This window comes from Bidens hawaiensis, unplaced genomic scaffold (assembly GCF_021521415.1).
Source record: "Bidens hawaiensis isolate Kalapana, Puna unplaced genomic scaffold, B.hawaiensis_p1.1 tig00020675_1, whole genome shotgun sequence".
Taxonomy (NCBI): domain Eukaryota; kingdom Viridiplantae; phylum Streptophyta; class Magnoliopsida; order Asterales; family Asteraceae; genus Bidens; species Bidens hawaiensis.
Window position 1 is genome coordinate 154,977 of NW_027493174.1, and position 72,089 is coordinate 227,065.

The 72,089-nt window shown below is 35.2% G+C and overlaps 3 protein-coding genes and 2 pseudogenes across 3 annotated transcripts; 1 reads left to right on the forward strand and 4 right to left on the reverse strand.

Moving 5' to 3' along the window:
* Positions 1-723: 723 nt before the first annotated feature.
* Positions 724-3,196, reverse strand: LOC143561425 (protease Do-like 5, chloroplastic). Its single transcript, XM_077049516.1, has 7 exons — positions 2,923-3,196; positions 1,892-2,038; positions 1,632-1,784; positions 1,431-1,553; positions 1,269-1,356; positions 1,108-1,182; positions 724-949 (listed from the first exon to the last, which is right to left on the reverse strand). Exons 1-7 carry the CDS (start codon positions 3,157-3,159, stop codon positions 843-845), a joined length of 930 nt encoding a protein of 309 aa, XP_076905631.1. The 5' UTR covers positions 3,160-3,196; the 3' UTR covers positions 724-842.
* A 31,322-nt stretch (positions 3,197-34,518) lies between these two features.
* LOC143561426 (CBL-interacting protein kinase 23-like) lies at positions 34,519-40,220 on the forward strand. The gene is made up of 15 exons (XM_077049517.1): positions 34,519-35,226; positions 35,315-35,377; positions 36,560-36,631; positions 37,676-37,783; positions 37,924-38,004; positions 38,091-38,144; positions 38,209-38,334; positions 38,432-38,521; positions 38,603-38,722; positions 38,812-38,946; positions 39,039-39,155; positions 39,242-39,298; positions 39,425-39,499; positions 39,750-39,825; positions 40,020-40,220. The coding sequence occupies exons 1-15, from the start codon at positions 35,053-35,055 to the stop codon at positions 40,046-40,048; spliced, it is 1,377 nt and encodes a 458-aa protein (XP_076905632.1). The 5' UTR covers positions 34,519-35,052; the 3' UTR covers positions 40,049-40,220.
* LOC143561427 (transcription termination factor MTEF1, chloroplastic pseudogene) lies at positions 40,194-41,222 on the reverse strand (annotated as a pseudogene).
* An 826-nt stretch (positions 41,223-42,048) lies between these two features.
* On the reverse strand, positions 42,049-45,764 carry LOC143561411 (uncharacterized). The gene is made up of 6 exons (XM_077049505.1): positions 45,376-45,764; positions 43,524-43,987; positions 42,983-43,089; positions 42,800-42,889; positions 42,537-42,713; positions 42,049-42,454 (listed from the first exon to the last, which is right to left on the reverse strand). The coding sequence occupies exons 2-4, from the start codon at positions 43,945-43,947 to the stop codon at positions 42,824-42,826; spliced, it is 597 nt and encodes a 198-aa protein (XP_076905620.1). The 5' UTR covers positions 43,948-43,987; positions 45,376-45,764; the 3' UTR covers positions 42,049-42,454; positions 42,537-42,713; positions 42,800-42,823.
* Positions 45,765-48,706: 2,942 nt separating this feature from the next.
* On the reverse strand, positions 48,707-51,304 carry LOC143561428 (uncharacterized; annotated as a pseudogene).
* Between the last annotated feature and the right edge of the window lie 20,785 nt (positions 51,305-72,089).

Below are 72,089 nucleotides of genomic sequence, written 5' to 3' on the forward strand. Positions count from 1 at the left end.
CTTGTTCTTACCCTGAATTTATTAATCTGGTTTTAAGGTGATTCACTGCTTAGATTGGTACTGAAGTTCTACATTGCACATGATCATGAACCTGATGTAAAAATAATGGGCCTAAAACATATTCTTGAAAATTCTGGATTTTTTTTATACCAATACCTCATAGAAACATATAGACCAAAATGTGTTATCTGTAAGGATAAAATATTCAAATGTGTGATTTGGTTTGTTTGTTTGTTTTTTTGCTTACAGACATGGAGAGCATAATACAAGCAGTAGAACAAACAACTTTGGGGGACAAATCAAGCATTTCCCATGTCAAGAAACTGTTGTTTAGGTGAATGTTGGTCGGGTGAGTGACGGGCGGTTCTTCATGGGGGCGTTTTAGGATAAACAAGGAAACATTATTCTTCAGGATGCGGTTGAGTATCGTAGTACTAGAAGATCTTCTCCTTCTCCTATGGAACAAAGGGGCCTCGGTCTCATATTAATCCCGTTTGCGTGTAGAACGTCGTGTCATGTGGATTGCTCGATCGATGAACAACTCTCGTTACTCTCCCTTCAGGCTCAAAAGTAACATTGTAGTGTGATGTTTTTGTTCTTATTTCCAATAGAATTATAGGAACGTATTTCTGAAGTCGTGTTAGTAAACTTGGTCTTTTGTACCAAATGGTTTCTGGTCTAGTAATTTATTATGTGTTTGAGATGCTCAATTTTTCATTGTTGAATATATGAAGAAAAACAGTACATACAATACAAATGCCATTATGCGATCGACATAAGAATATTATAGATGATTTCGTATTACATAATACAATAGTGATTTATTATAGGTAAACTAGCTGTCAAAACCTGTCGCGGTAAGCAGTGCCATAAACAATTAAGCAAGGTACAGTTTTGACAACGGTATCAATCGGTATTGCAAAGTTGACCCCAGATGACATCCCACTTCCTGCAGTACATCATACAGTTTTGCAAAGTTGACCCCAGATGACATCCGACTTCCTGCAGTACATCATACAGTTTTGAACATGTTAGTAGTTTAGTTTCATGTTTAGTTTGACTTTTAAGGTCAAACTGATCTGTTTGACTATCAAGAAGTCTAACTACCTTTTCTTGTGAAAGTTGCAGTATTAACACCGATAACATGACCATGAGAATCAAGCAAAGGTCCACCCGAATTTCCTGCACAATACAATTACAACAACATGTTCATACAATATCAATATATCATAATACAATCATATACGATTGTGCAAAATTAACCTCACCTGAATTAATAGCTGCATCTGTTTGAATGGCTCCTCTAATCGCACCTCCATTTGGCGACGGTATCTCCCTTCCTAGCCCACTAACTACCTGATATTGTTCTATCTCATTATTAGATAAAGTTAATTCCTCATAAATTATTTAACTTTTAAAGTTATTTTTACCCCAGTGGTTAATGTGTTCTCGTATCCATAAGGATTCCCGATAGCATAACAGCTCTGGCCCACGTTTAGTTTACGAGCACTGCCTATATCTACTGGCTTTACGTCAATCCCTTCAATATCCACCTGCAAACATGAATATGAACATATTATTAATCAATGGGCGCATTTTCTTGATCATTTTACCTTTTAGTTTTTACACACCTTTAGAACAGCCAAATCGCTTGGCGGGTCAACACCAACAATCTTTCCGTCTCTAGATAAGCTGTTACCATATTTATCAACTAGAAAAACCTTACAAATCTGTTTTCCAAGTTGATCTGTAGCCAACTTTTCAACAACATGATAATTTGTCACCTGTTATACATTCATCATACCAGAAAACATAGAAGTAAGCATTTGAAGGTTATAAAAATGCATCAAAATGAAATGTGACAGTAGAGATTAGAGAATTGATATCATACAATGTGGCCAAACTTGTCCCAGATAAAGCCTGAACCTGTTCCTTCAACTTTTGCTTTGTCATTATCCACCATTACAACTTCATCAGAGGTTTTAGGGTTGTTGATGATTTCAAGGTCTTTGATGAAAACCACAGATGGTGATGTTTCCTACGATCATCACATGAATGTAAAATTTAGGCAAACGAGCCGAGCTGCTCGCGAGCTACTCGATATAGGATCGATAGAAATCTCAAAGCAAGCCAAGTTTTTTGCGAGCTCGAGCCTTGAACAAAGCTCGTTCAGTTATCGAGCTCGAGCTAAAGCCTTGTATGGGAAACTCGTTTAGGCTTGTCGAGCCTTAACGGGCCTTGTGGTTTTTTAAGTTTTACCTCTTTTGGACTTCTATGTATTAACTTCAGGTTGCATAGGTGAGCTCGAGCCGAGCTTGGCTCGTTTAAGGAACTACACAAGCTTGATTAGAGCATAGGCTCGTTCAAGGTTTTTCTCAAAATATAACAAAATAATTAAAAACATATATATATATTAATTACTAAATTGCAAACAAGCCAAGTTCGAGCTTGAAAAAACGACTCACGAGATCTTGTAAGTAGAGCTGGCAGTTCGTGTCTTAATGTGTTTAACAGGTTAGATATAGATGTGACGCAGTTAACACAAATATACATGAAAACGACTCGTTTAACACTTGACTCTGGTGGTTTGAACATGACGGTTTTATATGTTTTATGTACCAAGAAGGAGAAATGATGTGCTCTAGCCTCTTAATTTGAATTATTTTTTAAAAAAGTATAAAATTGCATAGAGTGCTTTTTTGCTAAACAGGTTTTATCGTGTCTAAACAGGTGCACATTATGCCAGCCCTACTTGTAAGTCAAAACGAGCAGTCAAGCTTGGGCTCGGCCGTTTACACATTTATTTGTTAAAATCAATACATTATAATATCTAACACTCTAACAGACAAACGCAATTCTCAACGAACTGAAAGCAAGCCTAATAATAAACTGAAAGCTGCTAATGTAGAGTGAATTAATAACCTCGAAGAGACGAACAACACGATCTTCTTCCTGCTGAGTTTCATCAAACTGTTGTGCGATTGCCGATGGAATTGGAGTGAGTTGTTGAAGATATGAAGCTACGGCTGTGAATATTAATATTCTGCGTGTTGCAGGCAGATGACATGGCAAAGATGAAGATGAAGATGAAGATGAAGGTTTGTATGAAGCAACTGGAATGGAGATTGAGTGCTGACCACAAGCAGCCACAACCTCCATTAATCTTCACGATAACTATTTTCCATTTTGTTGACTTTTCTTTTCTTATTTTATTCAACCTATAAATCATTTACAGGTTATATGACTATATCTTAAAATGTTTGCTATTTTGTGCTACTGAAACGAACATGAATAAGATGTTTATGTTCGTTCATTTATTCATTCGCTAAATTATGTTTGTGAGCATTCGGTAATGTGTTCACGAACGTTCGTCCATGTTCATTTGTGTATGTTGTTCAACGTTCGTCCATGTTCATTTGTATATGTTGTTCATAAAAGTTTTTTGTATATTTATTTATTTTATCTAAATAGTTTATATTCTTTAATTTATTACCTCTACCACTACCATAAAATAAGAAATCATGTTCTCACATTGTTTTTGCAGTTTGCATTTCCTTTCTCATCATTCACGTTGATGAATACATTGATCTCAATCTCTAGGCTCCGTCAATTTTATTTGTGTTCGTGAACCGACACATTATTTCTTTAACAAACGAACATGAACAAGACCTTGCTCGTGTTCGTTTACAGCCATAACTTTAATTAACTGGAGTAAGACAGAACATCGGTATGTAAAGAATTAAAGATGATAACAATTAACAAGATCTTGATGAATATGTTAGCACTTAGCATATAAGGACGCTGATGAAAAATAAAAGAATAAAATAGACACACAAAACTAACATCGTCAGAGTAGACAATAGAGACCTGAAGTAAAGAACAATGGCAGCGCATTTAACATGTTTCGACAACAATATTTGCAACTTCCGACATTAGGATGAGAAACAATAGCATGGTGCTTGGAAGACCAATATAATAGATTATTATCCAAAGAAACACAATACCCATAAGTTCATCTATGAGTATGCAAACAACCTTCATAATTGACGTTTCAATTTGCTTTGAGAGGGAAGTGGATGATTCATATAGTTGTATCTCATGATATAAAGCGTCTTTAATGTAATTGAGAGTATATTTGAGGGCGTTAAGTTGTAGTTCTAATGGATATAAAGACAAACCTCGATATAACAAAGGGTCCTCATTCAGGGCACGCAACATCAGCTTTACAGTTGGTATCGGCAAAGGTAGTGGTCAGCTTATAATTAGCCATCTTTACACGGTCGAAACTAAATTTAGCGTACCATGTTTGAGATAGAACCACTCATCATTTGTTACACATAGCGAGAAATCCCTATAAATAACTTATCGGGCCCAAGTCATTCATGGAAGACTTGGAACTTGTAGAAGAGATAACATTGAATATCAATTCATTAGAGTACATGATAAGAATAATGCTATTTATTTAAATCAAGATAAAAGTTATATCATGATCATGTCAGTTAATAAATATTTAAGTGTAGTCCAACTATTGCAATTTTGTGAAAGGCAATAGTACCCATATAGGTGGCAAATCACTTATATCATGCATAAGGTCGAATAAAGACATATGAATGTGAAGTGCGTAATGTGGGTGTTAGATTTGAACTTAATATATTGTGTCCGGTTTGAACTTTGAGGTTAAAAACTTAAACAAATATAAATAACTAGTTTTTAATAAAAAGATTAATCATTTTGTTAGGTGGGACCAAGTTTGGTGATCTGGAGCAATGATACATAGACACGTGACAATTTTTACAGGAATGAAAAGAAGAAATCGAGTCCTCATATTTAAAAATGAAAACCGTGTATAAATGATATGGGAGTTACGTGAGGGTTTCCACACCCTATTTTCTACACCGTAGTCTCATGTGATAAATAACACATAATGGTGTGCTAATATTTCACAACATCTTAATTTCGTGCGAAAAATACATAAACAATGCGTTCTAGATTATTGATTATTTTCACTAATCCTTCCTTTAATAATAAAACGCATTATAACCTAAACACCACTACTCTTGAGAAACACGTGTAATCCAGCCGATTTTTATATGCACTACAATAATAATGAAAACAATGTTGATTTGAAGTGGTCGGCTCAATGTTCAAAAACAATAATAATTTTGTGTATTATTTGAATAGATTCAATACCTAAATCATTATGATGTCATCAGTTCTAGTCGGATTAAATATGTTTTAAAAACCGGTATTTTACTTATATTGGGTTGGATTAAAAATGGTACAACCGGTTGAACCGTGTTATACCGGAATGTTCAATCGGTTGAATAGTTTACCTTATAATATTTCTTAAATGTAACTTCAATCCAAGCATTACACAAAAGTAAATAATTCCATAGCAAAAAATAATTCAAAAGTTAATCCATATTAAAAAATAATGCGAAAGCACTCAGTTTTTTAAAAAATAGTCCTAAAGTTTACACGTTTGAATGCTAATTATTTGGTTAAAAGTAATTTTGAAAAACTATGGGCTGTAAATATAAAAAATTTCTCGGACATAAAACCGGTTTGCCGGTAAAACCGGTATTTTAGACAAAAACCGTTGATACGATGTTCTAGCAAACCGACCATATAAACCAGACACAAATACCGGTCTGCTATGTAAAATCCGATTTAACTGATTCAACCGGTCAAATTAAACCGGTTTTTAAAACACTGGGATTAATAAAAGACTCCTGCAAATAAAAATTATAAACTTAAAGATATCCTGAAAGATAACCCGAAAGAGTGATGCATATGTAGCCACCTGTAAAGTTCAATTAATGCGAAAAGCTAAAATAGCACAAAGAGTTAAATTGGAATTTAATATTAAGACAAAGTGATCCAGTCACAGCCACGTCAAGTTCCCTCAACTGTATCTCATCCATTTTCTTATTATATACCCCTTGAAGTTTAAAAGAACTTTTACTTATGACCCTTAATTTATTTTTAGATGTGTATCATTTCATAAACATGAGAATGTTTCATAAAATTGAAATATGCTTTACAAGTTATATAAGTTTTTGATACAAACATCTATTAAGGATTTAAGATTACAAATATATGTTGCAGACTTGCAGTTAACCTTCTAGTCCAATGACATGATGATGATAGTTAAATCTTGCGATCTTATGGTCTCATGTTTAAAACCTGACTCAATAGGAGTATCCCAAAATGATGAATTTCCTGTTTGAGTAAGGTCGGAAGCGTCAAAATTAGCATGAATGATTGACATCTTGTCTCAGAATTGCTCATTTGGGTATTGGGGATCGTTTCACACGTTGGTAAGAAAATACATAAATAAATTATATGTTAATATATGTAATATGATTTCTTCTTTATATAACATCTATATACAACTAATAATTTATCTATAAGGCCAAAACTTTGTTATTATGCAATTTAAAGACATTCATACGATACGAGTGTTGTATATGTGACTGTCTGAATCGTTTTAGGCCCAAATAACTTTCGGAATTCTCCTAATTAACACTTCTTGCAACTATAACTTAGATCTATACTTTCAACTAATTTTCATGAGACCTACTAAATATAGTAACCATTGTTAGATAAACTAGAAATGCAAGGTTTTAAATGAACTTATAATAAAAAATGAGGGGGTATCTTAACTTCAATAAACCTTAATCTCCCTATAAATTCCATATCAATCAATCTACTTATCACATATACTTCCATTCACCACCTTACAAACACATTACAACACTCTCTTGATCTATAACAAGATGGCAAGCTCAAGAATGGCTAGGTTTGTTAGCGAAGTCGCACCACCGCAATTCGTGAGCCTATTGAGGCACCGGACAACGAAAATGTTGGACACAATAAGTGAAGATGAGAGGGAAGTTTCTATGAATGAGAGCTCATCACTTTCTTCTACTCAATTTCATCAACAAGCTACTAGAGCTACTACTAGTGCTACTTTCTCTAATCAAAACCAAAGAAAGTCTTCGGTATTTGGAAATTGATGTATGTTTTTGTGGGATTTTGCCCATTGTTTATGTGTTAAAATGACCCAAGCTTGTTGGTTGCACTCTCTTCAGACCACTTTTTATCATAGTCTTTTGAGTAGTGGGGTTTTATATTTCTGCATTATGTACTTTTATATGAGTCAAAACTATATTTTGATACAAGTCTTAACACTAGAAAAAGAGGGACTTTAACATATATAATTAAGGATTCATAGTACACACAATTCATATAATTTAAAAAAAAAAATCGGGCCTAGCAAGATGTCGGGCTTGTGGGCTGTGTCCGTCGACTACCCTGCCATACTCTAAGACCGGCGTGTATTTTTCAAACTTTTTTTCTATCATAATTTAACCAAAAAGAAGTTGGAATCTCTCCCTCCCTCATCACCACCCTTACCACTCACCCCCTTCGCCTTTGCCACCACTGAGCCACCATCGTCGTCGTCACCACCACCACATTCCATACACTAGTCTAACAAATTTACAAATCATACATGATTAGTGTATCAACCAAAGGGATCACAAATTACAATTCTTTTGACATATTCCAATCACTTCAGTTTTCGAGTTGTTTAACAAACCACAATTCTAAATCCAAATTTTTTCACAGATTAGTAAATCACCTAAAGTGTTAACAAAGTTTATTTGCATTCTTATATTGTAATGTTGTATTAGCAAATTAAGTTCACGTGACCTTCTTTCCAGGTTCAAAAATCTGCCTCTAGTTGAAATATTTGGAACTGACCATCTCAAATTCTCAATTAAGGGTGCTCAAGGTTCGGTTTAAAACCGTGAAACTGTCTAAACCTGTCACCGGTTGACCTGATCATGAGAGATTGTTAGGATATTAAATATTTAAGATTAGACTATATTTGATAGTGAGCTATTTCAAATCTTTTAGATGCATAATATTGGGCTATTTCGTCTAACAACTAGTAAGATTTCTAGCATCAAATTAAATTGAGTTTTTATGCTCTCTTTATAAATTATTGGACTTGTGTTTATAGGATTATGAATGTTTATTATCTAGTCATCATGGTAAATAGCATATTAGATGGAAGTGAATATGAAATACCAAAATGATAGAATCTTCAACAATAAAACAGTGCCAAGTTTTAGATCGAATTTGAAATGTATAGATTGAAATAGGTGTGGAAATCGTTTTCTGTTTTCATGTAAATAACTAGGTTGTTCGTTTTTCTCCGACGCTAATTAGCATTTCACTTCATGGTTGCCATTTTGTTAATATATACCGCAGTCAAAAACAAAAACAAAAAGGTGTAAATGTATATGACAGATCAGATGTAAGTTCAATTTAATTACCAAACTTTTCTTTTACAGATATAGAAGCATTGTAAGCATTTATAGATTTACAAACATTAATCAAACTATAAAGAAAAAAAAACATAAAATCAAACCGTTAGGTACAGTTCATTTCATTTCAGTTCGACTTTCTAGTTATGACCATTTCAAACACGCAATGTCGCAAGGACCCACCATGACCACATGATGACATGCTTATATGGTCATGCATACCGCTCCAAAATTGCTCTCTGCATATTAAGTTGAAATAGAGACATCTTTGTTTTTATTTTTTTTCTTTCTTTTTTTTGGTCCTAATTAGACACCCTCTTTTATAAGGCAATAATTTTTGAATTTTAGGGAGAAAGTAGAAGTTTTATTTTGAATAAACAACATTATATATGGTGGACATACAAACACGCTTACAAGATTGCATTTGCATGATTCATAAATTGCGTCACCTAGTTTTTCTTCCTTAACTTTTCTGTATAAAATAAAGGGACGGTTATAATTCCGTATGAAGTATGAATATATACCTATGAAAAGGTATGCCACTGAGCCCGAATACGTATCCGTTCAAAAAAAAAAATACTCAGCTTAACTTGATTCAGTTTCTCACGATATGATATGATCTCGTACTAATAGCAAATATCCATCCGTCCCTATAGCATCTCACGTATAATCTCGTGTAATTTTAAAACAATTGACAATTTTTATTATAAGGAACGACAAACTTACACACCCCTAACTCACTCCTTGCTTTACTTTATTTTATTTTGAATGAGACTTTAACACTCACCACTTAAGCTACAAACCCTTGAATGAAACAAATGATAATTCATATAATTAACAAGTAAACTCTTTACTAATTAACCTAATCAAAATAACATTATAAGAGTACAGTTCAATAGCATGGACATATTCATCCCACAACTCCACAAGTTTAAATCCATTTCTTATATTAATACAAAACAATGATTATTAATGTAGGACGGTAATTCTTATTTATTTAAAAAACAACTTCAAATATATATACTTTTCTTGGATGTTATGTCTAGGTCAAACATTCTGTTAAAGATGGTTAATAAGTTTTAACTAGTGTTAAGTGTAGAATAGTCATTTGTGAAAACGTGGTAATGAAAGAATGAGTTTGCACATCTCGTGGAACTTGAGGGACCATAAGTGTCAAAGTGAAAGATAGTTTGTTACTTGACGAATTAAGTCGAAGGAATTCATAATCATTTGAATAAGATTAACCCTCACTCAATTTAGGGTTTCAATTTCGTTTCATTCGTGTTCTTAATTTGATCTATCATGTACTTCTGTTTCAATTGTATTTCTGCACTAACTATTAATTGTTGAACAAATTTTTATGGAAATTAAATTTTATTTATAGATTATACGTAATAGAAAATTAATAAACATACTTACAAACAATAAAAAAAAAGTGTGCCATAAACTAAGTACATTTATAATTGTAATGAAGTAAAATACAAAATATTAATTTTTATACGAAAGGAAAAATCTAGCTAAGTAGTGGAGGAGATCTGGCTGGTGTCAATCAAGATTGTTTTCTTAACATATCTGTAACACCCGGCTAAAGCGGAATACGTCCGAGTGTGATGTACAGATTGCTCAAAACACATGTGACACTATTAAGTGACAATATTATCATTAATTCATTTCAAATCCCAAGTATATAAGTTTATCAAATGAATAAATGCAAAGAGAAATGAACAAAACAAACAACTTCTTGTTTATTATTTAAATAACCTAACTTCTAATGACTTCATCCGTTTCATCCTCTAATAAAGGTATTTATAACATATATATAAACTAACTAAATAGTTTGTGAGTTCACACAGTTTAAATACTACATAAAAACCATACAATTTAATGAAAACTTATGATAAACACATAAGGGTTCTTTACCCTAGAAACAATGGTCAATGAGTGTAAAGAATAAATGAAAGTCTTTTCCAGTTGGGATTGTGCACCAAAGTACTCAGATCGGAGTCCTTTTTTCCACTAGAAACAATGGTCCATGAGTGCAAAGGGGGACGTAGGCTTATACTTATCGAAGAAATCCATGCACGTAATAATTGAGCAAATAACAAGCAAACACGTAAGTCCATGTAACGAATTGTAGTTTGTAAATAATAATTAAATGAAATTGAATTGTTGATAGGATATATATGCTACCCCAAAAGTAATAAAAAGGTAAAAAAGAAGTGTGAGAAACTCACCTTAAAGTTGAAGACAAATTTGAAATAAAACCGAAAGTGCTTAAATGAAACCGAAGCAATTAAACTTCACAAACTGGTAATGTTCTTGATTGATGGTGAACGACGACGGCCGGAGTTCAAATTTGGATGAACAATCACGGGGTTACATAGAGTAATTTAAATGAAATTAAAGATATGAATAGGTGAGATGCGATTAGAGGAGTGCTTCTGTGCTTTCAATCTAGTTAAATCAGAGTATAGCGTGGTCGTTTATTAATTTAAGAATCGGTTATAATTAGAGATTTTAAGAGTCCAATTATTTGACATAATTCCAATTGAATGAGTGTAAGGAGCTTAATCACGATCGTTTCATGTACGAATAATTGATTAACTAGTAAACATGCTCATATGTAACTGAAATGGAGTGTTAATTGGTCAAAACTAATGAACAAAAGTGGTGGGTGGTCTGGTTAACGAGCAGGGAAGAAAAGAAGTTTGAAAGAATTGCAATAAGATCCTTTAAGGTTGACTAATGGTTAAATTAAAACTAGACTGTAATTACAATTATTAACTAAATGGTTTTATTAAAACTATAAGCTAGTAAAAAATGTTTTTGCAAACGGAAAACCGAGACAACGTATGATAACAAAGTTAGAATTTCATTTAAATATTCAAATGGGTTGGGTTTCGGGTAAAAAAAATTGATGAATGTTACAATATCGTACATGGATTGATCGAGCCGTTTCAACCTTTTTCGGTCATCCTTTATCTTCTTCCATACCCTCTCCATATCGACGCCCAAAGCATGGTCTCTTTGCGACACATCCGTGTTTTGCACCACTACCTTTGTGTCTTATGCATGCGCTAAGCATATATGTTAGTTTTTTAGGATATAATATTTATGTTATAAAAAATAACCCATAACTCTAAACTTGTCTCTAATCCCAACAGCTAGGAATCCGGTAGGCTTATATGACATCGATTCACAACTTCGTTTAAGACTTCGTCTAGCTAGGGTGATGCGAGTATCGATGGTGGAGTGTTTAAATTTCAAGAACACCAATTTCAGCAAACCCGCTAACATTAACTCTTCTTACTAGCCACACCAAGATCACAATTCGTTATGTATGAAATACATTGAGGTTGCCATTTTTAGACTTGAAGACTTGACTATTACAACCAAGTTTGTGGCAACATTTATAGAAGTTTTACCATAGAAGTTTTACCAACGAATTAACCCATCGCAAATGAACTTCACACCAGCAAACAACTGAAATGGCCGGTGAGATCATATCCTCGATGTACCTATGGATAATCCGTTGGTAACCTGTTCCTCCCAAAACGACCAAACTAGGACTTTCACACGCCAAATGTCCCCATGGCCATTAATTCCAAACTACTTGTTCTAATTTGTTTTCTCATTAAGTGAATTATTCTAAGATTGTATCTTCTCTCCTACCTGTTTATAACACACCAAGCAAAATTCTTGAATATGTCATTAATAGCAATTAAAACGACTATGCACTAATAGTTCCATTACATTTGATTTTAGTTTACAAATTTTAAAATGTTAAGCATCAACAAATCCAAGGAAATAGCACATAATTTGACAAACTACATTAAATTGGATCAAAATACATTTGCATAAATACAAGTACAACACCCAACAAAAACAACTCTCAATAAAGGAGAAACATAAAGACCCCAATTAACCAATGCTTGATCATCTACATGAACTATATATAACATTATGGCTGTGATAGTTTAATATTAACACATCGGAAGTACGTTATCACAGTTTTTCGATAACTGCTTCTTCATTTGACCAACACATGTTGATGATCTGTTGGACAAAAAAAAAAGAAGCCGAAACTGAAGCCAAAGGTAAAGGTGAATTAATATTAGCACTTGTAACCATGCCGATGGTTTCACTTGTGGTTTCCTCTTCATGTATCGTTTCAAGAATTCTGGAAGCTTCGAGTCTAGAGATTCGCAGAGCACGGGTTGCCACAACAGCTGAAAACGGAGTGCGGTGTTGTGATGTTTTGGTGTTGGAGTGGGGTTGTTTAGGTAATGAAGCTAACAAAAACCTTGTTGCCTTGATGATGGTTTAGACTTATGGAATAATAGTTGAGAGAGAGCTAGTGAAGGATATGAGTGAATATTTAACAAATGATTTAGTTAATTTATAGGGCAACAGTTATAATTTATGGAGGCTCAAAAATAGGCCAACAAGACATATATACAAATCCAAAACTTTGCTTTTTTTTTCTTTTAGTTGGACACCCTTTTTTTGAAGCAATTTTGATAAGAGAGAGATCAAGACTGATATATGATTTACCAATCGCAAATATCCATTCATCCCTGTAGCATCTCTCGTATGATCTCGTATAGTTTTAACAATTGACAATTTTTATTATTAGGAACGACAAACTTACACATCCCTAGCTCACTCCTTAATTTACTTTATTTAATTTTAAATGGGACTTTAACACTCACCACTTAGGAAAAACTAAGCATTTTCAACACGTTGATACCATTAAGCTGTAAACCCGGCCTTTATTAAAACAATTGTTAATTTATTTAACAACTAAACTGCTCACTCTCCTTATCAAAATAACATTATAAGAGTACAGTTCAACAGCATGGGCATATTCATCCCACAAGTCCACAAGGTTAAATCCATTTCTTATATTAATACACAACAATGATTAATACCACAGGACTGTAACTCTTATTTAATTTTAAAAACAATTTAATATATATTTAATTTTGTTGGATGTCATGTCTAGGTCAAACAGTCTGTCAAAGTTGGTTAATTAATGTAAACTAGTGCAAGGGTCGAATGGTCATTTGTGAAAGCGTGGTAATGAAAGATCAGAATGAGTTTGCACATCTCATGGAACTTGAGGGACCATAAGTGTCAAAAGTGAAAGATAGTTTGTTACTTAACGAATTAAGTCGTTAAAAGGAATTCATAATCATTTGTATAAGATTAACCCTCACTCAATCTAGGGTTTCAATTTTGTTTCATTAGTGTTCTTAATTTGATTTATCATTTTCGTTCTTTCGTGTTGTTTCTGTTGTAATTCTGCACTAATTGTTACTTGTCGAACAAATTTTTATAAAAAATAAATTTTTTTATAGATTCTACTAAATTAGAATTTTATAAAACATACATACAAACAGTAAAAAGGTGTCAAGTAAACCAAGTACATTTATAATTGTAAAAACATTAGATACAAAATATTAATTTTTATACGAAAAGAAAAATCTAGCTAAGCAGTGGAGGAGGTCCGTAAGAGGGTGGTGTCAATCACGTTTTTTTTGCTGAACATATCTACATGGACTATTATAGCCGTTTCAACCTTTTTCGGTCATCCTTTATCTTCTTCCATACCCTCTTCATATCGACGCCCAAAGCATGGTCTCTTTGCGACACATCCGTGTTTTTCACCACTATTTTCGCGTCTAATGCAAGCATTAAGCATAGATGTTAGTTTTTTAAGACATAATATTTATGTTATAAAAAATAACCGCATAACTTGTAACATTCGTCAATTTTCGGACCCGAAAACCCGACTTGTTTAAAATTTTCGATGTGATTCAGTTAATACCCATATGTTACATATTTCATACGTAATAGTTTTTCTTTCCTAAAGTTATTTAATAATATTAATGATTACTAATATGTATATAAATAAAAATTATAACACTCATGATTATTTTCTTTATTCAAATATCACATAATAATATTATTGATGTATAACCAAAGTACATCATTTTAATCTAGTTATGTCACATTTATTTTACCCTAAAGTTATTTATCTCTAAAAGATGAAAAATATCTTCCTACACCATTCAAATTTTGGTCAAACCTCCTCCCCCAAATCACTCCCACCCCTTTCATTCTTGCACCACTCTTTGACAAGTTTACGAGATTATTTTTTTTCATTTCAAATGTAGGGTTTTAATTATTCAAATCTTCTTCATCTTATTTCTATTTATTGTTAATTCTTGTTTATACTAGTTAATCAAATGGTCATATGACCATAACAAAATCATGTCTAGGAATCCACATAATCCATACACTATGGTGTATAGGGTGGATGAGACAAAGAACACAAGGAGATGATCGATTACACGAAGGTCACACTTGAAACGTTCTTACATCTTTATTTTTCTGTTTTGAATCATTATTTTTTTTGTTCAAAGGACCCAAGGATTTTTGATTATATATGCTAATAAATGTTATATAATCATATCCCAAAAGTCCATAATTTTATTTCATCAAAATCCTTTTCGAAATCGTTAGAATATTGCTTTTAGCAATATTTCAGTTTTGACATTAGATATAGCTGTCAAAGAAAGAGGCATATCTTATTTATAACAAACTGAAAAAGTGCAACACCAAATTCTATGATATACTTCAATGAAATACGGTTCTAAAAACTATTTTTACGCATTTTGATTCATTCCTATGAATTCACAATAAATATTTTAAAAACAGTGCGCAGATTCGTACCCCCTGATTTACATGGCTGTTTTGGCCCATTTATGTTACGAATTTGCAAAACTTTTCTAAATGAAAGTTGTTCAAACATTCTAATTTAGTAGACTGGAAAGTCTTGATTTATAATTAAATTGTTTGATATTTTAAATACCTTAATCAAAACAGAACTGTTTGTTGTCCAAAAACTGATTTTGTATTTCATCTTTCTTTTTGATCTTTTCCTTGTTTTTATCTTATTATTTATACATTAGATTTACTATTCTTTAAACTTTCTAATCCCATTAGTTAGTCTTTAATTATTATATTTTTTTTTATTTATAGTTAGTGAGGTTCAATCGTTCATTTTCTTTAACGTGCTTTCGGTTGTCATTTCAAGTTTGGCTTTAATCCTCAAAGGTGAGTTTACATATCCCCCTTTTTCATCTTTTAAATTTTAAGGGTGACATGTATACCCTATTTAAATTACTCATTTTTATTTACTTATCTATTCATAACACAATTCAATATATGTTTATGTGTGATTATTGCATGCTCTATGATAATGCTCTATGTGCTTAATTGTTTATTTTATGTTTGGTGGTTGGTATCTCATCCTCATCTATTCTCATCTAGTATGATCATACACTTACCCGAGTACTTTGATTTCGTATCAATAGGAACGGGTCCACATCTATTTAGTTGTTTGCATTTTCATAAGAATTGTAATACTCATCATTTACATATGAATTGTAGTTTTTATCTCTATATATAACTCAACTAAAACTTATGTATTTTCACTAACATTCGTGTTGACAAACTCTATTTTCATACATGTTACAGGTACAAGTGGTTGATATTATTCAAGATTGAAGACAATAGTTTGACCTTAGGATATTATTCAACATTCAAAAATATGATGTAATTGTTATAATTATTGAATTTGTGTACGTGTTTAATATTAATGAAATTAAATGTTTATTGTCGCTTTAATTAGTGTCTTTTGAGCTACTGTCCAATCAATACGTTACGCCCCAACATGTTCCGCCGCCTTTGATCAGGGTGTGACATAACTCTTGTACTAACATGTCTCTAATCCGAACAATTGGAAATCTAATCACATCGATTCACAACTTAGTTTAGGACTTCGTCTAGAGCTATGGTGATGCAAATATTGATGGTGGAGTGTTTAAATTTTAAGAACACCAATTTCAACAAACCTACTAACATCCTTATTAACTCTTCTTACAAACCACACCCATATAACAATTTGTCATATATGAAATACAATGAGGTTGCCATTCTACGACTCGAAGACCTGAGGATCACAAGCAAGTTTGTGGCAACATTTGTAGAAAGTTTTACCGGTTGATTACCCCATCGCAAATGCACTCCACTACAGCAAACAACTGAAAAGCCCAGTAATAAAATTTCATCCACAATGTACCAAAGAATAGTCCGTTGGTAACGCTTTCCTCCCAAAACGACGAAACTAGGACGCTAAATATTGTCCGCAATGCTTGAAATGCATTTTTGAATTTCTACATTTTAATTTTCGTTTCTCATTGGTTTTCAAGTTTTATTTTTCATTGTTATTGCTCCTTTTTATCTTGTCTCCTGCCTTGTTTTAACACACCAAGCAATATTCTTGAATATGTCATTAATTGCAACTAAAATGACCATGAACTAATAGTTCCATTACATTTCACTTTACAAATTTTAAAAAGTTAAGCATAAACTAATCCAAGGAAATAGCACTGCTTTAATTGACAAACTAAATTTCATCGGATCAAAATACATTTACATAAATATACGTACAAGTACAACACCAAACAAAAAACAACTCTCAATAAGCACATAGATTACTTGTATAGGCACATCGGAAGTACGTTATCGGAGTTGTTCGATAACTGCTTCTTCATTTGACCAACACATGATGTTGATCTGTTGGACAACAAAAAAGAAGCCAAGGGTAAAGGTGAATTAATATTAGCACTTGTAACCATGTTTATGGTTTCACTTGTGGTTTCCTCTTCATGTATTGTTTCAAGAATTCTTGAAGCTTCGAGTCTAGAGATTCGTAGAGCACGGGTTGCCACAACAGCTGAAAAGGGAGTGCGGTGTTGTGATGTTTTGGTGTTGGAGTGGGATTGTTTGGGTAGTGAAGCAAACAAAAACCTTGTTGCCATGATGTTGGTTTGGAGTTATGGAGTTATAGTTGAGAGATAGCTAGTGAAGGATGAGTGAATATTTAACAAATGATTTGGTTGATTTATAGGGCAACAATTATCATTTATGGAGGCTCAAAAATAGGCCAACAGGACATACAAACCCAAAACTTTGCTTTTTTCTTTTAGTTGGACACCCTTTTTTTGAGGCAATTTTGATAGGAAAGAGATCAAGAATGATATATGACTTGGTCAATCTCACTTTCTGCTGTCTTAAACAAGTGTTAGTGATCCGACTATACTTTACTATATGTAAAACTTATTGAATATACTTTACTATAATTAGAAGTTACGATTGATTAGCGATGAGAATATACGGGTGTCGTGGCTGATCTATATGGGGCCAAGGGATGCCTGAATACCTCTTAACTTTTTGGACATAGTGTAATTTTAGGTATCTTATACCTCAAAACTTTAAGATCCGTCATTTTCATTTAACAAAACCCTTTCTTGATATGAAAAAAAAGGATACTGCTGAACTTTTCTTCTGAATTTGCCACTGCACCAGTGGATGTGGGGACGAGCGGTGGAGTTTTATTATTTTGTTTATTTTTGTTACTTTTTAGTAACTAGATTAGTTTGGTAAATATTTTCAAACATACAACATCATACTAGTAGTTACTTTTTCTTGAAACACTCTTTTGGGAGAAAAAAGTCTAATAGGAACTAGGAAGACTATTTAGGTTACCAAAAAAGATGAACATAGCATATATGCAATAAATAGTCATACAATAATAAGATAAAAACTCATGAACAGGATAACGATTAAGAAAACTGAAGGAAGCTACAGATAACACAGTATGTGGTCCATCCATATCTTGATCAACATGCATTTGATTTGATCATGTACGCCCTGGATAAGAGGTAACTTAAAGAATGAAATGGACACTTTGATTGATTCTACACATACAGGTATTCATTCTATGAAATTCTATGAAATAACATACAATTAAAAACTTTTTTAAACGTAAGCGCAGCCAGGTTGATCCTTTTAGCTAAATGTATTCACGTGTTCAACTCATGGTTTTCATGTTAGTTTTTTGTCGTGTAAAATTTCACACACCCGGTAAAGGATTTATTACCCTTTAGTGCGTGTTTGGTTCACATAATTCTTTTGAAGGCGGTTGTAATTTGAAAGAATTGGATTTGAACTTGAATTTGCAAAAAGGATTTGTGATTGAAGCGAATTGGAAACTATTCAAAAATATTGACTTAATTTGGTCAAAAAAACAATCATAAAGGAACTCGAATCTATAACTACGAACACCACTGACCAATCACACCACCCCACAACCTTGCCGCCCCACCCGACCACCCGCATCGTTTCCATGCCTGGGTGGTGAAAAAGGACGGTGGTGGTCAGGTGGATTGTGGAACGCTGGTAGGTGTTGTCTACGGTGATAGATTCAATTTATTTATGATTATTGTGACATCCAAATTTATTAAAATTTCAAATTACTTTCATAGATTTCAAATCCATTTAGCAAATTTAGTTTCAAATCTAATTTATTCAAATTCCAATTCTTTTGATAAGTCCAACTTTTGTATCCAAATACTTGGTTGTTGATGCATTAGAGATTTAGATCAACATCAATACATTTATACATGAAGTTTCACCCATATGGTCCCATACTTATTAACAAAAAAGTGCAAAAACGAAATTTACAATAACAACAAAAGCCATATCTTAAATGATACGGGTGTCACATGCAATCTAGTGAGCAAAGCACTTGGCACCATTTTGAAATGTCAAAAGTTGTTTTCTTCATGTACTGACTTAGGAAATGCAATTAATTCAAAAAGCAAGAGTCGGCATAAGAGTCTAAGCCTCGATGGCGACTCGCAAAGACTTGCGAGGACAAGTGACCCAACTTGAGCCCTTCAACTTGTCACGTTCAGCCGCCTACTTACTTAACCGACTAAAGTTGGCGCATAAATGCGTAATGCCATTTAGACCACAAATGATTAGTAAAATCTCACGCTTGTTTGAAAATAAGACGGCTCGTTTAGAAAAATGAAAATTCAAATTTGTTAAAATGTATTTGTGTTTCAAAAAAAAGTAAATGCAGTGACGTGACATGACGTTTTTCACTTTTTAGTTAAACGATTACACACAGTCAGATGTGTTAGATCACATATTTGCTCTTTGGATTGTACATCGTAAGGTACCCCACATGGCCACATATATCACATCCTGAAACGGGTAAGAAAGTAGCCCAATGTTGATTTTATAATGACATAACCTCTCAAGTTACCAAACATACCTATGATAACTTGGCCCACCCCTTTGGGGCCCAAAAGCATTCTCTTGGGCCCTCGAATAACGTCTTTTCATATATTTGGTTTTATTTATTATTATTATTTTATATTTATTTATATTTTATAAGGTGAAATCAACAATTTTACAATTGCTTTCCTTGATTAACTCTCACCGGCCCACATATGTCAGGCCTATTAACGCTTTCCGTAGAAACTAGAAAGCCCTGAATTAGGCAAGAACTGAGTTCTTGGTTGTTTCTATACATCTTAATGTAATTATTTTATAATGAAAACACTTAAAAAGCTAATTAAACCATCTTTTTGTTATTAGAACCATCTTTTGTATCAGAAATATACAATCATCCGGTGATAACTAGACTTTTTATGTTGTAACAAATTAAGGTTGGTTGTGATTCTTAATAGGCAGTTTTTTTCTTTTTCTTGAATGGCTAATTTTATTAAAACCAAGCAAAAGACCACTTACAAGAGGCAAGCTGCCAAAACACAAAAGGAAATCGATAAGTTAATAAACGAAATCTAACATACAACTATTCAAAGAGGAAAATTTTTGAAGTTGAACCCACACCATTTATCCCATTCAAGGCTTGATCTTTTGCTTCTTTGCTTAACTCATAAGAACGATGTCGATTTTATGTCATTCACCATTTTGGATATCACAAAAGGGACATTATAATTAAAGATGTCGATTTTATGTCATTCACCATAAGAACGATGCCGATTTTATAACTTACCAGGCAGTTAAAAGTTAAAACCAATAACAGGATTAATGTTGCTCTTTAATATATTATATATGTTATCATGCTGGTTCTATGGTATCTTTGTGAAGTAAAAAACACATACAAAAACTTAATGTCACATGCAGTATGCATATTCCTTACCATTATCGATATGCATGCAGTGAATGATCTATTCATGTTTCATTCATATTGATCATTTGATTACAAATTGTAGTGAATAGTTGAATACATATATATCATGTGGCGTGGTCGATCCTTCAGTATCCGGAAAACGGCCAAATCAGTAAAGACATCAGTATCATGTGAGAAACGAAACGAAACTACACCGTTTAACTTATAACAAGGAATTTAGTCGGTATCGGTTAAGTTCATATCAGTAAAGACAATAGACCTAAAATATAAATTCGCAACGCCCAGATCCAATAAATTAACATATTTAAAACAAAAAATAATAAAAAGAAAAAACTCATACTCCAAACCATAACAACCCACCAGGCGCAATGTCAAATTTTCCTCTTCCCTTATCGCCGGAAGGTTAACGTCCAAAGGGCACAAAGAGGTGGGATCCACCCTTATTTTAACCAATCACTTTTTTTTTTTGTTTTTTTACTATGTTGTTAACTAAATTCACTCTATTACACTTGTTTTTTAAGTTGGTTAGTTTGGGACAACTACATACGTGGCAATGAGCTTATGTTTAAACTAATTAAACCATAACACACAATCCAATCATATAAACAAATTTATATGCTACTATTTCGTCACCAAAATTAGGATGAGAATAATTTTGAAATAAGTGGGTAAATTCTACCCTCAAAAGTCTAAGTGGCCTTTAAAAAAAATAAAGCATCTATTTTCCACTCCTGAACTATATATAACAACATTATGGATGTGATAGTTTAATATTAATACATTTTTTTTATAGAAAGCGTTAAAAACATCCAAACGATTTACAATGAAGTGGCAGGTAAGCGGGCAACAAGCTGCGCCGCAACCCTCTTTTGGATATCAAACTCAATCCTACTAAAAACAAAGTTTCGGTTCTTATAGGCCGATAAGTTACTATACACGACTCTCTGAACTCTAATACATCGGAAGTACGTTATCACAGTTTTTCGATAACTGCTTCTTCATTTGACCAACACATGTTGTTGATCTGTTGGACAACAAAAACGAAGCCAAAGGTAAAGGTGAATTAATATTAGGACTTGTAACCATGTTTATGGTTTCCTCTTCATGTATTGTTTCAAGAATTCTTGAAGCTTCGAGTCTAGAGATTCGCAGCGCACGGGTTGCCACAACAGCCGAAAACGGAGTGCGGTGTTGTGATGTTTTGGTGTTGGAGTGGGATTGTTTGGGTAGTGAAGCACACAAAAACCTTGTTGCCATGATGATGGTTTGGAGTTATGGAATAATAGTTGAGAGATAGCTAGTGAAGGATGAGTGAATAGTTAACAAATGAGTTGATTAATTTATAGGCCAACATTTATCATTTATGGAGGCTCAAAAATAGGCCAACAGGACATACAAATCCAAAACTTTGCTTTTTTTATTTTAGTTGGACACCCTTTTTTTAAGGCAATTTTGATAGGAAGGAGATCAAGAATGATATATGACTTGGTCAATCTCACTTTCTGCTGTCTTGAACAAGTGCTACTGATCAGACTATATATATTAGTTAAAACTTATTGTATATACTTTACTATAATTAGAAGTTACGATTTGATTAGCGATGAGAATATACTAGTGTCGTGGCCGATCTATATGGGGGCCAAGGGGTACCTGAATACCTCTTAACATTTTGGACATAGTGTAATTTTAGGTATCTTATGCCTCAAAACTTTAAGATCCGCCATTTTCATTTAACAAAACCCTTTCTTGATATGAAAAAAAAAAGGATACTGCTGAACTTTTCTTCTGAATTTGCCACTGCACCAGTGGATGTGCGGACGAGCGGTGGAGTTTTATTATTTTGTTTATTTTTGTTACTTTTTAGTAACTAGATTAGTTTGGTAAATATTTTCAAACATAGAGGTGCACAAACCGGTTTTTTTAAAAAAACCGGTTCGGTTATTAACCGGACCGGTTTTTTTTTGCCCGGAAAAAAACCGGTTCGGTTAATAACCGGTTTTTTGCTGTCAAAACCCTAACCGGTCTAACCGGTTAGGACCGGTTTAGAAACCGGTTAGGACCGGTTTAGAAACCGGTTAGAACCGGTTAATAAACCGGTTTTTTTATTAACCGGTTTTTTTATTAACCGGTTTTTTTTTTTTTTTAAATTTCGCGGTTTCAAATACGAATATTTGTTTTTTATATTTTGTACTTAATGAAGACCATTATTTTTTCACAGTATAAACAAACCGGTAACTACAAGGCAAAACGGTAACTACAAGGCAAAACGGACTGACCGAAGCCATTCTTTGCTTTCGTTGTTAGGGTTCTTTGCTTGGAAGATGAGTATGAGTGTGTGTTGGTGAATGTGTTTTCAACAAACCAAAGATTAAAAACACATAACTTTCATTTATAGTTTTTACATTAAAAATACAAACATTAAATCGTTATCGCATATTCGTAACTCAAAAATACAAACATTAAATCATTAACACTGAAGAAATCTCTGCCAAGAACTGTTGTTCATGATTTAACTCAAAAATACAAACATTAAATCGTGAACTAGCAGATGCTCCTGTTGTTCCCAATCGCAGTTTGTTCATGATTTGCCTCCATGTTTGCTGTTTCTTTAACTAAATTAGAAAAATCCAAATCAACAAGTAAATAAGAGCACATATTAGGAAAAAGAATGCTTAGACACGATTACATGAACAACTTGTTGTTTCTTACTCATGATTTGCCTCCATGTTTGCTGTTTCTTTAACTAATTTTCTTCGCTACCCGATCCCGAGCTATTTCTTAGGTAATCGTCGTACGCGGCTTCTTCATCGGTCATTGGTTGAGTGTGTCCTTCATTGACCTCGTCTTCATACAAGCCCGCTTCATACTCCATTTCCCCCTCGAGTGAGCGTTGATGTTGTGCCCTATCTAAAGAGTCCAAGTAATCCTTGTAGCAAATCGACATCTCTATAGCTGGTGCAGTGAGTCGAGTCCTCCTAATCGATATAACCCTGCCAGAAACAGAAAAAGCAGACTCCGAAGCTACCGTGGAAGCTTGGACCGTTAGTAAATCTTTGGCCATGGCGGCGAGGATCGGAAACTCATCCTCCTTACCTCTTCACCAAGCCAGCAAATCAAGACTTCTAAATTCATCCGGAGTCATGTGTTTCACAAAGTTGGTACCACCATACCTTCCAAGTTCACTGCTTGGGGTGTTTACCATTTGACGTTTACCGGCGTCTTCCCAAATCATGTAGTACATCCCCATTTCAAGGTCGGTTTGGGATTGGGATTGGGCAACAGCTCTTAACGAGTCATGAATTTGGGAAGACGACCCGTATTTTGTAAGGTAGACATCATACATGTTTGACAAGGTGGTGTTGAAAGCATTCTTTAAAGTTTGGATATAATAGGGGTTTTGATCGTCGTTTAACCCTAGCTCATCACAAATTTTTTCTATTAAAGCTTCAACACCACCAACATTGATGCAAGGGTTTAACGCAGCAGCACATGTCAAAACAGCGGGTAGTTCTTGAAAATATTTTCTAAATTTTTCTTTCATTTTTACACCCATATCAAAATAAGGTGCACCCCTACAATGAAGTTCACTCAACTTTGTGCACATGACAGCAATTTTTGGTAAAGCAATGGGGCTTGTTGGATAGTAAACCCCGGATAAACTAGTTGTGCAAGATTTAAAAATTTGAAGGACCTCCGTAACGATCTCAATCAATAACCAGTTTCTAGGATCGTACGGTGCACATTTACCCCTACTTGACAAAATTTGATGAAACGCAATTAATGATTCTTTTTGTTGGATGGCTTTCTCAAACATATTACAAGTCGAGTTCCATCTTGTTGGACAATCCCAATTTGGCCCCAACCATTGACAATTAGCTTCTACACAAAATTTTTTGTATCTTGAAAATGTTTTATTGTTGCTAAAAACATCTCGTAACATTCTTTTAAAATTGTTTCTTTGCGTTTCGATCACGTTTAACCCATCTTGCACGGCCAAGTTGATAATATGTGCAATGCATCGGCTATGAAAAAACGCTCCATCACAAATAGGTTTATACTTTAATTTTAAATGGCCAACCGCGGCCGTATTGTTGGACGCGTTATCAAACGAAATTGAAAAGATTTTATGTTCAATCTTGTATTGTCGAATGACTTTATCCAAGATTTGAAAAATATTTCTACCCGTGTGCGGGTAATCAAACAATTGAAACGCAACGGTTCGTTTCATCATTTGCCACGACTCGGGGTCAACCCAATGAGCCGTCACACAAATGTATGAGTCGGGCGAACCATGAGGTACCGACCACACATCCGTTGTTAAGTTTACACCAGTTTGTAAGTTTGAAAAGTATGAAATTAGTTCGGATTTAGCGTTTTTCCATGCTTTAAGACAATCTCTTCTAAGGGTCGAACGACTTACGTGTTGGTAGCGTGGTTGAACATAGTTTTGCATCATCTCCGTGAATTGAGGGTTGTCGAAGTGGTTGAAAGGAAGTGTTTGTTGAATCACAAAGTTTGAAAACTGTTGACGTACCGCTTCAACGTCGTACGTAAACACCGCTCCTTGATTCGTCATCTCCGGCTGCGAACTACTTCCCGATTCGTCCTTCAAGGCCTTGCAAAAGGGCCTTTGTACATGCGCTTTTAAAGTGGAGTTTGCATCTTTGCCATAAAACTTCAAACAATGTTTGCATCGAGCTTTTTGGCTACCGTTAGACATTTCGCATAGGTCGAAATGTTGCCAAACATCATGGTTTCGTTTCGTGGGGATGACCCGAACGACCGTTTCTCCCGTGTTCGAGGCACCCATGTTGACGGATGAAGCAGCACTTTGGGAGGCCATGATAATCGACTACGAAATAAGAGTGGTATACTCGAGTATGAAATAAACGACTACGAAATAAGAGCGTATGGAGTGGTAATGTGGTATAACTGAGCGTGAGATAACAAAATAATCGCGTATGAAATAAACGTTTAGAGCGTTTGGAGTTGTATAATCGAGTGTGATCTAACCAATACCCAACCTAAACTATATATAGATGTTTGTGGGGGTAAAATGGTAAAAAAAAAAAAACAGTCCAAAAACAAAAAAAACGGGCATATAGCCGTTATACAACGTTCAAAAACCGGTTTTTAACCGGTTAACCGGTTATGGAGAAACCGGTTAACCGGTTTTTCCACAACGGTCAAAAACCGGTTTTTTTATAAACCGGTTAACCGGTTTTTCCATAACCGGTTAATAAAAAAAACCGGTTTTTCCATTAACCGGTTCGTTAACCGGTTTTGGATCTAAAACTTGTAACCGAAAGACGAACCGGCGGTTTGTAAACCGGTCAAACCGGTTTTTAAAAAACCGGTTTTCGTAAAAACCGGTTTCCGGTTTAAACCGGTAAACCGGTTCCCCAACCGGTTTTTTTGGCCATCTCTATTCAAACATACATCATACTAGTAGTTACTTTTTCTTGAAACACTCTTTTGGGAGAAAAAAGTCTAATAGGAACTAGGAAGACTATTTAGGTTACCAAAAAAGATGAACATAGCATATATGCAATAAATAGTCATACAATAATAAGATAAAAACTCATGAACAGGATAACGATTAAGAAAACTGAAGGAAGCTACAGATAACACAGTATGTGGTCCATCCATATCTTGATCAACATGCATTTTGATTTGATCACGTATGTATGCCCTGGATAAGAGGTAACTTAGAGAATGAACTGGACACGTTGAATGATTCTACGCATACAGGTATTAATAGTTTGATACGACGAAATTCTATGAAATAACATACAATTTAAAACTTTTTTAACGTAAGCGCAGCCGGGTACGGGTTGATCCTTTTAGCTAAATGCATTTGCGTGTTCAACTCATGGTTTTCATGCTAGTTTCTTGTCGTGTCGAAATTCACACATTAGTGTGCATTTGGTTCATGGAATTCTTGGCAATTGTAATTTGAAAGAATTGGATTCGAACTTGAAATTTGCAAAAAGGATTTGGAATTTTATTAATTTAACGAACCGAAAACTATCCAAAGGAATTGACTTTGGGTAACAAAACAATCATAATAGAATTGGAATCTATAACTGCGTCCACCATGACCAATCACACCACCTTTGATAACACCACCCCAAAACCTTGCCGCCCCACCCGACCACCACGCTTTGTTGGTGTAAAGGGATGGTGGTGGTCAGGTGGGTTGTGGGGCTGTAGCATCTAATAGGTGTTGTCTAGGATGATAGATTCAATTTCTTTGTGATTATTGTGACATTCAAATTTATTAAAATTTCACATTACTTTGATAAATTTCAAATCCTTTTAGCAAATTTAGTTTCAAATCTAATTTATTCAAATTCCAATTATTTTGATAAGTCCAACTTTTGTATCCAAATACTTGGTTGTTGATGCATTAGAGATTTAGATCAACATCAATGCATTTATACATGAACTTTCACATAATGGTCCCATACTTAATAACAAAAAAGTGCAAAATACGAATTTTACAATAACAACAAAAACCATATCTTAAGTGATACGGGTGTCACATACAATCTAGTGAGCAAAGCACTTGGCACCATTTTGAAATGTCAAAAGTTGTTTTCTTCATGTACTGACTTAGGAAATGCAATTAATTCAAAAAGCAAGAGTCGGCATAAGAGTCTAAGCCTTGATGGGGACTCGCAAAGACTTGCGAGGACAAGTGACCCAACTTGAGCCCTTCAACTTGTCACGCTCAGCCGCCTACTTAACCGACTAAAGTTGGTGCATAAATGCGTAATGCCATTTAGACCACAAATGATTAGTAAAATCTTCTGCGTGTTTGATAATAAGACGGCTCGTTTAGAAAAATGAAAATTCAAATTTGTTAAAATGTATTTATTTGTTTAAACAATAAGTAAATGCAGTGACGCGACGTGACGGGACATTTTTCACTTTTTAGTTAAACCACTACACATAATCATATGCAGTGTTGCAAAAATCCCGACTAGTCACCGATTAATCCCCGATTAATCGCTAGTCCCCACTTCACTGATTAATTTTGGGCTAGTCAGTCAATTAATCGGTTAACAGTCAAATCCGGCCAAAATCGACGACTTTCGGCGAGATTCAGACCAAAATCAGTGGTTTCCGGCGAGATTCCGACCCATATCAACTATTTTCGGCGAGATTACAGCAAAACTAGTTGTTTCCAGCGAGATTCCAGCCAATTCCCGGCCAAAATATGTTTGTGTATGTATAAAACTGAAAATTACATATAAAAATGTGTGTGTGTGTGTATAAAACTGAAAAACATACATTAAAGTTCGATCCGATTAATCCCGACTAATCCCGATTAATCGCTAGTCGTCACCCCACCGTCCGATCACTGACTAGCGATTTTTGCAACACTGATCATATGTGTTAAATCACATATTTGCTCTCTGGATTTTACATCGTAAAGTACCCACGTGGCCACATACATCACATCCTGAAACGGGTAAGAAAATATCCCAAATGTTGATTTCATAACGACTTAGGTGGTGTTTGTTTTTTCCTAAAATCACTTCTTCACCTCTTTTGTCTGCGCCACGCAGACCACGCGCAGACGTTAAGCTCTGCAGCGTGTTTGATTTTTAAAAGACATTTCATTTAAAAACGTCTGCGCGCCCTCTTCTCCTAGAAGTGTTGCCCTAGTCACTTCTCACCTCTTCTTATTTTCATTATCAACAACACTAGCAGACCTCCATCCTTCTCATTCTCTACCCCAACCCTAGCTGACTCCACCATCGCCGCCGCAGCCGGCCTTCCTCCTTCACCGCCGCCGGCTATCTCCAAAGATCCGTCGCAGTCCGCCTCTCTCTCTCTATCCAAAGTTCCGCTGCCTCTCTCTCTCTCTCCAACACAGATCCGTCGCCGTCTCTCTCTCTCTCCAACAGGTTATCTAATTACCTTTTGTTTTAACTTTGTTAGATTATGTTATTGTTAGTTTTTTGTTAACTTTGAGTTTAAGTTTTCTCCGTCGCCGACTATTTTTTGGATTCCAATTTGTATCTCTTTCACATAATAATAATAATAATAATAATAAACATATGAACAGACAGTCTGATTAGTGAATCTGTGAATTGATTATTGCAATCTAACAATTGGCTTTGGATGCTTGGTTTCTTTCTGGGTTGTGTTTCTTCCTTTTATTTAGATTATGTTATTGTTAGTTTTTTATTAAATTTGTTAGATTATGTTAGATTTTGTAAAGTTTTAATCTTTTAATTCCATATGTTTCCATCTCTTTCCAGTTTCGTGTTTTTAAATTAAATTGTTGATGGTTTTTTGTTTTCTTGATTCAGATTTCGTTTTGGTCTGGCTAATTCTGTATATACCAGTTAGATTAAGTTCTACCGGTGATTAAGAAAGCGTGCAGTTATGATTACGTACGAATGAGGGCAACACGGTGTCTATATGTTTTAAAATCACCCGACCTTGTGAGTAGTTTATATATTTATATGCTCTGTTTAGTACATTATATGTTTGAACTATCAAGTTGGGTTTGTTGTTCGGGTTTTGGTCCGGGTGTATGGTTTTTGGGTTTAGTTATATGAAAAAAAAAGCGTTCAAGTTGTTTGGTTTATGCGTTCAAATATAATTAAAAAAAAGTGTTCGGGTCATACGGTTTCGGGCTTACATGAACTAATAAAAAGATGATTAGTTTTTTTTTGGTGTTCAAAAGTAAGAATAAATGTTTGGGTTAGGGGTTGGGTTAGCTTGGGTCGTGTTTGGGTTAGTTTGCGTCATGTTGTTTGGTTTTTGTTTGCGTTAGTTCGGGTTATTTTGGTTTGTTTGGGTTATTATAACTTGTATTTATTTATTGGTTTGTTTATTTAGATTTGGCAAGACTTGACAATGGCTACACTGATGGAACTTGACGATTTGATTATGAGAATAATGCTGGAATTTATAGATTGTTTGTAAGACCTAATGATTCTCATACATGTTAATCTTGGATTATGTATTTTGATATTGTGAGTATTTTTAATTATGGATAATTTGTATTTTTTGGTATAAAATTTGGATTTATGTATTAATTGTTGTTGGATAATTTGTGTTTTTGGTATAAGTTATACATTAAATGTATTAGCAGTTGCAGATGTTGAAAAACAAACAGTCTTCTTCTTACAGACTGCAGAGGTTTGGTCCACCTCTTTTGCTACAGATGTCTGCAGATGTGGTCCGCAGACTGCAGACGTTTTACCTCTTAAAAAACAAACAGCACCTTAACCTCTCAAGACTCAAGTTACCAAGCCCGTCTTTTGTAACTTGGCCCACCCATTTGGGGCCCAAAAGCATTCTCTTGGGCCTGTAATTTTTTTTCAGATATTTTATTTTATTTATTTATTATTACTATTTTATATATATTGAGATTTTATAAGGTGTGATCAACAATTGTTTTCCTTGATCAAATCTCACCGAGTCACCGGCCCACATATGTCAGGCCTATTAACGCTCACCGTAGAAACTAGAAAGCCCTAAATTAAGCAAGAACATGAGTTCATAGTTGTTTCTATACAACATCTTAATGTAATTATTTTATAATAACACTTATAAAAGCTAATTAAACCATCTTATTGTTATCAGAAACATCTTTTGTGTACATTGACTATTTGAGAGACAAAAATATACAATCATTCGGTGATAACAAGACTTTTATGTAGTAACAAATTAAGGTTGGTTATGATTCTTAATGTTGCTCTTTGTTACATTATATATGTTATGTCACATACAGTATGCATATACTTTCCATGTAATGATATGATCTATTCATTGTTTCATCCATATTGATCATTTGATTGTAAGTTGTAGTGAGTAGTTGAATGCATGTATCATGTGGTCCATCAATATCTGGAAAATGGCTCTCAGTTTGATCATGCCCTGGATAACGGGTCACTTAAGGTTGAACCAGAGACGTTATAAAGATTCTATGCATACACCGATACACATATGAATTCTTTGACATAGAATAGTAACCTTATAGGTTTGACTCATTTAGCTAAGCGGGTTCACGGGTTCAACCCATAATTTTCATATTAAGAGCTTTTCGTGTAAGAAATTCACACCCTTCACCAGAAAATTTTTTTTACTCTTTACTTAGTTGGTGTGTTAAATCAACATCAACTCATAAGTGTGGAAAAGGGTATTTTTGATGCGAACAAAAACCATATCTTAAATGACACATGCACGCGTACCTTCTAGGCGTCTAATTATAGGGAGACACTATCAAGTACAAGTAGGAGCATTTGAAACGTGATGTTGTTTTCCACTTTTCGTTCACGTTACGAGTGCATTTAATACAAAAAGCAAGAGTCGGCATGAAAATTTAAACCATGATGGTGACTCTCACTCGAACATGTGCTTATTTTGATTCTTAATAATTAACCACAAGTTGCAAATACATCCATATGTGAAAATGTGAAATTGGGAAAGAAAGAAGCCCATTTGTTAAGTGTCAAAACTCAAAAGCCTCAAGGCCTGTTGTTGAGTTTTTTTAAAGGAGGGAAAGGAAAGGAAAATTAAGAATAGTTAAAAAATTGGTGTTCTTGAGTTTTTTTTATGATGGAAAGGAAAAGAATAGGAGGAGTTAGGAGGGATTAAATTGATGTTTTTTCCCAACAAATTATCCTTTCAGAAATGGGCTGATTACTAAAGATAACATAGTAAAGTCTTTCCTCTAATTTCCTTCAAACTCAAGAACACACCTAATTAAAAAAAATTCCTTCCCTTCTCTTTCCTTTCTTATCTTTCCCTCTCATTTCCTTTCTTTCCTTGATTAAAAAACTTAAGAACGAGGTACAAAGTCCACTTGTGGTGATTTGGGCCACCCTGTTGGCTCAAAATCATTCACCAGGCCCATTGAAAATTATTTTTGAGGCTTTGAATTTAAAGGTGTACAAAACCGGTTTTAAACACGGCTGGTCAAAACAGGTTTGATTTAAACCGGTTCGGTTTATAAACCGGTTTAGAAGCAAGATAGACCGGCCTGGTCACGTCGATTCGGTTCGGTTTATAAACCGGTTTAACCGGTTTTCCTCAAAGCGGTTCGGTTTTAAAACCGGTTTATTATATCTTAAGGGGAACCGGTCCTGAACTGGCGGTTTGGGTCAGTTTGGGTGAATCCGGTTTTAAACCCAAACCGATTCGGTTCAGTTTGCCTAAACCCGGTCCCAAACCGGTTTTTTTTACACCTCTAGCTTTGATAACCCACCCCCAAAGGCCTGATGAATAACGAAACTACATCGTTTAACTTATAACTAGGAGTTTAGTCGGTTAAGTTCATAAAGGTAAGGACAATAAACACGAAATTAAATTCGCAACGCTCAAATCCAATAAATCAACGTATTTAAAACAAAAAAATAATTAAAAAATATTGTACTCCAAACCATAACAACCCACTAGTCGCCAACTTTCCTACCCCCTTCTCGCCATCAGGTTAATGCCCAAATGGCACAAAGAGGTGGGGTCCACCCCGTTTTTAACCAGTCATTCTTCTTTTTTTTTAATGTGTTGTCAACTAAACGTCTAAACTCATTTATTACACTTGTTTTTGAGTTGGTTAGTTAAAGCCTACTATATACGTAGCAATAACATAACGTTTTAATTAATCAAAGCATAACACATAATAATAACAAAGTTTATTTATTAATATTTGGTCACCGAAATTAGGATGAGAATAATTTTGAAAAGTGGTATAAATTAACACCCGAAAGTCTAGATGCCCTTTAAAAATATGTAACGTGTGTTCTATTCTAGAATATGCACGCCTATTCGTTTGTTGACTTTGTTGTGTTCATTAAACACGAACAACAAATTTTCAAGGATGTAATTTAGTAGTCATATATGCATTAAAAATACATCATGGGAGACTTTTATACATGTTTTAGCAAGCTAGAAAAAGAGTATATGACTCAAATCAATCCATTGACAATGGTAGAAACACTTCTAATGAAATCTATTGAATTTATCGGATCTTACTTGGTGTGTTTAAACTTGATACATGCGTATGTTATCACTAGCATATAATAAAAGAACACTAATGACTAATAAAATAAGCGTAGTTGTCTACTTATATAAAAAACAACGCGACACTACAAAAGTATTCATTGTATTCTCATGAAACCAAAATTAATATTTTTATGTAAAAACATGAAATGTTACATTTAAATTAGTTTTTATTTCTAAAATAGAAGCCAGATCAAATAAAGAAGAAAAAACATATATGTATTATGTGAAATGATCTAAGTTGATACCACAGAAGACTTTGGAAAGATGAACATATAGAGTCAATTGATGGGTTTTTAATTTTCTTTTATATAATATATTAGTTAATCAATTTGGCTAAAATAGTAGAATGTTACACTTAAACAGTTGTAGACTTGTAGATAATATTTAGTCAACGGTTATGGATAATAATAACAATAATAATAATAATAAGTTGAGCTTGTTATGTTTGGGGTACGTGTATGATTATTGTGTGTGTAGGTAGAGAGACTCATGTGTATTTAACTTCGTATGCTTAATCTAAGTATAACATTAATTTAATGTATTATCTATTAAACTATAACCGATCATTTTCTGTCCCTTTTCAAAATAAGGACTTTTAAATCAAATTTTGGATTTAGCCATCTGCCCTTTTGAATTAATGGACTTCTAATATTATTTAACTTCATGCTTGTGATATAAGTTATTGATGTGTCAAATCCTTTTAACTATTTAACTTACAGAATATTCGAATCTTAAGATATTGTAATATTGTATCGCCATTATTTGTTTATATTTTATGTTATGTTGTATATCGAAAACAAAGTCTACCTATTAATTTATTTAAATAAAAACCTTAGCAAAACTAAAAGATGTTGTCTATGTATATACTATAATAAAGTAGAATCACTCATATTACGTGCCGTCTTCATGTATCTTTCACATAATCTTACAAAGAATGGAGCATGGAAAAGAGTATCGACGATTAACAATATCTATCGATGTTATATACAACAACAAAAAAAGTATGTAATACATTGTGTATTATTGATCAACCCCTTTTAAGACTTGAATGAAGATAATTACAAAGAAAAACTAATCAGACCATATTCATTAACTATGATAATGATAGATCAATAAACCCGAACATACTATATCGAATTAACCAGTTGAGGCATCAACAATCCACTAAACACATTTGTTTGGCAAAAACTTCACGAACATCACCCACCCTCTCTCACATTAATTCTTTATCTCATTCAAAAATGGCTTTAAAATTGACTTTTGCCTAAAAAACAACAATGCACCTAACCTCTAGAGTGGAGGGAGCGCGAATCCCTTCCTAACCATCATTCACCCGTTCTCTCTTCTACAGCAGCGCCACATCGTTCTGTCCCTAATCATCATTCAACCTTGGAAATGCCAATCATTCACCCCAATTCATCTTTTAATCATTTTAACTTTTTTAATTTGTAGAGACAGAAAGAAACAGAGAGACTTCGGAATGAACAACATAGCCGAGCCACCCGGGGTGGATTTTCTTCCGAGTCAGGCCAAGACAACCCGAAGCCTTTCGGGTGGGCACTCGACCAGTTGCTACTCTACCGACTTGTCTCCAATGAATCCTCATTTGTTCAAAATCAGTTAAAATTGAGAATAATTTTAACATAATGTTCGAAACAATATGCATATTTTAAAATTTATATAGTAATTATAATCCAATTAATCAATACTAATTGTAAGTCTATATCCCACAGACTAACTAACGCCTAATGATTTTCGCAACACGTTAACAAGTGGAAAACCAACCATCTATTGCAATTTACAAAAAATAAATAGTATAAAGATTATGGAGTAACCCCAAAACAGTATTACAAATAATAATAAATAGTATAAAGATTATGCGTCATTCAGATTAGGAATGGCCATAAATTAAAGAAAAAAAAAGAAAAGGAAAAGTACATATACATAAATGATATGATATAATAATAATTAAAATAAAAATTTCCAGTCAATGCTAACGAGGTTGTTCTGGTGCAGAACTCATATGCAAATAATAATAATAAAATATATTAAATCAAATTCAAGCAATCTTCTAAAACATAAATAACAACACACCATTTCATTTCACATCATTTCATAATATTATTATTATCATTTCGTTCTCTTCGTGTCATCAACCTTTGTTTTCATCGTCCATTTTCATTACCCCCAAATGTTCCGATTCATTCCAATTCCAATTTCACGCTAATTCCTTCAAGGGTTTGCTTGCTTTTGCTTTCAATTTCATTATTATCAAAAAATCAAAGAAGATGAGTGTAGCAAGATCCCAAGTTTGGCAACCTTGTAAAAAGAAAAGATCTTGATTTTATTTTAATTTATTTTATTTTAAATAAATTAAAAACACAAGAAGAATCTTGGTGGTGGTGGTGGTCAAAAAATGGATGGTATTTGTATATGTACCTGTACCTGTATCTGTATCTATATCTATAATTGATTCGGAATATTAATAATATTAATATTGATATTAATAATAAAGATTAAGTTTTTATTTGGGGATTTGTGGGAATATACGGAAAGATTGATTTTGATTGATTAAGATTAGGGTTAGGGTTAGAAAAATTAAAAAAAATGGCGTCTTCACGGCCTTCGAGAACCCGGGTGGGGCGGTACGAGCTCGGGCGGACGCTCGGTGAAGGGACGTTTGCGAAAGTGAAGTTTGCGAGGAACGTTGAGTCGGGCGAGCATGTGGCTATCAAGATTCTTGATAAGGAGAAGGTGTTGAAACATAAGATGATTACCCAGGTGAGAATTGTGGCGTTGACTTTTGTTTGACTTTTTTTTTGAGGGGTTAGATTGGAATTTGATTGGGTTGTTTTGTTTTGAGTTGCAGATCAAACGGGAGATATCGACTATGAAACTGATTAGACACCCGAATGTGATTCGTATGTATGAGGTTAGTTAGTTTGCTTGTAATTGGGAACCTGTTTAATATACACGATGTTTCGTCGTAAACCTAATTGGTTACTTCCAATTACGTAAATCAATAGTTCAAACCGCACTCAAAGGTAGGGCATTTCCCATTTTTATAGGAACTTCTGTACCAGAAACAATGGTATCTCCAATTATAGCCCCCCTGGGATGTAAAATATATCTCTTCTCACCATCCCTATAGTGTATGAGACCCTGGAAACTTGAGTAAGGAGTAGATCTTTTTGGAGTTTTCTAGAATCTGAAAGCGAGAACTCCAGTCACAATTACATTTCTAGTTCCATTTGTGGTGAAAGTGGAAATAGTAGTCAAAACGCGGATGCCAGATCGAGTGATCAAATTATACGAGAATACCTGTTTAGCTAAAAAGTACACTATGCAATTTTATATGTTTTAAAAAATAATTAAAATTAGGATGCTAGGGTTCATCATTTCTCCTTGTTATATAAATAACACATATAACTGACGCGCTCAAACCACCAAAGCCAAGTGTTAAACGAGTCGTTTTCATGTTTGATACTTGTATTAATCGCGTCTTCTCTAAACTGCTCCCTCCGTCCCATTAGAAGTGTCTTAGTTTGAAAAACACAAAGTTCAAGGTAGATTGAATGATTACTCTTTTTGTTTACCAAATGACAATAATGCCCTTGAAACTTGGGTCAATCAATATTGTTTATTAATTTTAGTTGTGTGTGTTTAAGGGTAAACTTGGAAATTAGCCAATAAATTTTGAAAATGGACATTTCTAATGGGACAAATCAAAAAGAAAATATGGACACTTGTAACGGGACGGAGGGAGTATTAAACACGATAAGACACGATTTGTCAGCCTAGTTAAATTAGTCTATTATATTTGCCTATAGTGATAGTGATTTAGCATGTTTATGTTTTAATTTTCTTTAATTTTTTCTTCTAACATATAGAAATTAAGATCTTGGCATTAATCTTGGATGTTTATTTCTAAAAACCGTCGTATCTTTATCGATCAATTCACGATCCTTTTTCGAAAACTTCCCGATATGAATATCTCAATTACTATGAGTATAATTGTTTGTCATAAACTAGGCTCTTGGCATTAAAACACATTTTTTTATGTTAGTCACGACTCGCGCAACATGTGTGATTTAAGTTACATGCTTTATTGTAGGTTATGGCGAGCAAAACAAAAATCTACATCGTTTTGGAATTTGTGACCGGTGGTGAACTATTTGACAAAGTTGTAAGTTGATGGTAACTTTGAACTTTTCTTAGGTGCTGTTTGTTTTTTAAGACAAAAATTGTCTGTAATCTGATTTCATCTGATTTAATGTATGCAACTGAAGATGTGGTTTGAAGGTCTGCAATCTGAAAATATAATACTGTTTGTTTTATAAACTGGATATCGTCTGCATAAGCTGAAAATTAGTTATCTATAATATATATTAATATTACAGTAGATAAAAGTCATTTTAACGTTTGTAGACTGCTAAAATAATTGGTAGTGGTGTACGAACTATGGAAGTGGGTGGTGGTAGACGATTGCGGTAGGCGGGGAACAGTGGGTGGTGATGATGGACGGTTGTGGTGGTGGGTGGTGGACGGTGATGGTGCCGACAATGGGTGGTGGTGGTGATGAACGGTGGTGGTGGAGGACTATGGTGGTGTTGTATGTTGTGGCGGGTGGTGGCGGCGACGAACGGTGGGTGGTGGTGGTGGTGGTGGATGGCAGTGGCGGCGGACGGTGGGTGGTGGTGGCGGGTGGTGGTGATAGTGGACGGTGGTTGTGGCCGACGGGGGTGGTGGTGATGGACGGTGGTTGTGTCCGACGGGGGTGGTGGTGATGGACGGTGGTGGTGGTGGGTGGTTGACGGTGGTGGTGGCGGACGGTGGGTGGTGGTGGTGGCGGACGGTGGGTGGTGGTGGTGGTGGACGGTGGTGGTGGGTGGTGGTGGCGGCGGACGGTGGGTGGTGGTGGTGGTGGTGGCGGACGGTGGATGGTGGTGGTGATGGCGGAAGGTGGGTGGTGATGGTGTTGGACATTGGGTGTTGTTGGTATGATGTTAAGAAGTGTGAAGATGTGTGAAGATTGTGATATTAGCTTATTTTTTAAGATCATAAAAGCAGTTTTCAGATCTTTTTTTTTTTAAAAACAAACTGTCTTCAAGAGCTTATGTCTGCGCGCCCGCAGACATAGGCTCCTTGAAGACCTTATAAGCAAAAACAAACACAACCTTAGTCTTCACAATGAGCTTTACTTATACGAGATTATAACTTTATTCTTAAGGCAACTAGAGGCAGACTTAAAGAAGACGAAGCAAGGAAGTATTTTCAGCAGCTCATTAATGCAGTTGATTACTGCCATAGCCGGGGCGTTTTTCATAGAGATCTCAAGGTCATATTTGTGTGTGTGTGTGTTTTTTTTCACATTTACTTGTGAATAAAGTTATCAGCGTGCCAAAGCTGTTTAGTTCAAAGTTTAGGCTATTATTTTAATAATATTGTTCGCGAACGTTCCGTATGATATTTTTGCAGCCTGAAAATTTATTGTTGGATGCAAGTGGATGTCTCAAGGTTTCTGATTTTGGATTGAGTGCACTGCCACAACAAGTTCGAGTGAGTTATTTTTTATATGTGAAATGTGAAAGTTGATAATATAAAATAGGGAAATTAAATTCTGTTTCTTGATATTCGTCTTGCAGGAAGATGGCTTACTATACACAACATGTGGAACACCTAATTATGTTGCTCCTGAGGTAAGTTACACGTGTACTAATTTATGAAGCGTTAAGTAATTTTAGTTAAGCCAAGTTTTTTTAGGTAATTAACAACAAGGGGTATGATGGCGCTAAGGCGGATTTATGGTCATGTGGTGTCATTCTTTTTGTTCTTATGGCTGGATATCTGCCTTTTGAAGATTCGAACCTTACCGCCCTCTACAAGAAGGTATTTCTGTTTTTTTTACACCTTTTTCTATTTTTTTTAAGAAATAAGTAACCAACATCATTAGGCGTTTGTAACATCATATTTTATTTGTTTGCAGATATTTAAGGCTGACTTCAGTTGTCCTCCATGGTTCTCCTCAAGTGCAAAGAAACTAATTAAAAGGATTCTGGATCCTAATCCTGTGACGGTATGTTTATAACGTCATATATATTTGCTCTTTTTTTTTTTTTTACATTTTTGACCGAGTATAATATTATGTTTGCGACAGAGAATCACAGCGGCTGAAGTGATTGAAAATGAATGGTTTAAGAAAGGATACACGCCACCTAGGTTTGAACAAGAGGATGTTAGTTTAGCTGATGTGGAATCAATTTTCAACGAAGCTGGGGTAATTTTACATTTTAACTCAACTGTTAAATTACAATTCTACCCTTTTGACGGTAGTTGTTTAGTTAAATGGTTCTTTTTGTCATATAGGATGCTGCAGTTCTTGTTGTGGAGAAGCGGGATGAACGGCTTGGCGTGCCCGCACAGCCCGTCACTATGAACGCCTTTGAGCTTATTTCTAAATCTCAGGGTCTAAATCTCAGCTCGCTTTTTGAAAAACAAATGGTATGTTATGTGTATAACCTTTGTCGGTATTTTATTTTGGTTTTTGATTTTTTTAAGGGATTTATTGAGTATGGAATTAAATGAAATATCAGGGGCTTGTGAATCGGGAAACAAGATTTACATCAAAATGTCCTGCTAATGAGATTATTTCAAAAATAGAAGAAGCTGCTACACCTTTAGGATTTGATGTGAAGAAAAACAATTACAAGGTGATAAAAATGTTATTTTTATTTATGTCAAAGTTAATTTATTTTGTAAGGTGTAATGCTAACAACCTGCGTGTTTTGCACTTTAGTTGAAACTTCAAGGCGAAAAAAGTGGACGTAAGGGCCACTTGTCTGTTGCAACCGAGGTATATTTTCTTCTAAATCTGTCGTGTCATTTATAGAAATAGGAAAAAAGTTCAAGATTAAGTCTTTTATATTTTCTTCTAAATTAATTCTTCATATTACCGTTTAACAACATTACTGTTTCTTAGATTTTTGAAGTGGCGCCTTCGTTGTACATGGTTGAGGTCCGCAAAGCTGGAGGGGATACATTGGAATTTCATAAGGTAAATTAAATTAGATTCAGTTGCTTTATAATTTATATACCTGCACAGTTCAGGATTAAAAAAAAGGTCTTTTTATACATTCATGGTTTTTTTTCTTTTTCTGATCAAGATTTTGGATATTTGTGAAAATTTTTTTATACATTTTTGATATTTGTGATAAAAAAGGTCTTTTTTATCGTTCAAGATTTTTTATACATTCATGCTTTATAATTCATGGTTTTTTTCTTATATTTGGTTCTTGGTTGTGTAGTTCTACAAGAATCTCTCAACTGGATTGAAGGATATTGTGTGGAGAACCGAGGACGAGACAAACGGGAATTTCATTGGTTAGTTAAAAACTGGAATAATGCGTCGAATCCATAAGAATCTTGCAATTTTCACAGTTAGAACGTTTTATAATGTTCCTACTTATGATTTTTTGATGAATTTTTTTTTTGTGCTTTATGAAATCTTGCAAAATCTTGATGAAAATTTTATTTTTTTTTATTTGCTTTGATTTTCTTTTTTTCATTTGTTGCAGGTGCGGCCGCCCTGCCACCTACTTCGTAATCGGATACTGGTCGGTTAAGTGGCAAATCTAATACTATTTCGCTTTCGCATTTTGTTGTACAAAAGATTGATCATTTCCAAATGTGGATTTTCTTGTTTGTTCCTACATTATATCCCCATAACTTAAAACTATAAACTCTAATGTAATAATATAATACTGTTATGGTTGTCATTTTGATAATCTCCAACCTTCTCAAATATCCAAAACAACAATTGCAAATACTTACAAAAATAATAAAAAGTCACAAACTTTTTGTTCTGTTCACCTGCTTCAACAACTCTGCAAACTCTTCATCAGTGGATTTTAGCAAAAGTGGTAAAGAAATGTTAACTCCACATTCAACAGCCTCCAAATGTCTTGGCTTTATTCTTTTCTCCAAACTAAATGCAAAATACTGAGGAAAATCTTTTAGTTCACTAACATCCCTTTTCATTTCCTTCTCGAAATACTCGAATTTCGGCTTGTAATTGTTGTCGAGACTGAACGTAAACAGCCCGGGACACCGTAACACCATCCCAACCACCTCCGGTTTCGAAAACCCCAAACTGATCAAGTAATCCAATTTAGGCATTAATGTGTGTTCCACATTTGACACTAATAAAACACAATCTTGATAAGCCAACGCGCGTAAATAGCGAAAGCCGAGTCTTTTTAAATAAAAAAGAGCAGGCTTTAGTTGGTCTTTCACACTGGAAACAAGTAACCTTGGACATTTATTGATCACTTTTCTGTAATTGTGATCTGGGACATTGAGATCATGTGATAGGAAGTTGAAAATTGGTTCGAGTTCTTCGGTTATGTCGGCGGTTAGGATCTTGGGGCACATGCCAATGATTCTTGGAAGGTCTTTATGTAAAATGCCTTTGGATTGGAGGAAAGTGATGGTGTTGTGGATGGAAGTTAAGTTGGTTGAGTGGATTAATGGGTTTAAAGATAGTGCTTTGCCTGAGTCAACTCCCATGACTTCAAGGCATAAAATTTTTTCTTTGAATTGAGTGGAGTGTAAAGAGGGTGTTTGTGGAGGGTGGTTTTGGGTTTGCTGGAAAGTTGAGGGGTGGTTTTGGTTTCTGTTGATAGTTGTGGTTGTTCTTGAGGTGAGTATGAGTTGAATGGTGTAACTGCTGCTGCTGCCATGGTGGTGGTTATGGTAGTGGTGGTGGTGTGATATTTGTATATATGTGTATATGTTTTTATGATTTATATGTAGAAAGTGAGAGGTGAGGTGGAAAGCTATTGGTGGTTGGATGATTTTATGGATGAGGTTATTATTACTACCAATCTTGTTTGTGGAAATAACAGGTCAATATGCATTATTAAATTTTTAATGTACTTGTAGGACCTTTGACTTATCAAAATTGACATCAATGGTCCCTGATAAAGTTTATGGTGATAGCTAACAGGCATCTGAATTTGGTTTTACAATGATAAAAGGTAGCATTTAAAGGCTAGGTGTATCTATGGTCCGAACAGTTTTGATGAAATTTTTGGTTGTAAGTACGGATTTTGAGAAAACTAAACTGAACTGGTTGGGTTGGCAGTGTGTTCGTTTTACTGTTGGTTTCTTTTTGGTTTATCTAGCTGGTTTCTTTTTGGTTTATCTAGCATGGTATTGTATCATTGGATCGTCAAAAGTTTAGTCTATGGTAGGTATAAAAAAGACTAAATGTTTTACCTCATTAAAAGGTTTATGAAAAAGTTTAACTATAGCATAAATTTGGTTAAGTTACTAATGTATGGATTTTATAAATAAAAATATTTATACATATAATAATTATTAGATTTCTGTATGTGAAAAAAGTATTTTATTTCCATTAAATTAAAATCAAATAGATTAAAAAGTTAAATTTTAATTTCTTTATAATTTTGGCCGGTTCAGTTTACACAGTCGGTTCCAAATTATAAACTGAACCGTGAAACCCAGTTTTCAAATATGTAAACCAAACCAGCTGATTTTGCTCTTTGACGGCTCGGGCTGTTCTGACAGTTTTTAATCACCCCTATTTAGAAGTTAATTACAAAGAAATTCATGAAATAAAAAAAAACAATTTTATACATACAAGGAATGCAAAATCATTCACACTTATTTATTTAGATTACCAGTCTCACTAAACAGTAATCACCATAAACAACACTCTTCACAGCTAAAAGAAAGAAAAAAAAACACGAAAAATACAATTAATATGTCAGAATCTTCACTTAATACAAGCAAACACTCTGGTTTTTACTTCTTCTATATCTTCTGCATTTACCATCATCAACCACCAAAAAAACACACCAATACCGCTAATTCTTCCGGTGTCATTTCAACTCTGTCTTCTTCTTTAGATATAAACACGTCCATATATTACGTTCTCTCATTTTATAGACGAACAAACATCTTGGGATATAAACGCCGCCCATGCATCCTAACAAAAAAACACATCAGTATAAAAGTTTAATCACCTTAGAACATAATAAAAAACACGATGAACGAACATCTTTGAATACCTGTAAGATTGGAAACGCCTTCTCAGCAACATATTTTTGTGAAATTGTGGGGTTTCGTTGTTGTAGTTTATCTGGGTGCAGACATAATCGCGCTTTCTGATAAGCCTTTTTTACACTTGAGCTGTCTCTAAGGTTTTTTAACTGTATCATGACCCAGCCACTGCTTGGCCATAGAATCTACATTAACACAAGATTAATAATTTAACACGACTTATAAGTTATAATTTTATAATATATGTATACATATTTAAATAACCACTTACGTGATGTAGTGTCGCTAGAAGCAATCAGATATTTGTCTCTTTTCCATCTGACCATAACTTTATATCCTCATCAAGTAATTCCAGTTCCATCTGTATTAATACATATAAAAAATGTTAATAAGGAAACTATATAGTCTATATTTGTTGAAAGTATATAAATAATATTTAAAGATTATAATTTACCTGTTTACATAGGCTTTCATCTTTTTCCAGTTCTTCCTGTTTGCATGGACTTTCATCTTTTTCCGGTTCTTGTAAAGGTTCTTCACTTGATTCGTGTCTGCCCTTTTCTGCAACATAAATAAATAAATACACAAATAAGTAAATAAATAAATAAAAGTAGCCACATAAATAAAGGGTCATGCCATATCTTCATCACCCCATCTGATTTCACGCCATCAAACAGTCGTCGACAAAACACTCAAACAGCCGTTTTGACCAAAAAAGTCAACTTTGAAAAATATTGGTTAGAATGGTCGTTTGAACAAAATTCGGATGGCTGTTCTGACCACTGTGGTCAAACTTTGAAAGTTATTGATGAGAACGACCGTTTAGCCAATATCCGGATGACCGTTTTGACCATATATAGTCAGACTTTGACATTTTCTGGACAAAACGGCTGTCTGACCTCTATCTGACTGAATGGGTATGTGTGACTGTGTGATTAATGTCAGATGACATGTGCATAGGTGGCCCCATAAATTAAAATTTATAGTTACATCACCTTCTGCTGCAGGACACTCGTCTTCACTTTTGTTCCATTCTTTCTCCAAATTACATGGTTTACACTTCTGTTTAGCCCAAGCAATTGCTTCATCAACGCCATCCGATTCACCGATTTTTTCCTTATTTTTACTAGGATTGATTTCAATTACATAAGAACTCATAACTTCATCATCTTCATCTTCTTCATTAAATGAGCTAGTTTCATCTCCTTGATCCTGATTCAATGAGGAAACTATGGATGCTGGAGAGTTGACTTGCAGATCCTCAGTTGACTCTTTAACACTTGCATATGAATTCGGTCCAAAAGTTGTAATTTCAGGAGATGAAACCAACTGTGTAAATCCAGAATAACAGCCTTTGAATTTGTGTATGTAATCACTCTCAAATGACTCGAAATTGCAAGGCGAATCCATGTCATTCATCTTCTTTGATGTGTTCCATTTAGATGCCACATTTATTGGCCTTCACAAAGTTAAAACTTTTATAATGAGAATTTTCGTATATAACTCTACAAACTTGAATAATATCATGTATATTCATGCAAATCTAAAAAATATAATATATATGCTCAATTTTTAACTTAAATGTTTCTAGTTTTACTCAAAATATTAGATTGCTTATTGTTAGGTTATCATGCTATTATTCCTAGTTCGATTATCTGATTCGAACATACATATTTGATTGTTCGATTATCTTGTATTGAGAGAACAAAAGAGGAGAGAAAACGGTTCGGTTGACTTGCTTATCATGGATGTTAATCAAAATTCAAATAAAAAATAGGATTTAAACAAAAGGAAAAAGACCAAAATGTCCATTTTACTTCCAAAAGGTAAATTTTTTGTCCATTTGAAATGCGTTTTCCCAAACTATCCACACCCAAACCAGTCGACCCGCCCGGATTCTAATCATCACCCGACTGGATTTTAATCCAATCGGAAAATGCTACGAGTCAAAAAGTCCAGTCGAACAAACTGGATTTTTTCAAAAATCCAATCGAACCGTCAAAAATCCTGTCAAATAGACTGGGTTTTTAAACAATCTAGTCGGTTCGACTGGAATTTTTTGACACGTGGCATATTTTGGTTGGATTAAAATCTAGTCGTGTAATGATTAGAATCCAGGCTGATTGACTTGCTTTTTTGTGGACATTCTTGGAAGGTGACTAATCAAATGTCTAAAATATGACTTTGTTAAAGTTAAATAAACATTTTGAGAATTTTCTCTATAAACAAATATAATGAAAATGGGTAGAACGATCATTAAGTAAAAACTCATTAAAGTTGAGGTATATATGATACTTATAAAAGAGTGAATTCCGGTTTTCGTCCATGTGTTTGTTCAAATCTGCAATTTTAGTCCAATAATTTCAAATTTGAGATTTTCGTCCATATGGTTTCATTTCACTTGCAATTAAACTCGAATTCATTAGTCTCATTAAGTCTGGTTGTTATACTCAACATCATGCTCTTCAAGTGAGGGGCAGTTTTGCTTTTTTCCCCCTCAAATACAGCCCAGCCTCTCACATGACGGGGCTTGTGAATTAGAACCGAGGTTTATTTGGGGAGAAAAATGACAAAACTGCCCCATGTGATGGGCACGCTGATAGGTTTAACGACAGACTTAACGGGGTTAATGAATTCAAGTTTAATTGCAGGTGAAATGAAACCACTAGGACGAAAATCACAAACTTAAAACTATTCAACTAAAACCGCAGACGATAACCGTAGTTTACTTTGTAAAAGTATATGTGAAATTAATCCGTGTTAATTACCTTTTACTAAAAGTAAGAGGACTAAATAATAACAATCTCAAACAACAGGGACTTAAAAACAAACTATAGCCATAACCACCTGAGTTTAGCAGCAAATGAAGAAAAAGAAACATCATCATTCTCAACCACCGCCGGCCGGAACGGACTCAGCTCCTCAGAGCTCAAAATCGAAGAAGAATTCGACTTCGATTTCGATATCGAAGTCGAATCCGTCTGCGATACAGATCTCTACCTAGACCTCCTCGAATTACCAAATATATCACTATAAAACTCCTCCTCACTCAACCGTACACCGGACTCGCTCGCCGGAATCCTAAATTCCGGCAACGTCCGGTCACCGTTAGCTTTCCTGAAAATATCCTCAAACAACATACTCGCCGTCGTCCTGCCTTCAACCGAGAATTGGTGGGATAACACACTCCTCGGCGGTCCGCCGAACACGTCATCAAAGTCGTTAGCATCTAACGCTTCGTTCGTGTTGCGGTGGTTCGGTGCGGGTGATGATGTTCCCATACGCATCCGCCAGGACTCGTCCATTGGTATAATATAATATAATATAATATAATATAATATTATGTATATCAAAGTTGGTGTTGTGTAACGGAAGTTGGATGAAAATGTGTGTGTGTGATTATTGTTTAGGAGTGAAATGAAATGAAATGGTTTAGGTGGAAAGTTTGTTTTGGGGGGTCATGAGGAATGATTGATGTTTTGGAAACACTGGGATTACATTACAATACGGTTGGACCAGACTCAATTTAAAGACATATCTCTACACTAGTTTATTTTTATTTTGAAGGTGTTCTTCGTTTCAAAATCAAAAATATGTTGAGAACGATTGAAATGATATAATACATCTGTACCTTTTTGCTTTATGTGTGATACAGAAGAGGCAATTACAGGGGCGAAGGTTAGTGAGGGCCGCTGTTTTCGTCCGGAATATTTTTATACGTAGTGTAAATTTAGTCGTTTTCGGCCGAAAATTTGAGCCCGGCCCCCTCCGTTTTTTAAATTATTTATACATATTGAATCTAACCCCCTCTGGTGTCTTAGTTCAAGCTTCGCCACTGGGCAAGTACATAAACCTACATCATCGACTATCTCCTTCTCCCTCAATATAATATGTAGTGATTATCTATTGTGAAAATCTAATACGATCTCAAGTGTCGGAGGGTGGTTAAGTTGGCCCCTTCTAATAAGTATGTTGTTGCTTTTGCAGATTTGGTGCAAGATGTAGAAACGTTTACATTGATCTTTAATAGGTTGGCCAGTTGGGAATTGCTTCTTCAACTAGTAAATTCAACAGTTCCACGTTATGAGGGGGTGAAGTCCCATACATTGTGGCTTCAAACCTATTGGCCATTAGCCTAACTTAGACCTAACGACCCTCGGTTTACTTTATCCAGCCACCTATTGTTTTGAAATTTCACTACAAACAACGATGCTCAATACCTAGTAAGTCGAAAAAAGTTTGTATAAACATAATCAAATGGGAACTATCGCAAACTCTTAATTTCTTTGAAAAATTTAAATTTAATGTACGTATAAAATTTAATTATGTACGTAATAGATTCGCCAAACCCTCACCCCCACAAATGCACCTATCACACCCACCCCAACCCAACCCACATTGTCCCCTGCCTGCCTTGCCCCATTGCTCATAATCGCTGATGGTCATTGACGAAGACCAAAATGAGGGGATAGGGTTATTTTTAAATCTTTTTTTAAAAAAGTATTATGTATTATTAACCATCATACTTTTATGTAAGAGCGACTAGACCAAAGTCATAGCCTATTTTTGAAGGTGACCGACAAAATAATTAGCGAGAAAGAATTTCCTTATGGGCATATTATTTGTTATCACCATATTTTGCTTGTTTTCATATTTCAATTTAATAACTATATTTGTATTTCTATTTGTTTTCTTGCTTGTTCTATAGGTCCATCTTTAGATATTTTCCATTTCAAAATCATAAAATCTTGATTGATTATTATGCAGTCATTGGCAATTTGACATGCGGCAGTTGTTGGGTCAAACCTCTATGGATCTATGTTTTTTGGTGGGATATACAATGGCAGCATCTCTTTACCAATGTATTGGCATGATGTTGTCCAACCAGGCAACCAGAAACCACTTACCACACCGGTTCGGTTTAAAAGGATAGGAGATACTGCTTACAAAATAATCTCGATTTTGTTTTTTACTCTTTTTTACCTGATCTTCCATGGATTTCATTTCCTTTCGTTTTGGTGACCAAGACTAGCTCAATCTCTTTGTGCCATTAACTTTTTATAAAAAGTTGAATTATCTATTAAAATATATAGAAACCTCACACCATTCTTCTTCGTGTCTACAAAAACATACATATACACATATTTTTCGTGTGTACAAAAATATAAATACCACATAACAGAGCCCTCAATCTTTAAAGTAAACACATATAATCACAATATAATGTGGATATCTATTACCATTTATCATAGAATTAATAGCCTACAAAAACAAAAGGACACAAATATCTTGCTCTAATAATGGAGATGATAAATGATTAAGAAAATAAACAAATAATAATAATAATAATAATAATAATAATAATAATAATAATAATAATAATAATAATAATAATAATAAAGTTTAGTTTAGTCTTAAAACGTTTCTCTCATCTTTCTCTTTGATATTGACTTGATTAGGTGTATGATCAATCTCCATATTATTTATCAAACATATCTCTAAACATAATTTATTTTGTCTTAGTGAAAAGCCAAAATGACTCTCTAGTCAAATCGTACCTATATAAATGATTATTTTAGTACAATGAATTGTCTCATGATATGTTGATTAGATATAACTATTGACAAAAAAGTTTGGTTTAAAATAGTACGAATGATTATTGGTGTGCATTGAATCTTATCTGAGAATTTGGTTTCAAAATCTTAAAATTATTATAAAAGAAACTAAAAAAGAAACTGTGTTATGCCCTTACCTTTCATGTTTTATCATTTACAAATGTTTCGGATAATATAATATAAAAAACTTAGGTCATATGTATGATTTATTATAAATTTTAGAAACTTCAAAGAACACATATTAGATAATTTATTCCAGACATCAAAAGGCAGCATCCAAATTCTAATATGCAATCCGCATATTGTAAAGTTTTACCAAGGGTGTAAACGAGCTAAGCCGCTTGCGAGATACTTTAGCTCGGATGATAAAAAGCTTGAAACGAACCGAGCTTTTTCGATCCCAAGCCTCAAATAAAGCTCGTTTAGTTATCGAGTCTGAGCTCGACCCTTATGTGTTTTTATAGTTTTGTCTCTTTTAGATTTTATGTATTAGTTTTACATTATTCAGTCGAGCTCGAACCAAGCTTTGGCTCGTTTAAGGTACTACACGAGCTCGATCTATGAACTTCTGTAAAAAATAAGAATTCTTCATAAGGATCATGGCGATCCATGTAATATCCCAGCCGTTGCTCAGCGTGCAGGTTCCGCTAGCTCCCTTTAACTCCAAATGATATTGCATATAAATCACCAACCGTTAAAGGAGTTCATATCCCTCAAATACTATAGAAAACTGAAAAAGAGTCGAACGGTTCACAGACTTGTCAGTAAATATAGTTGCATCTAATATTCTTACGCCTTTGAATGGTATTCGGCTTCTTCGGCTGCAGCTGCATTGTTCTTGAGCCAAACCGGATTACAGATAGTAACCATTAACCAATGACCAGGTTCTTAAAACTTAACCGAGCACACCCAAAACTACTTTAACATATTCATCATCAATGACCGATATATTATAAACGAGACAGGAATACCTAGTTAACATGGTTGCAGCCTTACAATATGAGTGGAAGATCTCCGCATTTGTTTCGAATTCTTGGGAGAGATTATTCCTCTTTCAACAAATCTTAACATAAGTTGATCCGCCTCATGTGACAATCCACGAGCCACCAAACGTTTACTCACATTCTCACATAACTTCACCTCAGGAACAAGATTCCGACTAAACATCCGATTCGCCACTTTATATGCAAACAACGGCTCCCCCTTCCTTAAATAACTTTCAATAACCAAATGACAACTATTTGCATCGGTTCTTGAAGCCGTCCTAAGAACTTTACCCAAAAGTTTATACGCCTCGTTAACGTTCCCCAAAGAACACAACTTTTCAATAACTTGATTGTAAACAGTCTTGCACGGTTGCCTTGAAAGCATCTTTTCTAGTAAAGATAACAACTTGGTTACTTTATAATGTTGAGAGAATCGGTTTATCACAACCCTGTATGTAACAGGTGTCGGGATCAAACTCTTGTGAATCATTTTATCAACCATTTCAATGGCTTTTTCTATCTCACCCTTTTTTCCTAACGTGTCGATTATTGCGGTGTACGTCACTGCATCGGGTTTTATGTTATTCAAATACATGTCATCAAGAACCGAAAATGCAGAGTCTATATCTTCCTTTTGGCAAAAACCGTGCATGACGGTCGTGAAATTAACCGCGTTTACATCACATCCATTATTAAGACACTCCTCCATTAACTTCTTCGCATCGTTCGGTTTTCCTTCTTGACATAAACATTGAATCAAAAGATTAATTTCCGCTGGTGTCGGTGAAAACCCTTTTCCAATCATTTCACTTACAATCTCACGGGCCTCGGTTAACTTCTTTTCTCTTCTAAAACCATGCAACAAAACACTATACGTTATCGAATTTGGAACCCACCAATCTTCCTCACTCGTCTTCAACATCTCTCTAGCTTCTAACGATCTACCATTAACACACAACCCATTCAACAAAGCGGTATACGAAACCGTGTTCGGCTTACAACCACGCTCCCTCATTTGTTCAAGCAACTTCTTAGCTTCGTCTACTTTCCCGACACTACAAAGACCGTTAATAACATCGGCATACGTCACCACGTCAGGCGTACAACCCTTAACACACATCTCGTTAACAAGCTCGTTAGCTTTATCCATATCTCCCTTTTGACAAAAAGAATGAATAACCGCAATGTACTCAACTTTATCAACCGAAAAGCCTCGTTCTTCCGCTTCTTTAACGAAACCAATAGCCTCGAATCCATAACCATGCTTAGATAACATATGTATTAACATATTATAAGTAACCCGATCTGGAATCAACTCGCTTTCGTTCAACATTTTATCCATCAAAATCCTAACTTCCTTAACTCTATTCTCCTTACAATAATATCCCATCAAAATATGATAACTAACCTTCTCCGGAACGCAACCTTTCGCCCGCATTGTTTCAACCAACTCCATCGCCTCTCGTATCCGACCCGCATCACAATACCCTTTGATCAAACAATTATACGTCACAACGTCCGGTAAAACATCAACCAACGCCATCCGACACAACATCTTCACCGCTAAATCCAACTTACGCGCTTTCACCAACACATACACCGCCACATTATACACAAACAAATTCGGGACAACCTTCCCCCGCTCCATCACCGACAACACCTTAAGCGACTTCCTCCAGTCGCCACTCCGCCCATACGATACCATCAAACACGCGTACGCTTCGGGACGAAGCGTGATCCGTCTACGGGACATTAACCGAATAACGCGTTTAACGCCTTGGTGTAAACTGGTTTTACTAAGGATTTCCAGCATTGTGGTGTACACGGCTGGGTGGTGCTCGTACCGCCATAACCGGTCCGCCCAGTGGAATAATCGCAAAGCGGTTCGGGCATCGGATTGGGATTGGTACACGGAAACCATCTGTCTAGGGTTTAGACTTCGGATCAATTGTCTTAATTCGTGTTCTTGGGTTGGATTCCAATTGGATTTGAATCGATTAGTCTGCATACTTCTTTCACTAATGGATGATTGATTTCGTTTCCGTGGTTTTCGAGATTAAAAGCCCTAATTAAGTTAGGGTTTTGGTTAGGGTTTTGTGAGGTGAATGTGTGAATGAGTGTTGTTTTGGGTGTTTGATTTTGAAATGGGGTTTTGATTTTGAAGATGAGTTGCATAGTGAAATTAGGGTTTTATTATTATTATTATTATTATTATGGTTGGATTTAAGCTGTTTAAGGAAGATGACGACCAGTTGCAGATATTCGGATCCTAACCGGTTTATATCCGAATATAACGGTTATTGAATGGTTTTGGTTAGCACGGACGTCCGTTTGCCAAAAGTTTGTTTAGGTTTGTTCGTTTAATAAATGAACCGGACGTGAACAAAAGTTTGTTCGGTAAGCTTAACGGACACAGACTGCGTTTGTTCAATATTGTTCGTAAATGTTCGGTAATTATTATACTTTTTGAAATTAATATGTAATTTTTTTATGTTTGTTTGCTCATTAGAGTCATTTATGTATGTTTGTTCATTAATGTCCATTGATGTCTGTTAGTGTTCGTTTGTCCATTAATGTATGTGTGTTCGTTTGTCCATTAGTATCATTAGGCTGCGTTAGTGTTTGTTAGTCCGTTAACATTTCGTTTACAATATTAGCGAACGAACACGGACAAACTCAATTCCTTAATGGATGGACACGAACACAGACAAACTCAATTCCTTAATGGATGTACACGAACACGAATTTTCGTTCGGTAGAGTGTTCGTGAACCGTCCGTTTATCAGACAAAAGCTTTATGGACGAACACGAATATGGTCTCATCTAGTTTGAATATGTCCGTTTGCAGCCCTAGTTTTTGGTTTCCAATTAGTTTATGGTTCCAGTATCAATTCGATTAACCAAGTGAGCCCATTAAAAGCTATTGATTGGAACTCATGAGCTTTGTTAAAAACCAGATTATATCGGTTACCTACAGGCTACAACAGATAAACTTGTTAAAAGAGGGATCCTAGTAGGCCCAAATGTGTGATGGTTTTGTTCCTTTGGCTATAGGGTGTGGATACTATGCCACGTCAGCGTCACATCATACCCTACTCTACTCTATTATATTTTACAATATCATGGGAATGGTCACCAATTTATCACTTCCCCTCTTTTTAAATAAAATAATAATATTTAATGACCAAAACTAAATTAATATAACCAAAATTTATTTAAATATAACAAATTAATAAAAATAAAATTACTCTCATTAAATTAATCAAACATAAAATTGGGCTTCAAGACCTACATTAGGGCTTAAAAAAAGGCTTTTAAAATAGTCTAAGATTGGCCTAAATTCTAAAATTGAGTAAAATAGTGTACAATCCTTCTCTAATTCTCTTTCTCTGTTATCTTTGCAACGCATTCTTCTTCTTCTTCTTCTTCTTTTATTTTTTTTTCTATTTTTTCTTCTCACTTAACATAATATAATGAAGAGGATATCGGAAAAGTGAGAATTTTTATTAAAAATGTGAATGTTGAGCGGTGATTTGAGCGGTGATTTCTCCAAAAAAAAGAACAAACTCGCCGCTGGCGACACCACACCGCCACTCAGCATTTCAGCGACAAAACGGTTTCCACATCGTATAGTCTTAGCGGCAAAGCCGGTGAATCAGTTATTTACCGCCTGCTTCGTTTCTTCTATTGGTGTTTATAGTTTGTTTTAAGATCATGAGATCATTCAAATGGGTCACCGGATTGGTTTCGTGATCTTTCTTTTGTAACATTCAATCGATATGTTTCAAAATTTTCATATTGTAACCAACAATTTTTTTGTATAAACCAGACTTGACCTTATGATTTGACAATATGTTTTATTTTATTTTTATGTATTGTGTAGATATAGTTATTTAAACGAAATATTAATTCATAGCCCAAAATGGGGTATGTTACTTTACATGAAGTGTCGTGGGTAGCTAAGTTCAAACCATGAATTAAAACCGGTTGATAACGATTCAGTTTCAATTTTGATGTTCAAAAATTATTAACAGTTCCTAGTTTTTCCTCATGATTTGACGTAAAAACCATCAAAATTAAACCACAAATACCCTTGGATGGAATTAAAATGACGAATTTATATTTATTATTTATATTTGTAAACGTAACCTTAACATAATACTAATAACATCATGTACTATAAAGTAGATGTGTGTGTGGGTCTGTTTTGGCCAATAACCATAACCGATCGGTTATGACTGTGTTGTTTAATCGATTTGAAGTCTATAGTGGGTAAGTTACGGGGTCGGTTAACCATGAATTTGGTCTAGCTAAAAGTAGCTCAAAACATTATAACTGAGTATTATTTGGGTATGGAAATTTTAACTCGATTTTTTTTTACCTTGGAATTAATTGTTTACAGTTTGTATTTATTAGTCTATTACATAGCCTTAAAAAGCACATATAGTCTACAATACTAAAAGAATACTTATAATCAGTTAGGTTTGATTTTGGCGGGTATAAAACCTTGTTAACTATAATCGGTCCACTATTGCTTGTTTTCAAAAAATGATTAAAGCAACACACCGGTTTTGGAAACAATATGGTTAAGACAATCCGTGTAAAATAATTATAAACTCGACATGTACATAAACATGTTCACCGTCCCAATTTCCACTAAACGATTACATTTATGGGAAATCGGCCATAGACCGCGAGATTGAAATAACGAAAGTAAACCGATTTAATAATGCAACTATGAATAACTCAACAATCAACAAATAGCTCAAACTCAGCTATAAAATTCATAAATAACCATCGAAAGAATTAGATACATAAAATTATTTTGATTATGTCCAAATAGAATATTATATATAAAAATATGCACGTGAAGAAGAAAGAAAGAAAAGCAAAACGAAACTTGTGATGCTTGTTTTCTCGAAGGTGGGTTTGAGGTATGAAGGCTATGGTGAGGGCGGTGCCATGATTTCTTAACTGAAACTCGTTGGCGTTTGACCCGGTGGGGGGGGGGGGTTAATTTTTTTGCGATTCATTTAGGTTTGTAAAAATCAATTGCACAAACGTGATGCATTTATAATAATAATATTTATGATAAGAAAATTCTTAGCTAGCGCTAAAATTTTGAAACCTTATGAAATTTTTAACGAAAAAGGTTTCCTGTTAGGCGACGTTCTAGAGAATAAAGGGTCACTAGATAAAATGACTTGTTGAAAAAATATAGCCTCAAAGGAGCTTAAGACTTGCTTGAAGTAAAATATTTTATTTTCTTTTATTTTAAAGATTTCAGTGGAAAAATAATAATAGTAGCAGCAGCAGAAGCAACAGTAGTAGTCAAACTATGTAAAGTTTTGATTTCATGTCAATTTGGTTAATATTATACAATAATCAGTTTAGATAGTCAAAACTATGATTACTTACATTAAAGGTCAACGGGTCAAAGATAGTCAACCCTAAAAATTGAACATTCGGTTGGTTAAAACTGTTGGAGGGAATATATGTTAACAGACAGAGGGTTCAAATTATATGTATTTAAAACAACAGGGTTGCAAATTGCAAGGGTAGAACGATCTTTTCACAGAATACCAAACTTTAAGTTCAAGAAGGCATCTTAATTGCAAAAAATGACCATCACATGATTGAAACATGCATTTGAGGTTTGGTATTCTGTGAAAAGATCGCTCTACCCTTACAATTTGCAACCCCGTTGTTTTAAATACATATAATTTGAATGTTAATTGCAAATATAGTCTCTGTGGTGGAACCTCAAATGCATGTTTCAAAACCGACCTAATTCGTATTGAGTTACAGACTCAACGCTACAGTTTTACCACCGCCCATATAATACCGACCTTCCCTGACGCAACGCGCCGGACAACACACTAGTTACAAATAAAGCCCGTGCACAACAAAAGTGCAAATTACAATCATATATATCAAGGACACACGAAATAAAGCAAATATACTAAACAATATCTTACTCTTTTTAGACTCTATTATATATAGTTTTGCTATTGATAAAATTTACTGAGTAAGATAACGATGATGATAAGACGACTCTCCAACTAATTAACAATTAGGGGGTCAAGATAAAGATAAGAAAAAATGTATGAGTCAATAACACAAGGAGATTCAATCTCCCATCAGACATTAAGATACCTGAATAACACACCAAATTACAAAGAAAGCACGTGCATGACAAAAGTGCATGCTTATTACAATCACACACATATATATTATAGCAAACATGGGATACGAGAGCTTCATAGCTAGCTTCTTTATTTTAATTTAAAAGGCACCAACAGAGTCCATTTGCATGCATGATTAATATTACCCCAGCCAGCCAGCTACTAGGGACTAATTATGACACCGATAGAGTCAAGTAAACCACCATGCCTTCCATTGAATCCAACAATCTTACCTTTAGTTACAGGTAGGAAGAAATCAGTCCCCCCATTTGTGCCATATTGGCCATAGGTATTCTTGTTGGTCACGAAAGTCAACGATGTAACCACGGTGAAGTTGTCTAAAACTCCCACTCTTCCATTTATACTAATGATCTCCTCATCGTTGGCCAAGGGAATCTGAGTACCCATGATAACAATTATTATTATTATTATTGCTTGCTATGTGTTAATGTTTTGAACAACACATGAGCATTAATATGTTTCATGTATAAAAACATCAATCAAATTAAGCTCACCTCATGAGGATAGCCACCATTACCACCAAAGTTAAGACTTTGATAGGTACTACCGTTTCGATCTGTAAAGGTAAAGCCGATGGCATCAACAGCAGATCCGCTACGAATATTGATCTTGGTAATCCTACCATCTGGCAGGAATGTCCAGGGATATTCTCCGCCATCATGGTCCGACCTGTACCTTGTTGTCAGCCTGCATTAACGAAAATGTAACATATATATATATATATATATATATATACACTTAGCTATGAAAATTCTTATAAAATGGCAATACAAAACCTAGCTAGCTTAGCATTCATATATAGCTTGAAAGATTAATTAGTGTACCATTTATTCTCTGCTTAATCCTAATTGAAAGGAGGTAGGGGGAGAGATGTGTTGTAGGTAGCCCCAACTCATGGATGTTTATATAGACAACGTGAGCTACCTACACATCAATGCATTTTAATTAAAATAAAAGAACATGTAAGACTTCGAATTGGTGTTGACATATCATTTTAGTTAAAAAGGTTAATCTGAATAGTTTTTTCTCTTGTTTATCAAAATATATTTTTATAAACTAGTTTATGTATTAACCTGACACAAAAAATACATTAATTTTAAATGATATATACAAACGCAACGTAATTTGATGTGTTTTGAACATTTAAGATCAAATATATATGTCTAATCCTTGTAAGCTAATTTTGAGTCGTTTGGTTTATGGTAGATCCGGCCATGGACAATTACATGATTAACTATTTCTTACATGTCCATACCTTTGATTTGCCATTAATTCAGTTATTTGACTCTGATGTTTATTGTTAATATTTTAAAGTGTAAATTGTATAAAGATAAGCTTTTATTTTTAGCTTTATGTTTATTATATTTTCATTCATTAACTTGAAAGGCCAAATTCAAAATATCAGATCTGAATTAATCTAAAATCAACAAATGACAACTAGCATTTTCCGGAATAAATTAGCCTTTTAATATTATATAAAAAGATTAACGGATCGATTTTTGTATGAGTTTATAATATTTTATAGGGTTTAAATCAAATACAAATGAATTTTTTTTTAAACGACCAACTAAGTAACGCCGGGTACTCCGTACGCGGCCCCCATTGGCTAAAGGTAGCCCGAGCCGGCCACTGGTCTGGACGGACGGAGCCCCTAGCGGTCCACCTATTGAGGGATTCACCAGATAAAACCCGACCACCACGTCCGCCAAATGGCACGACAGTGAGGAGCCGGTAAAACCGGGTGAGATCAGGACTTGAACCCTGGCAAGCCAGGGTCATCCCTCATATCTCCCATATAAATTGGAGATAGTGAGGTTTGAATCCCCTACCTCTCGCTAGTAAAGTGAGTGCTCTACCATTAAGCCACATCCAATTTATAAAAACAAATGAAATTAACGTGCTAATTGTGAGAATCAAGTAAAGTAATTATATATACAAGTAAGATAATTATGTAATTACATCTTAGAGTAATTATATGTAATTATATAATTACTCTAAGATGTAATTACATAATTACTCTAATTGTATATATAATTACTTTACTTGATGTTAGGGATCATTTTATCTTGAGCATGATCTCGACGAGTATTCTGGCTGCTGTGATTCCTAGCTGACTCCAGTCATCTACACTGAATAACTATGAAATTATATTTTATCTTTGCTTGCATGCTACTCATAAATGTGATAGTTTACAACAGCTATAATGAGTAATTCTCACTTGAAGAAGCGAATAACCAGTTGAAGAGCACATGGATAGAAGAATAAGTCTTCTAACGGTCATGGCGGCTAGGGTTCCTAGATTTTTAGGACTTCTAGTTACTTTTATTTTCTATATAATGAGTCTGATGAGAACAACTTAGAACACACATTTCTCTGCACTCATTACTCGTACTACTGTACTAGCATTTGTTCTCAATCAATTCTCGAGTTGTAACACTTTTTCCTTACTAAAAAATTGAGGCATGGGATAATTTTCCCCTCCCGAGGTTTTTTTTGAGGATCCTCACCAAGATCTAAGGCTTTTCCTCGCTATGTCGTTGTGTCAACCCTTTACTTTTACCGCATTCACTTACCGAATATTTGAAGAACACACTACCTTACTTAACGAATTTGTTCAATTATTTCTTCGATAATTTTTGACTAAAGTGTTAGGGGTCTTTTTAGTCCAAGAGTGATCCTAAAGAGTATCCTCATAGCTCGGGTTCCCAGCTAACTTCAAGATCCTAAGCTAACCGACTTTACATAATTATTATTTGAGTTGTGCTTGTAGGTTACGCAAAAGATAAATATCTACAACGGCAAATTAACTAGTTCAACCTAAAAGCTCGGAGATACAAACTAAAAAGCACGTGTGAGAAGGCTAAGTCGTTGAATGGATCTTGGCGGCTAGGGTTCCCGAATTTATAGGGAATATTGTTATTAACTTTTCTATATAATGAGGCCTTTGTGAACGTTGTAGGACACTTCTTACTCACCCTCTACACTATACTTGTACTCTAGTATTCGTTCACAACGAGCTCTTTAGCTGTAACCATCTTTTTCGCTATTAATATATTGAGGCAGGGGATCAGTTTTCCCTCTCGAGTTTTTTCCGAAGATCCTTACCAGGATCATAGGCTTTTCCTCTCTATATCGCCGTGTTCACTTTACTTTTGCCACATTTGTTTATTATATCACCTAGCTCATTGTTAGAGAAATACCCTACCTCACTTGACTAATTTGCACAATTATTTCTTCGGTAATTTTTTATCAAAACAGTTTAGCGTCCAACGTAGGGCAAGTGGTGTTTTTCATTCTTAAATCCATATTCACCTTTGTTCTAAACCGTTACCATACAAAGCTATACTAAAAAATAGTCTCTCAATTAAAAGCTACATCATCCTCCATGCCTACCGAAGTTTCCGGAGCCGCTCAACCACTTCCGCCTCCACCTGCTATCCAGAGAAAGACCACCAACGTCAGCATCAATACCTCAGGAGCTGGAGGATCCAACAATATGATCCCTCCCACATCATGACCTTCTGTCAGCCCTCCAGTTCAAAGATCTGGGTCTTCCAACACGAGGCCGGTCCTCATGTATAATGATGATATTATTGATATTTTATTGCAGATGAAGGAACACATGGAAGCTCAGAAGCAAACCACAACTATGTGATGAGGGAGCTCCGAGATATCCAGGCGCAAATGTGGAAGACAGCGGAGGAATCCTTCACTCCATTGCTTCCTAAGAACCTGAACTTTGACGCATTAGGATCCCAAGGAAATCCCTACAATGACTTCATTCCCATGCAATCCACAACCAGAACAAGTGATCCTGTTCAGTCCATGAGAGTTACTCCAACGTGGGAATTTGGTGTTATTCCGAGATCCTCAATTGGGATTCCCAACATGGGTAATTTTAATAATGTTACTATACATGTGACTAACCATGATGCTACGCAGGATTCCGGTATCAGCCTGATGGTTCAGAAGGAATTGCAAAAACTGAAGGAGCTAATATCCAGCGTCCCATGAGTAGTCCAGCCGATCCCAGAGGTGGACCCAAGAAGTCACAGAATCTCGAGATTCGCACCTCCCATATGCGATGCCGATATCTCAAAAAGATTCCAGACGCCGAGCATGAAGCTGTATGATGGAACCACAATCCCGAGGAGCATGTCGCCCAGTATCGTGAGAGGATGGATATCAACCCCATACCTCAGAATCTCAAGGAAGCCTGTTTGTGTAAAGGCTTCGGCACAACCTTAACCGAAGCTGCATTGAAATGGCTCCTAAGTGTCCCTGCTTTCTCCATCAAATCTTTTGCTCGTTAGTTAATCTGTATAATAACCAATTTTCCTGTAGTAGAAGTTTTAAAAGATTAACTAGTGACTTGTATATGGTCACACAGGGAAATGAAGAATCCCTTAGGGACTATGTCAGTAAATTCAGCAGGGAAGCATTGACGTGAGATCGAAGACTCACTAAAAAATAAACCAATTACAACTAATTAGATAGCAGTAAGTGGGTATCGAACACAGGGAGTTTGTGGAAAATGTGTTACTAGGTAGCTTTGTAATTTAACTATATTAAACTAAATGCAGAAAATAAATTCAAAGATTTGGTTGTTTGATTTGATTAACAAAAAGAACTGAAAAAAATAACGAGTTTTAACTGATTCAATAAAAAGAATGCTCTCTCCCGATTTCAGGTTTCCAAGATTGATAATGTTAACTTTTACTGATGAACTACATAGACATAGTTCGTGAGTATGTGTTTGATTGTGATAAAAGAGGACTAAGTACTTGGATTGTAAAAATGCAAGGCTGTCACTCGATAATAAATTTTATATAGCCAACCCTAATTCCCTTCCAATAAATCTCGATTGCCTATGGCACCAAGAACTGATAGTCAAGAACATGAGTTACACTATACTAACAATTACTAATCAAATTCACAATCACCATAGCAATATAATCATAAGATCAAATTTGTCACACCTTCAAAATCCACTAACGGAGTTTTACCGTCAGAGGGTGTGAACTAACAGGATCGGAATCATTAGTTATAATCAAACCATAAATAAAGTTTTCAAACCACGAAAACGTTTAAGTGTAAATAAGTGCGGAAGCGTAAAAACCATAAGCCAAGTGTTGCGTCACGCAGGACGACTTAAAAACCCAATTAATGATAACAGTTTAAAAACAAGTTTGCATAAACAAAAGCGTTCAAAGTAATGCATGATCCTATACCGCGCGCCCGCCTCGGCTACCTGAGAATAACATACTAAAAGTGTCAACACGGGGTTGGTGAGTTCACAAGTGTATATACAATAAAGCGTTTTGCGTTTAGCGTTTTGCGTTACCAGATAGTGTTAAATCAATTATATATCTATAGGCAGCTAGCCTATAAAGCAAGTATTACTAAGTGTTCGACACCGAAGCTGACTGTTTATCATGTGCCTTGCCACCAGGTCTATCCCGACCATGGTAATGTGTTTAGCCAAGATTACACCCACTCGACCTCCAGTCGAGTTTAGCGTTGGGTGGGGTTTGTCAAACCCAGTAGTACTACTCAACAGTGACTCGCTATTATCCAATACTAAACGGTTCGATGTGTGAAGGACTTCAGTTGTTTCGTTTGCCACTTAGCCTTTACAAGTGATATATAATCTAATAACAAAATCTAAAAGCGTTTCGGAGTATGTATTCTCCCCCAAGTGAAAAGCGTTTAAAAGAGTTAAAAGGGGAACGTGAAACTCACTGTTTGCGAAGAATTCCAAAAACAAGTCACCCAAGTGATGCGCGTCACAGAAAACCCTCACTAGCGTTCTAAAACAACAAGGAGATTTTCTAAGTGTTGGAACTATTATCGAGTCTCTAGACTCGGCACATAATTCCTATGCATATAATACGTTTCGTGTTTCGTTTGTGAATTGTGTGTGTCTCAACAAGCACATTAGTGATACGTTACGTGTGTGAACAACTATTTACGTGTCAAGTGTTAATGGTGTACATTACTAGCAATCATTCCCCGCAAGGGCAATTTGGTCAAAACATAACAATTATCTAGCAATTAGCACGTTTCATGTATTTTCACAAAGTTTAGCAGCTAGTTTCATCAAGACAGAATTATACTTGAAAGATTACTCTATTAAACAGATCATAGCATCTCAATTAATTCACCAAAAATAGTCACAAAAGCATACATGAGTTAGGTTTTCATAACATATTTTATTTTATTTTTATTCCACATAGATTTCTCACAATGATCAAAACATTACAGCAAACTCACAGCAGTCAAAATCATGCGCAACAGAATTTTATTTGTTATTCCCGTTAAATGAAAAATCCAACTAATGCAAGAACAATTGGGTTAGGTTCTTAACTCAACAAGTTAACTTCCAGAAGTGGAACCAACCCATTTGGTCCTGTAGTTCATGAGATATGATATTTACAACACAACCTAACAGCAGGTCTCACAATTCAGATTTGCACTTCAGTTTTGTAAAATAATAAAGGTTAACTTTTACTCGTCCAAAAATTACAATTTTGGACTTTATAGAAACAAGACTCAACATAGTACCCTTTAGTGTTAACAACCTCAACCAATTTCCACATTAACATTTAGTTACAGTTGTCTAAACATAACTTACAATCTGTCCAGTACCAGTTTTGACCTTTAATCACATTTAAATCGTTTGAACAACCAAAACACCTCCAAATTAGGCGTGGTTGGGTTTTCTGGAAACTAGACTCAGAGTACTACCTTTTAGACTCATAAATAGCTCAGTTTTCTTTTATATTTAACAAGTTACACATCGTTCAAGTTTAACAATCTCTGCTGTCAAAACTCAGCAAGCACAAACAATCGTCTAACATGCATCCTAAGCATACGACATAACTCCAACATGCAATAAACATCATTAATCATAAAAATCAGTAGTAAACCTCTAGGGTTTACAAACAATCAATGATTTAACAATCTTTCACCGTTCAAAATCACATATGATTATCTAAACCAATAACCAACGCATAATCAATCATCCTCAAATCAAAATCAAACATATAAACACTTAATACATGATTTACAAAGCTAGGGTATCATGTTTATACCTTAAAAACGCATAAACAACCAAGAGAAACGTGAGAGATGCTTAGAAATGAGTGTGGGATGCTCCGATTATGAAGAACAAGATCAAACGAAGGTGATATGGTGGTGGGTGGTGGCTGCCGATCGCAAGAGAGGGGGGGGGCTGCCGATCGGGTGTGAGGGAGAGAAAGAGAGTTAGGGTTTATTAATATTATTTAATAATAATATGTTACACATAGGTCCCTCAACTTTTAAGTATTACTTTTCTAGCCTAAAGTAACTTGTTTGCATCTTGAGTTAGTGTTTTAAACAATATTATCAAATAGCACATAAGCCTAACACATAATTATCACATAATTATTGTTTGGATGTTTTTCGTTTATCCACCAATGGTTTGAGTCAACTCGTTTGTGTTTCGGTGAAATCCCGAAAGACTACACATGTAGTGATTGTCAAGCGTCATTTAAACCCTAGTTTAAATGTAATGAGATGTGCGTTATAGATCAAGTGATCTTAAGTTTGAATTGACGGAGTTTGAGTTAACGGAGTTAACCTGAAATTGACGAGTGTCACAAAATTACTATCCCACAAATAACATAAACAATTAGCAAACATTCAATGAAAAACCTTACAATTCGGGAGAGAACACAAAGGAAATTAGCCACACATAATTCGGTTCATCATCACATCAATTAGAGTATGCATATGAATCAAAAACACCAAACCAATGATTGGAATCACCAAACTATTGTTCTTGAACCCAAAAATTGCCTCTAGGTTGTCTCCAAATGATAGATAGATGAAAAGACAAGGAAAACGAATTAAAAACAAAGAAAATCGGCAGTTACAGCTCCGGACCGTGGGCCACGGTGGTCTCCATGGTCTCCCAGAGCTCACGGTACGGTGAAAATTGTCATTTTTGTGCCATTTTGACCGTGGCCCACGGTCAACACCGTTGGCCACGGTGGAGCTCTTTCTCATTTTCTTGTTTTCTTCATATCTTTCTCGTTTTAACTCCGTTTTCTTCGACGTTTTCGCCCACGTTCTCGTGATTTCATCATCTATCTCCTCATACCTGCAATTATATGAGTAACCATAGTCAACTAATTCCATAAAATTAATTGGTTAAGCATATGCATTTATATTTTTTAGCTCGCTTAACGGCTTCCCTACGGTTCACCCGTCACATTCCCACACTTAACCGTTGTTTGTCCCTAAGCAACACCTCAAACAACATTTTTTTTTAACTTATAACTACAAACATACCAACAATTCCGGTTCAGTCATGATCCCAAGTCATACCCTATTCCCTATTTACTATAGGTTTGCACTAGTATACTTGATATTCTATTTAAACCATAGAATTCTAACCAAAGCTAACATGCTTTCGGTTTTTACCCATACATAACACACCTTTACACATTAACCCTCTTCTTGATGATCATTCACACATTTTCACATATAACCAATTCTCCTAGCATACGCTTGTACACTCATAAAATCTCCACCTATATAAATGCTTTGACACAAATGCAAATCAAGAGGGCTTAAAACGGCTTATAATGTGGCTAGGTGTAAGGGTATGGAAAGAGAATATTGAAAGTAGCTCAAACGATCCGATCCGGCTTATTACAAACAAACTAAGTACACAATGAAATAAACAAATATATACATCACTAACTTCTCTTTTTTTTCATAACATAATACTTTGAACATCGTATCGCTAATTTTTTTTATTGCAACGTAAACATAATGCTTAATACTTCCTATTGATGAGCACTATAACAATTACAAATACGAAGAAACCTACTAAGCCGGATCGTCTCGCAATTTAACATCAAGGTTGATTGAATATATGAATAAGTCCAACAATGTTTTCTAAGGGACTCCCCCCCCCCCCCGGCCCTCTCATTAACCACACTCATATATGTAATGTGTTTCGGTAAAAAACTAACAAAGTAACTTTTGATCAAATTAGTACGTGAGGTAGAGTGCTTGATTGAAAAATGAACGAACACAATGATTTTATTACGAGGGAAAAAGCCCTTGATTATGACAATCTCCGGCACAAAAAACCTCGGACGGTGAAAACTATCACCGTCAATTTTATTAATAACAAAAAGGTGGTTACAAGTGGTGGAGCTGATAAACGATCGTGTGCTAAGTGATACAATGAGTGCTAGTAGCTAAACAAATGAAGTATGTGTTCTTAATCGATCTTAATCAGCTCATTTAAATAAGCAAAGAGTACAACATAAATTCCGAATAATCCGGAAACCCTAGACTAAGTCTCTCATGATCCGTTGCTGCCCACGTTCGAGTTGACGAAGTTCAAATAATATCCGTTGCAAACCCACGTTCTTATAATCACATTAATCACGTGGTCTTATGTGCAAAACAAACAAAAAATAATATAGAACAATAATCGAAGTTTTATATAATTTACTATAAAACGATTACAATAAAGTGGCAGGCAAACGGGCAACAAGCTGCGCCGCAACCCCCTTTTGAACAGCAAAGCCAATCCTGCTAAAAACAAAGCTTTGAGACCTAGAAGCTGAAGAGGTTCCGTGTACGACGCGCTGAACCCTACTCAAAAATTTCACAGCCTCTGGAGCCAGAACAATAGAACAATTGAATTAGTCAAATATCATCCTCAGAATATTCGCGTCGGCAGGATAGCTCGGAATCCTTGAATCATAGTCAATCCCGAGGATAAAAAATCTGCACCCAACAATTTCCCCCAATTTTTACAGTTAGCGCGTGACAGCTGTAAAAATTTCAAATTTCAAAAACAATAATATCTCCTGCTGCTTGAAAGGACGTGCACGCGGATTGAGGAAAAATTATAACCGTCTTTCTTGCTTATAATTAACCCTTAATCAAATTTTTAATTCATTATACTCTCTTCTTCGCTTCGCTATCCAGGTCAGTCTCTCTCTCTTGTCTTCTTAATTTTCTGAAACTTTTCTTCTAATTCGAATAATAATGAGGAAAAGAAACCCTCGATCGCCAAACCCTTATTCGTGTGTACCTTCTGGAGATTTTATCGATCAGGGTCATATTCCTGCTACTGATGAAGATTAGTGTCTTTTTAAAGATCTTGACATTAGGTTTCTAAAAGACTCCGGCTTGTTCTATTACCCCTTTTCAATCGGCCTTTCGTATCCATTCTCTCCGCTCATTAAGGAGTTCTTCGATATTACTGGGTTCTCTTACTCCCAAGTCATGCCAATGGTGTGGAGAGTCTTATCTATAGTAGATCGCTTGAATAGAACCCATGAACTGTCCATAGGTATCCCTGAGATAGCCGCAACTTACAACCTTCGTACACATGGATCTCACCGTTACTGCCTTCAATCTAAAACTAGCCGTCACTACATGGTCCCCAAAGTGTCTGGTAACGACCATGATTGGAAGAAGAAATTCTTCTTTGTGCGTCGCGACTCGATTCCTGATGGAGTAAACCTGCCGGTTAAATGGGTTCCCAAGGGTAGGAAATCCTTAGGATAGAATTTCTTTTTGCAAACAGTTTGTATTAATATTCCTTCTTTTTTGAAGTCGTGTTTGAGGATTTGGTGAGGTGAAGTAATACGAATCGAAAGCTCAAGGCGTTGTTCAAAATTCCGGCACAAGAAAGGGAATTTCGGTTTGAAGAGGAAGTAGGGGAAACTAGTACGGCTGCCGTGAAATATGCTAAAAGTATGTCTTCTGGTAAGTATTTTGGGTATTTCATGAGTTTCTCAGGATTTTGCCTTCTTGAAAGTAACTTGAGAAATTATTGCACAGAGATGCCAAAACCAAAATCTTCCTTCAGCTTGATCGACTTGGATGACTTTATTGAAGACAAGACCGTGGTGAAGCAAGAGCACTCCAAGACTCCTTCCACAAAGCCGAGGATTCCTACTACGCGCCAAAAGAGCGCCACTCAAAAGAAAAGGAAAACCAGCACTTCAGCCGAGACCGAACCCTTTACTGGTATGACTACTGCTGAAATTGGGGAGAAATTGCAAGCTCTTACCAATCTTCTTTGATCAGTAAGTTTCTTTGTATATCCTGAAAATAATACCCTGAAAAAGTTTATGTTAACTTGAGGATAACAGGGAATTGAGAATTACCAACAAAGGCTCCAAGATGATGCTGAATTGGCTCTGAAGGAAGCTGAAGGCAAGATTGCAGCACTTCAATAAAGCTTCACAAAAAGAAGGAAAAAGAGATTGTGGATCTTAAAGCTTCTTTTGAGCTGGAGAAGGCCGAACTCATTGATGATGCCAAGAAGTCTGTAGTCACAAGCATCCTGGAGTCAATGCTCAAGATGTTAGAAGAGGTAAAGGCGAAGGATTATGTGATGGATTCTTGAAATCCCGCTACTTGGGCAAAAAGGCTAAAGATGCTGAGGGGTGAGAAGGTGGAAGAAGCTGAGGTTCCAAGTACTTCAGAGGCGACGAAGGAGACGGGTGCTAATGAGGCGGCGGATGCGGAGAAGAAGGAGGGTGATCAGGTTGAAGGTGATAAGGTTTAGGCCTGGTTTCCAGGTTGTTTTGATGTGTTTCCAGTGGTTGTTTTGAACAATTTTTTTTGGTTGTGTAAGGATAATATAACATGCTTAGGACAATAGTTTGGGTGGAGGGATCCTGGTTCAGGACGAAGCCCAAACTAACTTTAATTTTCTGTTTTTGAACAATATGATGGTTCGGATGGATGGACTCTGTTTTGAGCGAAACCTGAATCATCTTTTCTTGCATTATGATATTAGTATAACAACTTTTTATGAATTATGTTGGTATTGTTTCCCTGTTTCTGTTATTAGAGAAAAATTTAAGTTTATTAGTAATGAAGTTCTTTAGTAATAACTTAAGTTTAACACAATAAACCCATACCAAGATAAAAATTTCATCTTATAAATAAGACAAGTAATTTAGAATATTCATAAACAGGAAGTCATACTAGAATCACATAGCAACTAACTCTGATAATGTATAGATTACTTCAACCTTATTTTTCAGAATGTTTCTCCAATTCTAGGGATACACAGATAGACCTGCAATATCAACATTATCCTGAAAATAATTTCAGAAATTCTGGCGACAAGGCCTCAATAAACTGGCGACAAGGCCTAAACAAACTGGCGACAAGGCCTAAATAAACTAGCGACAAGGCCTAACCAAACTGGCGACAAGGCCTAACCAAACTGGCGACATGGCCCTTAGAAGAGGTGAAAACCCCTTAAACTTTAGGAATAGACTGGCGACAAGGCCCTTAGAAGAGGTGAAAACCCCTTAAACCTTAGGAATAAACTGGCGACAAGACCCTTAGGGATGGTACGTCTACCATTAACTTTAGATTCAAACCAATAGCTGAGGATAAGGAGGTAACAAGTCACTATATTTCATGTGCTGGCCCCGCATCTCGAACTACGGCTGAATAAACGTGCGCTACAAGCGATCTTAAGAAGAGGTGAAAACCCCTTAAACCTTATAAGGCATTGAATAATACCTTATCTGGCGACAAGGCCCAAAGAGACTGGCGAAAAGGCCCAAATTATCTGGCGACAAGGCCTAAATTATCTGGCGACAAGGCCCAAACAAACTTCTTTCCATGCGGGAATACCACATATCTTTAGGCTACAAAACAGTCAACTCTAAGTGAGGGGTGGGTGTTAGCCTTGCTAACACCCCTCCGATGCTTAAGTCAGTATCTTGATTGAAGAATAATAATATTGAAAATGAATAAAAATAAACATTCGAATATATACCTTAGCTGCTTAATACAACAGTTATCCTCGGGATAGAAGTCTTACATGAAATATTTTTTGAGGTGTATATCATTCCAAGCCCTTGGTAGCAAGTCACCATCTAAAGTAGACAATCTGTATGCCCCCTTTCCTGCTTCTGAGTCACCAAAAAAGAATCACCAAATCCTATAGCAAGAACGCGAGGGTCATAATATTTCAAGTGGGAGATCTAGTACTAAGAAAGGCATTTCAAAATACAACGGATCCTATGGATGAAATTAGCACCCAAATGGGAAGGACTGTACAAGATCGGGGCTAAAGTAGGAAAAGGAGTCTATCAGCTATCTACTATGGATGGCAGGATCCTGCCAAGATCCTGGAATGTTATTCACCTCAAACTCTACTTTATGTAAGTTAGAATTTTATTTCTTGCTTGGTATGGTATGTATTCAGACCTTACTATTTCAATAATTTTTATTATTATTCTTGAAACCCATTACTGACTTAAGCATCGGAGGTAGGGGTGTTCAAAAGTATCCGAATCCGAAACCGTATCCGAAATATCCGAAAATCCGTATCCGAACTATCCGAAATTTCAAATATTCGAAAATTCGGATTCGGTAGCAATTCTGGAATTTTTCGGATATCCGAACTATCCGAAATATTAGATTTAGTTTTTTTTAATAATTATATAATACACTTAAATATATACTGATATCAAAAACCCTAATTAAAAGTTATTAATACAATTATTCTGTCGCTGCTAAGGTGCTAAACTGCAATCGCCGACTTCGACTTCTCATATGCTAAAGTGCCCAATTGCATCACCGATTTAGCCGCGTCTACTTTGTGAATGTAGACCGCCTTTACTTATCGACCCTCAATTGCTCGCTAATGGCTCTCCTCCCCTAATCGGTGGGTTTGAACCGTGTTTTGAAAAGCAATAAACTGGTTAGGAATTACGATAGTGAACTGATGACATGCTATTTAAGCTTGGAAGTTCTTGTGTTGATTCAATTGGTTGGAGATGTATTTCAATTCTATATCTGAGGTTTATGTTTTGTTGATTTTGTTTGTTGAATTCTATATCTGTATTTAAACCTACCTTTCTTGTTTCGAATGGATCTTCAATTTTAAGACAAATTGGAATAAATATTTTTTGGGATTTTAAAATTCGGATATCCGAACGGATAATCCGAATCCGAAATTTTGGATATCCGAAATTTCGGATTCGGATTCGGATAACGAAATCCACTATCCGAAATTTTCGGATATCCGAAACTCCGGATATCCGAATTTGAACACCCCTAATCGGAGGGGTGTTAACCGAGCTAACACCCACCCTCACGAAGGTTCAAGTGTTTTGCAGAATTGGGATCCCGACTAAGAAGGTAACGCATTCCAAGGGGTTTGGTCACCTCTCTACGTTTAAGGTTCTAATCCCTTCTAAGGTTTAAAGGTTTCCACCTTTCTAAATAGTGGATTTAAACACCTCTCATGGGGCGCACTTTGTACACGTCTAATTCAAGATGGCGGGACCAGTTCATCTTAATGGTGACTGACAATTTTGTTATTGTTGGTTACATGGTGGATCCTCAAGTATATTATCAATGGAATAACATGAACATGTTATACTATCATGGCTTGTCCCAAGTATTGACATAAGGTTTTGGCATATTCATGTCACTCGCGATTGGCTTGTCCCAAGTATAGACGTGAGGTTTTCATATCTTCATGTCACTCACGATCGGCTTATTCAAAGTTTTTATGTGTTAACTCAAATTCAAAGTTGTTTTTGGGATTTTCCCCAGAATCTTTATGATCAAAATCATTTGTCAGGATTTTCCCTAGGATTTTAATGATCAAAGCTACTTTGGAATTTTCCCCAGGATCCTCGGGATCACCTAACCATCTTAGTTATTAACTAAATATATCTTAAAGGATTTCAAAGTTCAACCCAAGATAAAGATTGTGACGACTGATTGGAACTTCAGAAATTCATAGTGCCTGTCAACGTAAACCTTATCCTACCCCTGCCATGTTTGATCATTTATTTACTTTTCTAGCTATGTGGTGAAGAGTTATTCTTCTAAGTATTTTTTTCAACTAACGTTTTTATCAATATCTTTTAACAAGTAAAATGAGATAGACATAAGTAAAACCGAAAGATTTCCATTATATTAATCCAGGTTGATATCTCTGACTTCTTCCTGAAACTCAGGATCCCTTCACCTTAAACTATTCATTGTCTTAAAAGTATAAAATTAAAATTGTTCAAAAGACCACGACCACATGGTAAAACAAGTAAATTGTTCAAGGGTACAACCACATCGAATCGACCAACAAAAGCCACAAAACAAGAGGGCTTAGGCCTTGTCTTTATCATCCTTCATTGCCCCCACCTCAGGATCCTCAGCGGCTTCCAGCTGCACTTCGTTTCCAACTCCTTCCTCGAAGAAGCCTGACCTGTTTCCTCACTTAGCTCCACCTCTCTAGCTTCTAAACCTGCAAGATCCCAAGAAGCTTTGTCGAACGCATGGTTACGGGCTTGCTTCATCAGGTTGATATTTTCCCGACAGATAGAAAGAGCAACATTCAGTTGGAGATTCTTCTTTAAATTCTCCATCTCAGTGGCAACAGAAGGTTTAAGCTTTTCATGACCCTCATTTACCTGATCGAGCTCCCAGGACTGCTTCTTCATATCAGCAATTCTAGCATCAGCAAGACGGGACATCTCATCTATCTTCTCCTTTGTCCCTCAATCTCCTGAAGAGCGGCTTGATGGATCTTGGTTAGATGATGGAGACCCGGCGCTAAAAAGGTATGATTAATACAAAGAATGCTACTTATGTGAAAAATATCGCATGATCCTTACCTAAGAAGAAGCGCTCAACATTCTTGAAGGTAAGAGACTCAATAGCAAGTTCAGAAGCTTCGATGGCCTCCCTCTTCCGTGAAGTGGATGCCCTGTTTCGGAAAGCTGGAGGAAGTGGCTTGGAGATTTCAACAATGGCGGATTCCTTCATCATAAGTATGCTCTCAAGATTTCAACAATAATGAAATTCCTCATGTTTTAGTTGCTCCTCAGTTGAATATTGTATTGATGTGGTTTTAGGTTATAATTGCACCCAAAGTCACTTCATGAAGATGAACTGTTTGTTTGTTTGTTTGTGTGTTCATAGATCAAAATTTGATTGCATCAATTGGTTGGTATGTGTTTCTAATTTGATTGGTTTTGTAGTTGGTTGTTTGTAAGTACACATTTTGTTGATTGTGAACATTACATTCCAAAATTTGTTGGCTTAATATTTGGGCATGTGTAGATTGTTTTGATGCATTAAATCATTTGCTACACCCTCTATATTTACGGTGATGTTAGCAAGCTTTAATAAGTCGTCATTGCCTGTAGTTAATATATATTGTTTGTTATATAAGTGCAATTATTAACAAACTGTCTTGCCTTTGCATGTCTGCCCTTTTCAATGTGTTAGTTCTACTTTATGTACACATACGCAAGATAATATTTGTTTGTTATTCAGGGAAGGCGTTTGCTTCATCGTCATTCCAAGGTAGTACCCTGTATATTAACGATGACATCGAGGAGATCACTTCTTTTAGAAAAAAAGGTTTGATTTGTTTAGTCTTAACCACTTATTTACTATATATATTTTTACATATCATTACATGTGAGTTGTGTTTATAACTTAAGTTTATTCCTCTTAATTAACAGTTTAGTTGACAAAGAATCCAATGAATCAGTTTCAATCCTTTGATTAGTGTCATCACAACTGCCTACTAATTTGCAAGATGATTTATTGACCCAAACTGTTTTCAATAGCATAGCGCAGGTCAACAAACAACTGAGGTATTATTTATGGTTTTTTTATTTTAATAAATAAAGCCTTTACAAATTTTTAATAATCAATCTATTATTATAATAAGCTCAAAT

Coding starts and splice junctions, on each gene's coding strand:
- LOC143561425 (XM_077049516.1), bottom strand. CDS start 3,159: ATGGAGGTTGTGGCTGCTTGTGGTCAGCACTCAATCTCCATTCCAGTT. Junction 2,039..2,922: donor GTGTTGTTCGTCTCTTCGAG/GTTATTAATTCA, acceptor TGATGATCGTAG/GAAACATCACCATCTGTGGT. Junction 1,357..1,430: donor AGAACACATTAACCACTGGG/GTAAAAATAACT, acceptor GAACAATATCAG/GTAGTTAGTGGGCTAGGAAG.
- LOC143561426 (XM_077049517.1), top strand. CDS start 35,053: ATGGCGTCTTCACGGCCTTCGAGAACCCGGGTGGGGCGGTACGAGCTC. Junction 35,378..36,559: donor ATGTGATTCGTATGTATGAG/GTTAGTTAGTTT, acceptor GCTTTATTGTAG/GTTATGGCGAGCAAAACAAA. Junction 38,005..38,090: donor CACTGCCACAACAAGTTCGA/GTGAGTTATTTT, acceptor TTCGTCTTGCAG/GAAGATGGCTTACTATACAC.
- LOC143561411 (XM_077049505.1), bottom strand. CDS start 43,947: ATGAATGACATGGATTCGCCTTGCAATTTCGAGTCATTTGAGAGTGAT. Junction 43,090..43,523: donor CGAGTGTCCTGCAGCAGAAG/GTGATGTAACTA, acceptor TTTATGTTGCAG/AAAAGGGCAGACACGAATCA. Junction 42,890..42,982: donor ATGAAAGCCTATGTAAACAG/GTAAATTATAAT, acceptor GTATTAATACAG/ATGGAACTGGAATTACTTGA.